The following is a 69,974-nucleotide window of genomic DNA, read 5'->3' as shown; positions in this document are numbered from 1 at the left end:
TTGGATCCATTAATATGTCAGATGAAGCCACCTTTACCCATATTGTTACATTTTGGAGTTCTTTGGTGTTTGTGGGTACATCAGTCATACAATACCATGCCACAGAGTTCCTCTCAGCAGAGATGATGCATAGAGAGAGGAGGAGTCCAATTAGTTCCCCCAAAGCTGAAGGCTAGGATATTTAATTGACTATGAGCCGTTAGTCCCATAATAGGCCACCTAAGCTAAGTTGAATGGACATTCGGTACCTGTAACCTTTAACAAACTAATTACAGGCTTCATGTGAAGTATTTGTAGCCTCTCTCATTACCCAGAGCAATTAATGTCTAGCTCGGTGTCAGGTTATGCAACTATGCGTCATGAATGGGCTGACGTCATGAGTGAGGGTCCCTTCGGTCAAATGTGTGTTCCCTTGTTTGACTTTAGGTCGTGGGAGGTGGAAGCTGAGGTTCGAAATCTCAGTTGAACTGAGACGAAGTGAGAGGGCTTGTTTACGCGCTGCAAAAGGTCGATGGATGTCAAATTGTTTGGAAAAGCTCCATTTTCTCCATCCACTCAATAGTGCATTTTAAAGCTATCGCCTTACCAAAGCCTTTTGGAAAAGGTGAGTTTCTTTGGCGACGGGGGAAAGTCTGGCTTCGTGTGGATGAAAGAACAAAACCTAGAGAGAGGTTTGGAATGTGTCCATTTTCTTTGTTCATAGCTTTAGCACCTAGAACAGAACATTCCTCCTGTCGTCAAATTTATAGCTGGCTTATATATCTGCAAAAAGACAGTACCAGGACGTTTTTCACCCCCACACAGTAAATCAAATCACTATCTTCAGACGAGAGCGGCTTTAAGAGCATATGATGGATGCCGCTTTGTCACGCAAACAGTTGAAGATGTGTAAATTTCACAGGTTGTCCAAGCGGACCTGGCCAGATAGGGGCAGACTCGGCAGTCTGACCATTCTTCAGTGTTAAGAAGGGCCTTTTATACACATGTTAGTGGTATGCCATCACAGAAGCATTGTTCCGTTGTTTGTGTAGACGGCGAACTTTGTCCAGTATGTGGTGTTGGAGCCACTCATCAGTGACTATAGGTCCATATTGACTTGCCAGCTATACTGGTGTCCCAAGACCCTTTCTACAACTCATGTGACATAAGTGCACAGTAAAGGTAACCTCATGACACTGGAATATCAGAACTACTCAACCTACTTAATAAACCACTAAATTAAAAATCCCCAACACATTAACTTTAAGTTTGACTCCTAACACTTCTCTCTCTTGATTGCTTTGAAACTAAGTCCACCCAATTCTCTCAGCACTTGTGTTTAATCATCTTCCCCTTTTTGTGAGCTGTTCACTGCACGCAATGTTTTCTTAATTACGCTCCACACTGTTGTAGCCGAGGCCCGGAGGGGGTCCAGGTGCAAAAAAACCCCATAAAATGTTCAAATCAACATTTTATGAATTTACTTCCACAGACCCCAATTATTCATCCAAGGACAGGCAAGAGAAGTGTTAATATAGACAATATGCCATTGAGATCCGCATCTTTAGTTTCATTCAAACCAAACAAATGGCTGAAGTCAGAGAGGGGGGCGCTAATCTATGAAATCCATTCATTAGTGTGGTGCCTATTGATGCCTCAAGGACAGTGCAGCTCGATTTTTCGTTTGGGTTTTGTGAATTGAGGTCAACTCATTGAAGAAGATTCACGTTGCGGCCGCTTAGCCGTTGAGAACAACATCATGAAGAGAAAGTGCCTATGTTTGAATCCCCGATCCAGGTTTAATTCAGGTCGGATAACCATTGTAATGGGAATTTTGGATGTTTGTACTTTATAATCAGAATATTTGTCAGGCTGACTCGATCCGCATCTCCTCATCTGACTGTTATGCTATGACGAAAATGAATGCCTGTTTGTAGATGATATGAACATGAGTGCCACATTGACATAAGATAATTTCAGGACTATGACGCCTGTGTTCTGTAAATCTTGACCTTGCCTGTACATCTTGTCTTTGTAAGATAGGACATGATCCGTCCTTTGGTTCCTCCTCCTTAAAAGGGAGATTGTTGTTGGACTCAGGGTCGTTCCTGCTGATTCTGAACCTTTGCATCAGAAGGCAGGGGTGAACAGTACTTTATTCTGCAGATGAGAATACTTAGTGGAATAAACCTCGGAGAAAAAGCTGATCCTGGTTGTTGATCTTTATTGGGCAGATTCATTTTTCCACAACACCATCGACTCAAATCATGCGTGAACCGACGCAATTACTCCACGTGAAACCATTTGGAAAAACAAACTAGGAGGTGTAGACTCGGAGCTGCCAAATGTTTCTTGTTTTAGATGTTAATAAATGCTGACATGTGAGTGAATCTCCAAACACATTACCTCACTTCAGAATGTTACTGCACATGTCGATGTTCCACCTAATTGCAATGAAAATAATAAAAGCGGTGGATGTCATCAGCTGTAAATAATGACAACTGCGCAATAGTCTCTTAAATTAAAACAGACCCGTCTGGCGTATTAAACCATAATGACTGACTGGCTACTTTTCAAGAGGTTTTCTTGGAAACGTGTGTGTGGACAACGGGTGTGTCCCACGGCAAAAAATATGTTCCATTAAATAATATGTCATGCGGTGTAACAAAAACACCAGACGTGGGCAAGGTATTCCAGACGCAGTTTGCAGTATGCAGGCAAGCGTGGCTTTTCTGGCTATTCTGACCCACAATCCCGTGCGCAGCGGAAGATAGGTCACATTGGCTCAGCCGCTTAGATGGCACAGACAATGGGCAGTCTGATAAGATTGTATTAACAGCTCATTGATAAAACCCCCCAAACTTTGCACAAGATGAGAAACGTCTTCTTCATTTTGGTAGGTTTTGCATTTGAGGCGATGCCTAGTAGAGAAATATCTCCCCACAGGATTTTGTTGTGTTGTGGAAATGAATCCGTTCAATAAAGATCAACAAACAGGATCGGCTTTTTCTCCGTGGTTTATTTCACAAAGTCCTTTCATCTGCAGAGAAAAATAACGTTTGCCCTTGCCTTCTCTTTCAAAAAGCTCAGAGTCAGCAGGAACGACCCTGAGTCTAGCAGGGATCTCCCTTTTAAGGAGGAATCATACGGTACATAAAGGTCACAAGGGCAAGCTCAGCTAGATGACGTCTTTAGATAAAACACAGCATTCATGTTAAGTAATAAAAGACGGGTCTATCTTACAAAGTCAGGATGTACAGAACACAGATGTCATAATGTTCTCTGAAACTATCTCATGTCATGTGGCACTCATGCTCATATTACCTGACTACGCACAAACAGGAAATCATTTTAGTCATGAGAGGAGATGGAGAAGAAGAGGAGATGCGGATCTGACCTGACAAAGATTCTGATTATAAATTAACAAACTATAAATTCCCACAAGAGTTGTTCATTTAAAGTTGGTTTGGCCTAACGTCTTCCCAAGCAGATGCAATGGGATGCATTTAGATCCGAAGACTTTTAATTATTATTGACATCCAACTGGCAATGGATTGCAGCGTTATAGTCAATGGTGTGCTCGTCCTGTGATATCACTGATGATGTCAGCAGGGTATAAATACAGGAAGTGGTTGGATACCTCTTCCATTTGTCTCATCTAAGTACTGCAGAAAGAAAATGTTTAACTTTTGGGATGTAGACGGAAACCAATAAAAAAAACAACTAATTTCAATGGTTTTACTTTAAACCAAAATACTAATTTTAAGTGAACTGTAACCAAACAAAACAAAGAACAAACAGAGTGAGATGTGTCTGCAAGTTACAGATCAATGATGGGACTATGGCTAAAACAAACAAGCAATTCATTAGTGGTGATGAGATGAGGACAGTGTTCCGACCCACGTTGTCACATGTTATTTGGAGGGCGTGTTATTTTATTTTGTATTTATTTGTAGATTTTGTGATTCTGGCAGAAGCACAAAGGCAGCAGAGTTGTATTCCTTTATCAAATCTGAATGCATTTATCCAACATGATCCAAAACACTAAGGTCTCTGACATTGATTGCTCTCTGATAAAGAAAAGACTTCCCACCTGATACGTTGCTTGTTGACCTTTTATTGGTGGTAAAACTTAAAAAAAAAGGCTGTGCACCTGGAAAGTTTTTCGGTCAGAAGTTACAAACTTCGACTGAGAAAATTCTGATCTCAATGCAGCATTAATTAACCCTCCTGTAACCATCTGTTATCCTTCAGGTCAATTTGACTCCAGCAATTTAAAACTTCCAATGATTATTATTATTATCTGTTTTGTTTTGATTTAGTTGCTTTTGTAAAGTGTCCTTGAGCGTTATATTAGAACCTTTGTATTATTTATTTATTATTATTATCATTATTAAAAATTGTTAACCAGGTTTATGCCTCAGGTACTTCCTGTTTTCTTGTTGCTAACCTAAATAACCAATTAAATAAATCATAACAAAGCACAGAGCGTGTTCAGAGGCTGCTGGGCCAGTTTTATGTCTTTACCTCCCCGATGTTATGTGTTATCAATATGTATCGATGTCTTCACGAGATCCGTATGCCCACGGGCCACAGGAAATATCAAAGTCCCTCCCTCATGGTTGGTGATGTATCAATAATATCAACGTCGTTGTCCTCACAGGAACTGTACGTCCAGACACCTGCGTCGCAAGAAATATGAAAGTTTTCCGCTCCTCATGTTACGTGAAGTATCAGTGTTTCTGGCACTACTCGCATGCTTATGTTAGATTCGACCCGTGTGTACAGGACATTGAAAACATTGTGTTGATTGTAGGTTAACCTATTTTCCCACATTAAATTAGCAAAAGTCACTGAATATCAAACAAAAAAATAGGATAACCATCTTTTTTTTAGAGACATTGAGTGGCAAATTCACCCCAAGCATAACTGTAGGGTTTATAATGACACACCACCTAGCAGAAAATGTCTGACATCACACCGGATGTCTCCCTTGAGATAATGAAACACCAGGAGCAGACAGTGTGACACCGATCTGCCTGATTGTGTGTTGACCAGCTGCCCCCCCCCCCCCCCCATCTTCAAACAGAATACGTCCCTGGAGCTGTTTGAAGGCCCGTCCTGCTCCACGACCATCCATGACTCTGCCTGAACACAATCTTGTCACTTCCATTCATGTCTTTGTATTTCCTGTTTTATTTTGTTGGTTACCTCTCCTCTCCTTTTCAGATTGCCCTTGTGTGTTTTCCCTGATTCAATCCACCTGTGTCCAGTTAATCTGCTCCCTGCGTATATAAACACGTGCATTCTGTCTCTTGTTGACAGTTCGTCACCTCTGTGTTTAGCGTTCCAGCACTCTGTTTTGTGTCATTTAACCCAGTTTCTTTGAACCTGACCACCACAGCAGTGATAATATATCATTAACTCTTGCCTGAGCTGGCGACAGCTGCAGGTGGATACAAGACTGATACTCCGTTCTGACCAAGAAGTCAGCCCCCTTTGACTTCAGGCCTCGGTTTCAGACCAGATGAGAACGATGAATACAGGACCAGAGGAGAAAGATGAATACAGGACCAGAGGACAAGGATGGATGACTACAGGACCAGAGGAGAAGGATGGATGAGGACCAGAGGAGAAGGATGGATGACTACAGGACCAGATGAGAAGGATGGATGACTACAGGATCAGAGGACAAGGATGGATGAGGACCAGATGAGAAGGATGGATGAATACAGGACCAGAGGAGAAGGATGGATGACTACAGGACCAGAGGAGAAGGATGGATGACTACAGGACCAGAGGAGAAGGATGGATGACTACAGGATCAGAGGACAAGGATGGATGAGGACCAGATGAGAAGGATGGATGAATACAGGACCAGAGGAGAAGGATGGATGACTACAGGACCAGAGGAGAAGGATGGATGACTACAGGACCAGAGGAGAAGGATGGATGACTACAGGACCAGAGGATGGATGACTACAGGACCAGAGGAGAAGGATGGATGACTACAGGACCAGAGGACAAGAATGGATGACTACAGGACCAGAGGAGAAGGATGGATGACTACAGGACCAGAGGACAAGAATGGATGACTACAGGACCAGAGGAGAAGGATGGATGACTACAGGACCAGAGGAGAAGGATGGATGACTATAGGACCAGAGGACAAGGATGGATGACTACAGGACCAGAGGAGAAGGATGGATGACTACAGGACCAGAGGAGAAGGATGGATGACTACAGGACCAGAGGGGAAGGATGGATGACTACAGGACCAGAGGAGAAGGATGGATGACTACAGGACCAGAGGAGAAGGATGGATGACTACAGGACCAGAGGAGAAGGATGGATGACTACAGGACCAGAGGAGAAGGATGGATGACTACAGGACCAGAGGAGAAGGATGGATGAGGACCAGATGAGAAGGATGGATGACCACAGGACCAGAGGAGAAGGATGGATGACTACAGGACCAGAGGAGAAGGATGGATGAGGACCAGAGGAGAAGGATGGATGAATACAGGACCAGAGGACAAGGATGGATGACTACAGGACCAGAGGAGAAGGATGGATGTCAGGTCTTGACTGACGCCAACTGCTAACTGGCAGTTTTCTCCTCCACTAGGTGGCACTGTAACGCTCGCTCCTGGGTGATGTTTGAAGATTCATTGACTGAAAATGATCCTGTTCGATCATGAAGGATGGATGACTTCAGGACCAGAGGAGAAGGTAGAGTGCAGTTTAATTGTTTCGGATCATCATTATGTAGGAGCCAGGGAAAACAAAATTATTGATATTGAGGTCAGTTTTGACTATGCTGAAGGTGTTTTTTGGTGATTCAAAGGTAAGATAATAGAGAAAACTCAACCTGATTGGCCTTTATCTCCACATAAGACCTCTACAGACCACCATATATCATTATTATATTACTTATTAGTATGACATTTATTTACTATTATCACTTGTTATGAAATGTGGGGCAACATTATTTATCAGAGTTTACTTTACATGAGCCCTCTTGACGGCTGTCGCCACTCACGTTTTAAATTGGATTTTTTAAAATTAGCTTCTTTCCAAACACCTGCACTGGATATGCTCTAACAAGCAGTTTATTATACTTTTTTTACAGGATAATCATTTTCATTTAATTAATTTAAAGCCAATCACAACCTCTTTGCCAATTTTTGTTGGCTGTGTCATCACTGCCAAGATGGAGTCACCCACCGAGTTTCACATTGGGCTTATAGGGATGACGTATTTTTGAAGGCCCACCCTGGAAATGAACATTGGTTCCCTTGACAAAAAGCTCAGCTCTTAATGCAACAGGCTCCTTGGTGATAGACAGTGGTGGAGCGCTGCTGTGTGGTGGATGCAGAGGACTGCATGGACTCAGAGGGCAATGCAGACTAGGGACTAATCACATGCATGCAAATATTTGTTTGAATTTGTTCTGGGTTTAAAAATAAAGGTGATACAGTGCCAGATAATATAAATCCAGGCAAATACTTGCCAAGATTATATATTGTACTACAATTGACATTCGTTAATTAGTTGTTGCTATTACATTTTTTTTAATCTGGTTTTACTGTTTTTGGAACTTTATGAACTAATGTTTGTAAATACCACTTATAATAATTGGGTCTCATACTGACTTGCTGTGTGATGATGGTGGCTGCTGTAATTTGAATTTTAGCCACAAGAGGCTGCAATTTGGTTAAAAATGAGGCTCTATTCATCTCGCAAATACATACGTAATTCAATGAATGTACAGAATTATGTTGTTTGTAATGTTCACAACGTATGACTTTTGTTTCCAACTTGTCAAGCTTTATAAAAGCAGAAGAGAGGACCAAACTAAATAATACAGACCTTTACCTTTTCTCTTATCAAACAGCATGCGTCCCAAACTGAATATCACTTTATTACTTTCTGGTTTCCTGTATTTTTCTCTCTCCTGTGCCACCGTTAAATGTTCCTTATCTCCTTCCAGGTACAGGTATTAATTATTTGCTGTGGTACTTTAGTTTGTTTTGAAGTATATATATATATATAATGAGATGATATAGAATATATATCTTTGTTCTTTAATGAGTCGTAATACTGTCTGCACCAGAACTAAGGTTATAAAAAAACATTATATACAGAGATAATGTGTATGGGCTTATTATATGGAAACATTACTGAACAGTAAACTAACTAAATAAATACATTTAAAAAACAAAGGTTGCACAAGGGAAATATGGACCTAAGAAATTATTTACTATTTTATGTATTTACCTATGTAAGTTATCATTGAAGTGTGTTTTGCTTGCTCATATATCAAAATATACTATAGCCCATATTGTGTGAAATAATGTCCAAATTTCCCAATACATGTTGTAAACATGTAGGTTATGCAAATAAACTGCCCCACCGGGGCTGTAACTCATCCCCGGCCAAAAGGCAAAAAGGGGGGACCTAAATATGTGAGGGGACCTCCTTTGTTCGGTGTTTAGTCACCTCTGTGGCCCCTGGAAAACCATTAAACGAGGAGGACTTCTCCCAGGAGCCCGGCATTCCTCAGATTCCTCCGGTGTGATGTCAGAGCGGAGGGGACGGCGCTCCGGAGGCATCTGGACCCACTGCTGCCTTCACGGTCTCCGCCGCGGCTGCGAGATTTCATGATTACATTTCAATTATTTTATTGGAGAAAATCCACACACATAGGTGGACATACTTTTAACGAACCTTTGTAAACGTGCTTTTTTTTTTGACTGATGATGTGTAATAGAGTAGCCTAGCAAACAATAATACTAATAAAATGCATAGTTTAGGTTTGGGGAAACACGTATTCTCTTACTTGCTGAGAGGAGAACATCGGTAACACTCTGTATGCTAAATAGGAAGTTACAGCCAGCAGGTAGTTAGCATAGCTAGAAGGTCAAACTAGCTAGCTCTGTCAAAATAAACTGAAATAAATCCATGTAGGCCCACCAGCAGCTGTAAACCACTAATAAACACATCATAATAAAAACCTGTAAAGTAAAAATAAAAAAAAGATTCTTTACCAAAACGTGAAACTATTACCTTAAGTAAGTTGCTGTGCCCCTTGGGATCTTTTGTAGGGGACACAAAACCCCTGCTTTCCGGCTTCTTAAACCAAAGCTCTACATTCCGATATTTTCCGCTGCGTTTGAATGCATCATATGCTCCTCTCTCCCCCTGTCCTGAACGCCTCCATTGGACTAGAGGGACCACTACTATAAACATACCCTCCGCGAGAAGAAGACCACGTCGTACTTATCCACCGCCGAGACGGGGAACCTTTTTTTTTTCTAACTAATTTATAACTTTTTGGTGCTTCTTGAAAACTTTTTTTTAAACAACAAGAACAACAACAAAAAAACCCAGGACAAAAGGTTTTTTTGGGGAGTTGGAGCAGCGACGGGACGCGACATTTTGTTCATGAAAGTTTGCACACGTACGTTTGGAGAGTTTCTCTCTCGAGTGTGTTTTTCCCACACGAGGACGTAACCGAACCAACGCGACACTATGGGGATTATCTGCTCGCTGTGAGGTTCAAGGCCGTCGAGCAAAAAAAAAGGGAGAGCAGAAAACGGCATGTAGGTGAAGCGCAGGATCAAGGGTGAGTTGTCTTGTTGCATCAAAAAAAGGAAAAAAGGAAAAGGGGGAAAGAAAAGGAAAATCTCTCTCCGCGAGGTTTTGTTTTGCTCTTGTTTCCAAAAACATCGAGGCGATGCTTGAAGTTGAGGAAAAAAAATCTCTCTGTTCTCTTAAATCTCAACCAGTAAAAATGTAGGCCAAATGTCTGGGCCACGTAGGGCAGACAGGGGATCCTAAATATCCTCGCACTAAAACCCCAACCCCCGTCCTCCAGCAGATAAACATTAAAAATACAGACCCCCACCCAGTCCTCCTCTCCTAAATGACCTGTAGGAAGTGAAGCTGCACCTCCAGTTAGATGTCACCTACTGATGTTACATTAATGGCTAAAGGGACTCTATGCAGCCCTCCAGGACCCTCCTCCTTTTAGGATCCAGTTTGGACATCTAGTCTGAGCACATGCCAGGAAAAAAAAAAAAAAGTCCACACCACTTGTATGGTCTACATCATACAAGACATGAACTGGAGCCGATCTTGTGGTTGTTTTTAGTGGAGTCATCCAGGTAGAAAGCAGAGGGGGGTGCACACACACGTGCATCCATCCCAAAGGGGATTAAGGGTTATAGGGTTATGTGGTGGCGACACAATGACACTATCATTTTTTTGCTTTTTGTTTGCCCGCCTCACACCCTGCCTGCGTGTTTGTGTGAGAGCATGTAAAAAAGATGTGTTTGGACACGCACCTTTTTGGACTACAACCATTACTGTAAAAAAGAAAAACAGAAAGGGGGAGTTCTGTTAAGGCAAATATAGCATAGCTGCAGGAGGCGTAGGCCTGACACACACACACACACACACACACACACACACACACACACACACACACACACACACACACACACACACACACATCTGGCTGTCTTTATAAGCTCAAAGGCATGCTGTGTAAATTATATGGTGCCAGAGCAAGTGGCTTGGGAGTACACACCACTTTTTAAAACACTGGTTGAGGATTTAAAGGCCCCCGAAAAAAACAGAGTCGTAGGCCCCGCCTCCATCCGTGCTTCTCATCACCTCACAGCGGAGGCTCGTTTAAGAGTTGAGACGCAGGGGAAAATATCTGATGCATGTTTCTGATTCTGCACCACTCGTTTGCCCCCCCCCCCCCCCCCCCCGTGTTCCTTCTGTCATTTGTAAACAAAAAGGAAAGTTTCTAAATCCAAATGCCGAGGTCCAGAAAGGCTTATTTTGTTTACGTCCCGCATGGTAAGACCATAATAGGTGTTTACTGCACAATGCAAGCCTGGTGTGATAAGGAAAAGTGGCGATTGTTTGTGTAGCCGTTGGTCATTTGAGTGGAAAGGCCATTTGATTGCTACGTGGGGGCGAACGTACCTGTAATTTTGGTCAAGTGCTCACGCTGCAGCGCAGGAAATGAGGGAGGGAGGAAAAGGTGTTGTTGTTGTGTTTTGAAGGCCGAGAAATGAATTCCCTCAAAGTCCAATTACGGCTCTCTTTGTGAATCTGGAGAGAAAAAGCAGTGACCTTTCTCTTTCATGAAATTTGAATGACTTCCCAATGAAATAATGATAGACATTTTTATTATTATTTTGAATGTGTCATTCTTTATATCATCCCACACATTAATTTAATGCTGTAACGTGGTTTTGCATGTTAGGAGATACTTTTTGTTAATCAACAATACATTTGATGATGAATGAATACCTTTTTTAATATTTGGTGGTTCCAGCTTATGGAATGTGACTGTTTTCATCATTGTTAATTAAATATATTGAGGTTTTGACTGTTTGGCGGCCAACAAACAACTTATAGATGTTACCTTTTTAGCTATAAGAAACTGGCATTTTTCATAATTATTAATACTGTGTGTGTGTGTGTGTGTGTGTGTGTGTGTGTGTGTGTGTGTGTGTGTGTGTGTGTGTGTGTGTGTATACATACTTGTGTGTAAGTGCTCTGCTCTCTGGCAGCCTGGCTGACAACAACAGAGCAGAGAGCGTGCTGAGACTTGCCCAACTCTCCCACACTCCAGCGTCGGCACCTTCCAGCCCCCCCCCCCCCCCCCCCCCATACATTAAACATATTTTTTATGGTAATTTCCCAGAACCCCTGTATGTGATTGAGTCTGCGGACGCATTTTCCATATGATGTGAAGTGTAAAGCGTGTGAACGTTCCTCTCCTCGCAGCATCACGTGTGTCGGATACGGCCGGATGTTTGCAGTAGCAAAGTGTTGCTGCTTTCACAGGCCTGTAAACCCGGTGTGTTGAGGTGCCTGTTAGTGTTGGTGTCTCTGGGTTCAGCTGTGAGAAAACACTCGGTGGCTTTTTTGGTGATTGTGTGTGTGTGTGTGTGTGTGTGTGTGTGTGTGTGTGTGATGTGGTTCCCAGGAGGAGGGGGCATGGAAAATGTGAACAGCACCGCGGTTTGGCTGGAGCAGACGTGGTGGCCGATGGGTGATGGTCCCGTGTTTCTGTTGTTGAGGTGGAGGGAGCCACCGCTATCAGCCTCCCTGTCTTGTCACCCCCGTCCTCCCCCATCCTCCCCCTCCCACGTCACCCCCCTTTTGTCCTGACCAACTGTACCAACATGATAAGAGCCTGGGAAACACCGGTGTCGCACATCTTTTTTTTTTTCCCCTCTCTCTCTGGCTCGTTCGCCGTATCCTCACTTATCTGGAGCCTTTATTTTCTCAATCGCAATCTCCCAATCATATCTCCGTACTCTGCCCGCCTCCATGTCATCAATCCCCAGGTTTTACTGCCGTGGGATGAGTCAGCAGCGCTGTGTCACTGTTGGTTTTGGAAAACCAGTTTCTGGCCAGTGTTGAAGCTGTTTCCCCCTTTGACCCCCCCCTTCATGTTCCAGTGATGTTGTTTAGACAGCTTTGCCAGCCTGAAACACTGGGCAGTCCCTATTACTGTCAACTGTGGCACAGTCTTCCTGTCCATTTAGGCCTGTTCGATCAATCGATTTTAAAGCGTAATCGCGATTATGTAGTTAGGATGATGTTAAAAACGTGAAAATCGTAAAATTAAAAAAAATTCTGCACTTTATTCATTCATTTTTGTTTAATGGACACACCTTAAGATACAGTGAAAGTGAGGTTTTTCTCTTAATCCCAAAGGGATTGTTATTTTTTTTCTTGTTTACAAGAGGACTACAAGAAGATAACATGGAGCAAAGCCAGATGGCAAAAGTTCATTAATTGTTCTTAATATTAATCCTATGAGGGATCTTTTTGTTTAATAAGAGCAAGGTTTGCACTCAAATCCCAATGGGGAAATTATTTGCAAAATGTTCAATAAAAAACAGCATATTTGAAATAATTTCTTTGCCTTTTGTCATTTTACTAAATAATCGTAATCAAAAATTGGATTTTGAGAGAAAAAAAAAATTGATTTTATTTTCAGGCAAAATTGAACAGCCCTATGTCCACTGTACGATATTTAAGGATATACTGTCAGACCCATTCACTATCGATCATTTGGAGCTGAGAATCACATTATTTACTTTCTTTTAATGCAGTTTATAGCTGATAAGAAAATGTATTCTGCATTTAAAAGCAGCTTCCTTTTAGATTTTCTTTATTTTTGTGTTTTTTTTGGTCCTTGCACACCATCATGTTTCTTACTAATGTCTCGAGTCATACATACTCGACCCATTAACAGTTACTACAAAGCAGGAGAAGTTGAAACGTTTCGGGCCATTAATGACTCACATCGCTTGATCAGATAACTGGAATCTTAATTCCTTTTTAAGGTTTGACCAATTTGTTTTGCGGCATTAAAAGGAGTTACAGTTGCATTTTACGTCCGGTTAATCTTTATTTTGTCTTACATTTTGTTTTATGACGTTGGGAAAGCAATTGTCACGTTGCCTCTCACATAAGAGATTGATCCATGTCACTTCCACACTGAGGGATGCAGTTCATTAATGAACCCTGGTATCGGATTGGTACCAGGGTTTAAAGTTGAACCGGTGCACCCTAATGGATTATATAGACTTTAAGTTGTTTGCAAAAATGTTTGAACTCTGTCGTCCTCGTCACTAAGTCAGATACCAAAGTGTGAACACACATCTCTTATTGCACAGACTATGGATTAGGATTTCAGGTTACCTTTATATAGCGGATGTTTTCAGAGTAGTTCTAAATAAATTGTGTTGTAATGGCTGTAAAGAATGAAATGTCCCAAAACTCAAACACCCACAAAAAATTATACCTGCTTTCTGATATACATACAGTTTTAACATTTCAGAATTTTGAGTGAAGCTTTCGTGAATTCTCCACCAGTTGAACCACTTGATCTGTGCAGACAGGCTCCTTCACTGTCTGGATCTCACCTCGGTGCGAATGCTCTGCTCTGTGTGACCGTCGCTGTGCTCTCGTGTAGTAGAGAGAGAGAGAGAGTGTGTGTGTGTGTGTGTGTGTGTGTGTGTGTTTGTCTCAGAGATGGAGCAAGAGAGAGAGGGGAAAATAAGAGCGCTGGAAAGTGAAGAAGCAGATGCGCTAGTTAGAAACACTGTCTGGCCGCCTGGCTCCACCATCTGTTTGCAGCTGCTTGTGTGTGTGTGTGTGTGTGTGTGTGTGTGTGTGTGTGTGTGTGTGTGTGTGTGTGTGTGTGTGTGTGTGTGTGTGTGTGTGTGTGTGTGTGTGTGTGTGTGTGTGTGTGTGTGTGTGTGTGTGTGTGTGTGTGTGTGTGTGTGTGTGTAAACATATAATGTAAATTGTGGAACATTAATTTAATTCCTTTAAGGTGAGGAAACTTAAAGGCAAAGTCTACTGTTTGTGTCCGTTTCTATTTTTAACCATGTAAACACACACACATACGTATACTTACACACACACACACACACACACACACACACACACACACACACACACACACACACACACACACACACACACATATTTTATATATGCATGCATGTCTCAGACAGACACACACATGGCCAGAGTGTCAGATAACAGAGTCCTGCCGTCCCATAGGCATGCTGGGAGAACAATCTCCGTGTGTGCACGCATGTTCCTTTTACCGTATGCCACATTTTTTTTCATATAGCAGAAGATCACACACAGTCTGGGATTTACTGCCCAGTGAATTAGACAACGAGCTTCAGTCAGGTCAAGTCTGATCCAGGGTCAACCCTCCCAGTAGCTGCTAGTTTCTCAGACAGACTTCGGCTCTATGTGTCCAGGAATGTGTGCAGACTTCAGAACCGTATTTCCCCCAAAACATCTAACTTTTTGAGCTGGTCTTAGCTCCATGGTAAGCCCGTGGGACAAAAGAGGATCAAAAGATTTTTTTTGGGGGGGAAACATCAGACCAAATCTGGTTTTGGAGCAGACGTTGGTGTAATAGAACTATGAAATTCTTATATTTTAGCTGTGCTTGAAGTAACAAATATCTAAGTCACCTAGTCTTAGTGTGACTGAGGACTGAAGACTATAAGTCAATTAGTTGATTTAATCAACAATAATGTTGATTGATCTTTTAAGTCATTCATCAAGCAAAACATTCCAAACATTCTCTGCTTCCCTCCTTTCAAAATAAGAGCATTTGTGTTTTTTTTCTCTTTTTTTTTGGATATGCAAAGAAATGTAATAATGTCATTTTCACCATATTCATCACAACAATAGGTGATAGATTCTACAGGCGGCCGTAACGGAAGCATCCAGAAAAGCAAAGCACTATTTGCTTCTATAATCAGAACAAGCATCCTGAGCACACACACTGCCGAGTGAATAACTCTTCATCAGAACCAGGACTCGGGGCTGATCCGGGCTCGGTTTGGACCCGTAGACCATGCTGTAAAAGGAGCACGTCGGAGGAAGAGTAGTTACGAGCTGTGAAGCACTTAACCCCATTGTTTTGCTACAGCGCTCATGTGTAACAGGAGGGGAGGAGGAAGGGGGTCGGTGTTGGTATTTCAGACAAGCAACAGAGATCAGATTGATTGAGTTACACACGCTTCACTTGCGTCCTCGGCTCTTGGCGGCCTGCGTCTAATGGTCTTAGCAGTAGGCGACAAAGTGCTGTTTTGTTCCCGCTATTGTGTGGCTGTGAATGGAGCAAAGTGACAGACGGAGGGGGGGGGGGGGCACATACAGCACCCGCACCAGCCCGCTCTTTCACCGCGCAGATGCTCGGGGATTGTACTTACAACTTGGATCATAAACGTCATTTTTTTTAAGTGGAACTAAACATTTTTAAGGTGATTTGACCTGCAGATGACTGTCACTTTGCTTTGTTTTCATTTGGGACAAATTCCCAGTAGATATGACTGTGTGTGTTTGTTTGTGTGTGTGTGTCAGCATTGTTTTTTAACTGATTTTGTATCTGTATTTCGACATTAAGACATAACATCTAGTCACTGTTAAACATCGCTTCCATTAGTCACTCATCCTAGTGATCTGTACGGCTCTCCCTTCCTGCAACAACGCCGAAGAGGATTCTCCCAACTCTAGTTATCTTACTCATTAAGATAACATTTGCTCCATAAATAGATTTAAAAGTCATTTATAATGTTTCCAATTGACTCGTTTTAAAACGAGAAACCTGTAAAAAAAAAAGAAGGTCTTTTTTATTCACTTGATGGCTCCATGCGTCAGCTGGACTGCAGCTTATGTTTGCACAGATAAATACACCTCCTTTTATTGCTTCTGTTTTTTTTGAAAGGCTAAAAGAAAAGACCACAACTCAAAGACTTTAAATACTACATTGGTTTTACAAAGCGATGCACAAAAAGATTCCAGGCTGACAACATACAGTTAGACTTATCTGTTGCACCCGAAACACCTTTTTATCTTGTTATCACACAGTTAGTCTGCAAACAGCGCTGAAGAAATGATGCACTTGTGGTAATGTGGTTTAAACACACACACACACACACACACACACACACACACACACACACACACACACACACACACACACACACACACGGTAAAGAAAAACAACATCTCCTCCTTGTATTTTCACCTTTAGGTCCCGGACCGCAGCGGTCTTGAGGGGGATGAAGAAGGAAACACAACAAAAGACGCTAACGGTTTTTCATATAAATTTAGCCTGAGCTCGCTATCCTGAAAAAGGAAAACAATCCTCTTCCCTCAGTTTTCCCTCTCGTTTTTTCTCCACGCCACAAAATTACAATGTGCAAATTCATAAACGCATACGCTGTTTTTTTTGCACGCTGGAAATAAACACGACGGTTTGGGAGAGAATGTTGCTGCAGCGCTGCAGCGGCGTTGGAGCTGCGTTTTTAGTGTCGAGGAGTGGGTTCGGTCCGCAGCTATTGTCTGTCTGTCTGTCTGTCTGGCTTTGTCCAACCACACACTTCCAACCATGCCACTGATTACTAGTTTAGAGTTGCACTAACTGCTGTCTGGTCCTTTGGCTAACCTCTGAAGAACCTGGTGTGTATGTATATGTGTGTGTGTGTGTGTGTCTGATCCTCTTGCGGTGCGCTCTGTTCATGCATGTCTATGTTTGTACACTACACAGTGAAAGTATGCGTCTTTATTTGTCTTTGTGTGTTTATCTGCGTCTGAAGGCCTGTTGACAGGGATCTCGCGGAGGCCTGTGTGTGCATGGGAACGTTTTCTCGAGACATTTCGGGAGTTTTTTTTTATACCGTCAACACGTGAAGTCACTTCCCCTAAGCCCGACCCAGAGGGGAGGCTGTGGTTCGGGTCAGGTGACGGCCGGGGTCACATATCCTAAAGCTGATTTACTCATCCTGTTGTAGCCCAATTATTCACTTGCTGCGGCTTTCTCGCTCGGCATGTTGGCACGAAGCGGCAAAAAAAAAAAAAACCCACAGATGATGCCACCTTTCTCACTAACAGTGAGGCGTCTCGGGCGGATTCAGGCGTGAGGAATGTGTTATGGCTTCCAACAGGGGCACGGCTGCTGCAGAAGACCAGCGTGATTCAGACGGCATCAAACAATTTGTAGCTCTTTCATTTAAGACTCGCTCGCTTGTGTCTTTTCTCTCCCGCTCACTCGGGCCTTTTCACACACACACACACACACACACACACACACACACACACACACACACACACACACACACACACACACACACACACACACACACACACACACACACACACACACACACACTTCCTTGTGGTGCATACTTGTGTCAGGTGTGCTCTGTTTTTCCAGTCAGGATAGAGAGGAATCTGGGCCGGGGTCCAAGCTGACTATCAACAGCACATTGCCAGAGCCTGGGACAAGAAGCAACACATCCACTCCATCTTTACTCCTCCTCCTTCACCCTCTTCTACTCCTCCTCCTCCTCCTCTCCTGATCACAGGAGCGTTGTCGCCCTGTGTTTTGCTCTATTCATTCTTCTGTTTGTGTGTTTCTTTCTTTCTCTCTCGCCTGTATCGATTTTCTTCATTTCTGGTACCAGTTTTGACTTTTCTCCGGTTTGTATGGAGAGAAACAGTTTTTCTTTCGCTGCAGGAGGTGTGGAGACGTTTTGTGGTGTATTTCTTGTCTAACAAGCGCTACAAACTGGCCACCACCCTTACAATTACACTGCTTTGAGCAATCTGAATTAATTTCCTTTGAGAACATCGGCATTATCGCATGGCGGCTTTGGGTTTTAAGGAATGCTCTTTAGGTTTGCCTCAATGTTGCGTACTCTATGTGTGGCATCCTACAAGTGTGACTATATAAATCATTTACATATACTCATGTTTGTGTGTGCTTTTACTTCAAAGCTCTCTCCTCATCACAGACATGAAAGCAAAGAGCTGATGACTAACCCAGAGATGTGTTCAAAGTGTTCCCCACAGACCTGTTTCAACCTTAAAACCACAGTGTGTGTGTGTGTGTGTCTGTGTTCATGTCTTCCTCACAATATTGAATTTGTGTTGCAGTAATTAACAGTTTTATGAGTTTCCTATTGACAACATACATCGACAGTTCCTGTTTTGTGGCAGGGAGCTGGCGAACGGCTGTGAAAGCATCTGTGCCACCGCTGCATGTGTGTGATCTTACACACTATGACACTGTACGCTCCGTCGTCTGGCGCTGCGCTGCCTGTCGGGCCGGGGGAGAGGGGGAGATAAAAATCAAAGGGAAGGCCTCCCACACAGTCAGATATGAGACTTAGAAGCTCCATTTGTTCCTCAAAGCCAGCTGCCGGGTTCAGATGGATGTCTGCGCTCGGGCCGTTTGATGTCCATTCATCCGTCGCCTCACATCTCTGCTTCTGTCTCCCAGCGTTGCCCGACGCCGAGGCCTCACGGGGCCCGGAGAGAGCTGCAGCTGCCATAACTATAGGATAAAGCTGTCTGCTATGTGATTCCAGCCTCTGCTAACATCGTAACACCGCTGCTGCTATCGCTGGGGATTCTGCTTGCCTCATAGATTTTTTTTGTGTGTGTGTCTGCTTGTTTATGGGAGGTAGGCAGGATGAAATCTGATGTGCGAAGGAATGTCCGCTGATTAGAGCAACGTGAATTTTTAGCATTCCTCTGGGCTCAAAATGTGAAAGTTTGAAAAGAACAACAACTATCTGTATCTGTTTCAAGAATTTGACTAATCCATGTCTTTTTCATCTCTCCCTGCAGCACCCGTTCATCCTCTCCTCCTCCTCCTCCTCCTCATCGTCCTCCTCCTCCTCCTCTCCGGACATCTTCGGGAATGGGCCAGCGCCTTGCCAGGGTGCATCTTTCCACCCGGTGGTGTGGCTGGCGTCGTGCGAGAGTGAGGAGGGCGGCAGCAGCAGCCAGGTCATAGAGCCTGCCCACCTCTCTCTCTGCCCGTTTGTTGCTCCCAAGTGACTTTTTGACCTTTTGACCCGGGTGCGACCTCCAGACAGCCATGCCCTTCCGGCTGAAGCTGCGTCGCACGCGGCGCTACAATGTCCTGAGCAAGAACTACTTTGTGACCCGGATTCGCCTGCTGGACAGCAATGTGATCGAATGCACTCTGTCGGTGGAGAGTACGGGACAGGAATGTCTGGAGGCGGTGGCCCAAAGGCTGGAGCTACGGGAGGTGAGGAGGAGTCTTTTATTTGTTACCCACGCACATGCTTGTGTTAGACCGATATGTCCAAATCATTTATTTCATCTTATGAAGACTTTGTGTCTTTCACTGTACCACTGAAGACTATTCTGAAGGATTTACAGTTTGAGGGCATGCAAATGATCTAATTGTCTAATGTTGACATAAAATATTCAATACATAAATATTACTATCAGTAGGGGTGGGCAGTATAGGGGGGGAAATCACTGTATATGTAAATTGATGTCACAATATTGATAAAATATCATTTATTATATTTTCTGGGAAATCATTGAGAAATATATGCGAGATAATAAAAAACAGACACACTGTGTGTGTGTGTGTGTGTGTGTGTGTGTGTGTGTGTGTGTGTGTGTGTGTGTGTGTGTGTGTGTGGCCACGCGTCTCCCTGCCCTCCGCTGTCTCTCTCCTGCAGGGTCCTTGTCTGTCTCTAACGAAGCGTGGCTACCTCTGTCCTCTTTTCTCTGCAGAAGAAAGAGATACTGCTCATCCCCCTCCCCTACTTCCCTCCCTCCTGTCTATACTTTCGCTGTGTTTTCTCTCATCCCTTTCTCTCGGTTCCCTAATGTTCTTTACTTTTCCTTCATCGAGGTTTAACCACCGCCTGGCTCTGTCCAGGTAGCTGATTGGCGTGTGAAAGGGCAGTTTGGGGGAAAAAGAATGCGTGTGTCTGGTTGACGACTGTTTTAGTTTGATGAATACATGTGTTCAGCTGTGTGTCTGCGCCAGCTGGAGCTGCTGACAAAGTGAGAGAGAGAGAGAGGGGCGGTGTACTTCTGCGTACTCGCACGGTGTCGTGGTATTTGCCAGGTGTCAGCGATGTGATAAATACGCTGATGTGACGCCTAAGCTTCAGGTGCCGTCTGCTGCCGTGCATGCACGCCATCGTCGAACTCTTTGTCTGTCTGTGTGTCTCAATTAGTTGTTCTCATCTTGTAGTGCTGTACCTGAGGCCGTGTGTGTGTGTGTGTGTGTGTGTGTGTGTGTGTGTGTGTGTGTGTGTGTGTGTGTGTGTGTGTGTGTGTGTGTGTGTGTGTGTGTGTGTGTGTGTGTGTGTGTGTGTGTGTGTGTGTGTGTGTGTGTGTGTGTGTGCGCGTGTGTGCGTGTGCGCGTGTGTGCGTGTGTGTGTGTGTGTGTGCGCTTTCCCAGCTGCAGCTTTACAACTTTCTTTACACTTGAGTCAGAGCATGTGGACTAAACAGGTGTGCTTACCTCTTCGTGATGACACACACACACTAATTCTTCATTCTAAATTACATGGTAAGAAGTTTGGGGGCTCATTCTGTAAAAAAAAAATAAAATAAAAAACCCCAAAACCTTGTGAGACCTTTTTTCGGGGTACATTTGAGAGTCTGACAGGGCTCTGGGATGCTCATGCATGGGTTGCAACGCATGATATTTGTTGTGATTGAATGTTTTCCTGATGTTTAAACCTGCTCCAGATCCATTAAACTTACTGTAGGTTATATGCATGTAAATTGTAAATGGACCTGCCTTTACAGAGTGTTTTTCTAGTCTTTTCACCCATTCACACACCGATTGCACGTCTGCCTTCTCGGGCAGTCTGGGGTTCAGTCTCTTGCCCTTGCAGTCTAAACTGGTTAAAGCACTTTGTGTGCTTAACCACACGCTTGTTTTGATTTGAAGGAGAATATGTGCTTGTTTTAGGTCAGCTGCTTGTTAATCTCCTCTCTACCCTGCTCGATTGTCCCCTATGTGTTTCTCAACTAATTTCCCATTTCCCTCCTCAACCCATTTCTTTCCCTACAAACCCATATTTATATTTCGTTTCTTCTGCCTCTTTATCTCTCTTCACTCCGGTTACACAACGAATGTCTTCTTTGCTTCCTCCTCATCCCATCCTTTACTTTCCTTATTGTCCCGTTTCCGTTTCAGTCACCTCCATGCCTTTGACCTTGTGCACCACACTGACCTCTCCCTCCGTCTCTCTCCCCCCCCCCCCTGACTCCAGACCCATTATTTCGGGCTGTGGTTCCAAGGAAAGACCCAGGCCCCGGCCCATCGCTGGGTGGAGCTGGAGAAACCCCTCAAGAAGCAGCTGGACAAGTTTGGCAATGAGCCACTGCTCTTTTTCGGAGTCATGTTCTACGTGCCCAATGTTTCCCGCCTGGAGCAAGAAGCCACCAGGTAAAGAGTCTCCAAACACCCACACACACATCGCGGTCATTTTCAAGCACGACTGCATCAACCTTTTCTACCAGTACCGTCTCATTTTCCTTTCCATAGTATTATAACATTATAACACTGGTCTGCCAGATACAGTGAGTCTCTGAATGTTGTGAACGCACCCTTACATGTTCCATGTAGACATGGCCAATGTGTCATGGCAACCGGAAAGGGATGAGTTTGTTTACTGCACTACTTTCTTTTTGTATGACTTCTGCTTTTAAAAATCGAAGCAGAAATAGACCATAAAAAATTGAAATATCATGTGCATATTATGACTGATTGTAAAGGTGTAACAGGGTCAAGAACACAACTCAAAGACACTATAACTATAAACTAAATTACATGATGCATGGTGTTCGTATTGACGTTGTTAACAAAATGTATTTTAAAAATTCAGCATTTCATGGTTGAAATGGCTCAAAACGCCATCTGCTGTTTTAAATCAGCACTAAACTTGCATGTCCAGGTCTGAGATGGAGTCGACCGTTTGGGACTAGTCTATATCATGAAATACCAAACATGCTCTTCCTCGTTTCACATCTCACATTTTTACTTTTTCAGTAACTGGTGTGTGTAGCCTTACAATCACAGCACAAGCCTCTCTCTCCTTCCTGTGGACCATTGGTTCGCCAGCAGCAGACCCGGGTCAATTTTTCAAAATGATGCAGTGGGTGTACTTAGGCGAGACCCGGGGTTAAAGCTACACTTTAAAATGTGATGCGTCTGTGATGAGAAGTGTTGTGCTGCAACGGAGTGTGAATGAGCAGGTTCGCTAAAAGGGCATCCAGGGGTCAGTGTGTAGTGGACAGTCAGCCATCTCAGATTCCTTCACACACACACACCACACACACACCACACACACTCCGAAGGTCTGCCTCGCACTGAGCTGGTGAATTTGCGGCTGCTGCTTCGACGGATGTGGGAAAGGTCAATTGCAGGTCACAGCTTGATGTTTTGACATTGAAGTTCATTTTAAGATCTGTGTTCTGTGTGTGTGTGTGTGTGTGTGTGTGTGTGTGTGTGTGTGTGTGTGTGTGTGTGTGTGTGTGTGTGTGTGTGTGTGTGTGTGTGTGTGTGTGTGTGTGTGTGTGTGTGTGTGTGTGTGTGTGTGTTGACTATTTACTTTGTTGAATTACCTTTGCTTTTTGAGAGGCAGGACTGGACATGGTTTTTCTTTGCTTACTTAGAAAATAATGAAATCATCATCCATCAGTACCGGCCTGATACACTCACTACTGTGATGGTGTGTGTGTGTGATGGTGTGTGTGTGTGTGCGCAGGTTTGGTATCCAGAAGAATCTGCTCTGGTAAAGGGATGTTATTCCAGGAAACCCCTGCGAGCTTTTATAGTGTGTGTGTGTGTGTGTGTGTGCGCGTGTGTGTGTGATGGGGTTGAAGGGGTTATGATGGGGCCTTAGGGGCAATTTTAAGGAACAATGGTCGCCTCTTTTTCTCAAGCCCCCACTTTTTCCTCTTCCAATCCCTCTACATAGTGTCACCCCTGCTCCTTTATCAAGAGCAGATCTCCACATCACTCCAGTCCCACATGTTTACTGTCTCTCTCTCTCTCTCTTCGTCCCTTCGTCCTCCTTTTCTCTTTCCCTCTTTCTCTCTCCATCTCTTTTTTTTTGTTTGTCAGGAATGTTGGCACAGCCGTCCAGCGTAGGAGGCGGACCACACATTCCTCCCAGCAGAAGTGCTGGGGGTAAAGAGGGAGGGGAGAGGGGGGGATGTCTGGTTTATAAAACACACACACACACATATACACAACCACACATACGTACACACTCACTTACCTCACACACCTCCCCCCCCCCCCCCCCCCCTCTCAGAAGCCAGCTGCAGCCCTGTCAGAAGAGTCACAATACACCACATTGTAAGAGCGTACACGCTCCCCGAGGCCAGCTTCTCTCAAAGCCCATCCCCTTTTTCTTTACATCAAGTTGAAAACAATGTTCAAAACTTTTTTTGGGATGACGTTTTTTTTATTATTATTACCCAGTCCTAATTAAGGGTTTATAGAAACATTAAAAACATTCTTATACTGTCTGTACTCTCCTTTTAGAACTTCATCAGTCTGCATGATAACAGTAACGACTGCGGCCCTCTTTTTCTTTTATTGGGATATGGTTGATCTGGCTCAGATCCAGTGAAGCAGAGCTTTGTTTTTTCTACACACCTGGTCCAGTGAAGGTGGGGGAAGGGCAGGATTCGGAGAAAGAATGACAGAGGCGAAGAGGAAGACAAGCGGGAACAGTGAAAGTAAAACTTTGGCAGCAGCGCTCGGTTCTGGTTTTGTACCTTGTTATTTATGTGGTTCAAGCTCGCTGCCCACATATGCTTTTGCTGTAACTTACGCATATTTAGGCGTCCGCATACAAAAGCTTGTTTGTGTTTTGGAGTAAAAACGGAGTAGGAGGGGGTGGATTTGTTGTTTTTGGATGACCATTTCACAAAACCTTTTTTTAGAGGAATGTTACTTTTTAAAAAGTGAAAATGCTGCATCATGCCATAAGAATGCGTTACCAATAATGTAGGTTGTTAGTTTAATTGTTCATTTTAACAGCATTTAGATTGTAAGAAAGGAAAACACAGATTACTTGGAAACCAGAAAGACGGAGTGTTGACCCGGCCTCCTCCGGGTAAATTAGATTTACTACAAAAGTAATGTGAGTTGTATAATGTGGTCTTTGATGTTCAGTGTCTGACTGATGTGTAACCTGATACTAGATCTCCAACTCTTCCCGTCCATCCATCTCTTCCTCTCTCCATAAAGCTGTGAAAATGTCCCGATTCCGATTTTGTAAGGGGTCCACCTGGAACCCTTCCAGGGGTTTTTACCCAGAACTCGCCATAAAGGGTTATCCCTTGAACCGCCTGTAAAAGGTTCCACCTACAACCCCCTAGAGAGGTTCTACAGAGAACCATTCTGTGGTAAAACCCTCCATGAGGTTTCATCCAGAACCTTTTCTACCTTCTAAGGACGCCAACAAGAACTCACTCATAGGGTTCAGCCGAGAACCCTTTTATATACGTGGGTAAAGAGGGTTTTATCTAGAAGCCCACCCAGGGGCTCACACTCACAGTTTTTGGAGTTGGAGAACCTTTAACACCGTAACCCTGTTTTTACTCCAACCGGATTTGGCGACCTTAGGCTTTGAGAGGCTCCTTAAAGGGTCAGGCTGAAGTGGTCCAGCACAACCCACAACACTCACGGCTCCCTGTTATGTTCCCTTTAGTATGTCAGTGATGACGTAGGTTATGCGGGGCTGTTCAGTTATATATTGTATTGTATATTATACAGTAAAAGTAGGATCCTTGTTATCTAAGCCAATAAGGGTCACAGATGCTTCAACTATCATTTCAGAAAACTGGTATTATTACAATTGAGAACATTACCTACAGAACTTACTCCACCCTGGTATTGGTTTTATTTTTTAAAACATTGGGTGTTTGGGCTGGGAGGATGTTTTAACACCCACGCGTTTAAACAATCCTTGAAGAACTCTTTCTTCCCAAAAGGGTTCTTTTGAAGAAAAGGCATCTTAATGGAACTTACCAACACAATATCTATAGATGTTCTGCACCACCTTCTTTCTTTTTTCTTTCAGAGAACCCCCTCTTTGGATTTGATCCATTTTACCACACACACACACACACACACACACACACACACACACACACACACGTCTTGCAGAAGGCGTGAGTGCGTTTGAAGCCTTCCGCTCCTTCTGTCTCACTGATATCAAGGAGGGTTAAAGTGGCCCGGAGAGGGAAAGTGAGGAACCTTAACAGAGAGCTGTTGACCAGAGCGAAGCCAGCTGGCCTCAGCAGCCCCCAAGGCTAGCACCACCAACAGCCTTCAAATCCTAGCATTGTTCAGCTAGTTATCACACACACACACACACACACACACACACACACACACACACACACACACACACACACACACACACAGCTGTACGCCGTTGTGCCCCCTTGCTGATTCAACACATTTCAAAGTGAAATCCTCCTGCCTCCCACACAAGCCGTCTGGACGGGGGTGGTCAGGGTCATACGACAGCAGAGGCAGCGGGGGTGGAGGTGGGTTTTTGGAGCATATGCACCCACAGATACGCACACATTCAAGCATGCGTGCACATATGCTCGCAGGCTTGTTGTCCAGGCCACTTGGACATCTGGCACCGCGTCTTGAGCCGGGGCTTGAACATGCGTGGGCATATAAAGGGCCCTTTGTGCCCGTGTGGCTGCCTTGAGTGCCAGCGGAGCACTCTGCCGTGGTGGAAGTCACAAATAAGTCTTAGCGAGGGAAAGCTCTACCTCATGTCTACGCGTGTGCATTCACCTGCTATTACAGCATAGTGACGTCATCCTGACATATACGTGCCAGGTGTGTGCAGTCATTAGTACATCTTTGTGGACATGTAAGCTTACAAGTGATGTGGCCAGAACGACTTCCTATCAAAGACATAGTCCTGCAAAAACTTTTAATATTGCATTTGGTAGATTATGTAGAATCCAAAAGTAATTGGGACAATGTTTCTGTATTTTTCAGTGGTTTTAGCTTAGATTGCACAGACTTTCAACTAAACCTTGCCTCTAAAATGACATCTATCTGACATCATCTGAGACTATCAATCAAATCCTTCTAGTTAAACTCATTACGCAAAAGAGTTTGCTCAAGTTTCTTTTTCTGATGCCCTTCTATTTTTTACGTTTATATTCATCATTTCACCCCATTTGCTCTGTGTAAAGCATTCAATAAAACAAACTGACTTTTGTTGAACAGGGTCAAAAGCCTGAAAGGTTTGTTTGGTGATGTTTTGTGATGTGGAGCTTCTCTTTACTGCCTTTCACTGTCACGATTACACTTGTTCATAGCTATTTAAACAGTTTGGCGTCTGCCTCTCCACTGCTGGCCTTGCATATATAAACATCATGTTGTTACTATTGAACCTCAGAATGAGAACCAACCGCTGTCGACCTCAACATTTCCCTCGACCCCATACAGAGAGTGCTGGGAAAACATGGAGAGTTTGTAAAAACAAAGTCCACAATCATTTGAAGGGTGTTTTGTGTCCAGCGAGGCCCTCCCCCTCCCCCCCCCCCCCCCCCCCCCACACTCCCCTCCACACCGCATCAGACTCCTCCCCCCTCCCCTCCGCTGCAGCCGCGGCGGTTGGGGTTGGCTAATTAGGGGGTTGCCACGGGAACGGAATGGCAGCTTAGCCAACGGGTGTAATGACAGGGTGAGGGAGGAGGGCGGGGTCAGATTATAGGCCTGGGAGTATGCTGAGTGGAGCTCGAAAAAGAAAAGAAGGAGAAGTGGTGGGGGGGGGAGAGGGGAAGAGAATGTGAAGAAGAATATGTGAAGAACAGAAAAGGAGGGCGTGAAACTCTGAAACTATGAGGGTATTAAATTAATAGTTCAGAGGCGGCTTAAAACGTGGAGGATTGGTGAGAGCTCGTTTCACAAGTGAGATGACGGGCGAGGAAATGAAATGGGAATTAGGGAATTGACTCAGAACTATGTACGTTTGAGTGAGAGTGACTAAGCATTTATAGCTTCCTCGTGCTCTGGTGTGGGCCGACGAATATACACTTCCCCTCACAGCTCTTTCTGGTGTGTGTGTGTGTGTGTGCGTGTGTGTGTGTGTGTGTGTGTGTGTGTGCGTCAGAAAAGGTGTCTCCGCGGCCCCAATTGGAAAGACTCAGCTGGTGGTCACCATGGCAACAAACAGGAAACGGTGTGCAAGTTATTATGCAGTGGGCCCGGTCACCCTGACAATTCTCTCTTTCCTCCTGTGTGGCCGCTCCATCCCCCCCCCCCCCCCGAAAGACAAACATCCAGTTGGAACCGCGGCTAAAAGTGGACAAAAGGCGCTCAGAAAGTTTAGGAGCTCGGTGTATTTCAGCCTCCGGCTTTCGGGGACTTTTTTTTTTTTAAACCACATTATATGAAGCTCAACAATCTGAACTGTGTCATCATATCAGCTTACACTTGGCTAAACCACCGCTGCCCGAAACCACAGCGCAGAGTCCCCAGTTTGGCTCACAGTCGCAACAGCAATTGTAATACTCCTCTTTTGTCCTGCTTGTGTTGCTCCTGCTAAGATTAAACTCTGGTGCTTACCAGTGCAGCTCCGTGTCACGTGTTAGGCAGAAATTTACAGATCTATAAAATCGTATTGTTTAGCCTTTCTGACATTTTGGCATTCCTCTCCAGTCAGAAATGAGTCACTGGTATTTCAAATGGAGGTGATTCACTCATTCCTCGCTTGGATTCTGCAACAGGCTTCCCTGGCGTTGTTTTAAACTGCTAATGCTTTCGCCAATACCGTCTTTGACGCATACTTTCTGCTGCACAAATCGGTCTGTGGCGTCTCGTTGGACGTTTGGTTGTTAATGTGCATTGCCTCGAGCTCGGCTCCTCTTACTTTCTTTGGACGAATGTGTCGAAACTGAAAGCCATCATGTTTTCCGAGTCGATTTTTATAGAGGTTGTGTTCAGAGACTAGTTGGAAAAATAACATGAACCACCAACCAAATTCTGGTAAGTTTCTGAAAGCTAATAAGAGTGCCTGTGCTGCCACCCACTTAGTTTGGTACAATGTAGACGAGCTGTGTGGCACGAAGTCTCCAGACTCGCTCATGCTAGCTCTGTGTACTTGGGCACAGCTAAATGCTAACGTCGGCATGCTAACATGTTCACAGTGACAATGCTAACCACGTGTAGCAAGTATAATATCTTCCCATGTTCCCCATTGTAATTTAATGTGTTAACATGCTAACCTGTGCACTGAGCACAAAACCAATGAGAATGTCACTCATTTGCAGGTATTTGGTCATTAACTTACAATTTGAAAATTTCATAGCATTCCATCCAATAGTTGTTGAGGTATTTCGATCTGAATTAAGACGGTGGACTGACCAACAGGCCGAGACTGATGTCTCTAGAGCCTGCGGCTGGTGTGGCTAAAAACATAAATGTCTTGTCTTAGTAAAATATCGCCAACACGTCACTCTGCATGTTATCTGAACAACTCTTCTTTCTTTTTTCCTCCCCCTTCCTTTACTTTTGTCTCTCTAGGTATCAGTATTACCTGCAGGTGAAGAAGGAGGTGTTGGATGGACGTCTCCACTGCCCAGTAGAACAGGGGATCAGACTAGCAGGCCTAGCAGTGCAAGGTACACACGCACACACACACACATGCACACACACACACACACACACACACACGCATGGACAAACATCTCGTGAATAATCAAGAAGAGGGAGACGGGCTGCACAAGAGAGAACGAGTGAGCGCAAACTTGCACTTTGTCAGGTCATCTCGACTTCACTACCTAATATGGCTGCATACCACTGGAAGAGCCCAGTCCACTTGAGTTCCTATGGTATCAGTCTTAACACACACACACACACACACAACCTCACTCCATCTCCTCAGTCTTGTTCCTGGGTGTGCTGTCTGTGTCTCGGGGGGGAATGTAAACAGACGGTTAGCTTATCGCTCGCTCCAAGGTTAGCCATCGTAGCACCAGGAAGACCCTTATCTGTCGGGAGACGAGGATCCTCCACTACACCTCCTTTTGTCCAACAGACGGCAGATCAGTACTTAAGAAGCCCTATCTGGAGGCCGGACACTGTTATGGAGATGGTGCGCAGGTGGCGACATTACTGGTGTGCCGTACACATTTAGTTTTTGGAGTTGTTCCAAAGAATGAGAATGCAAAGAAATGTGAGCTAGTTAAGCTACTTGCTAATGAATCTGAATAAACGGCTATTAGCCAAAGTATAAATGGTTTCCTTCCATTATGTGGTTGCAAATCGCTTCACTAGAATCAGAATCAGAAAGGAGTTTACTGCCAAGTATGTTTTCACATACAAGGAATTTGCCTTAATGTTCAGTGTGCACGATATTTACAAAGAATTAACAATACAAGTACTGCAGTCAAGAACACAAATAAACTAAAAAAAATTACCCTCAATGAAAAAAGACACTATATACTTATGCAGTGTAATATAATAATAAAATGTTACAATTAGTACAGAATGCTTTTATCAGTGTATCATGGGGAGATAACTGTGCGTGGGTGGTGGTGGGTCAAGGGGGGTGATTGGTGGGTGGTGGAAAAATGTTAAAAAATAAATCTTGTTCGATAGAAAGCTCTGTAATTTACTTGCAGCAACATATTTGATATCAAAGTATGTTGCAAAGCAAACATGTCTTAATTATTTACTAGTGCACAAAATACAATTACAACTAATCGTAAAGACTGTTACTATCCTGACATGTTATCTTCTTAAGGCAACATCTTTTCACACACATTTCCTTCGGAAGGAATAAGGTTTTACCATATCTTAAGAACTATGCAGATGAAACCTCTTAGAAGAAGACCAACAAAAACAAAGACGGTATTGTCATACCATCCGGAGTGTTTAGTCTACAGTTATCTACAGTCAGTGAGCACAACCAAAGACATTTGAAAATAAATGTCAACTCTAATTATGAATTGCATGTGTGTTTGTGTTTTCTAGCTGACTTTGGAGACTTTACTCAGTACATGTCTCAGGACTTCCTCAGGGAGTACGTGCTCTTCCCAGTGGTGAGTCCTCAAATCTTCACCGCTCAAATATGTGTGTGTGTGTGTGTCTGTGTGTGTGTGTGTGTGTGTCTATGTTGCCTAAAGGCACACATTCTTGTGTCCCTCCTCCCTCTGCATACCTGATTGACAGGTGAGAATTCGCAAGAAGCTGAGTGAGATAAACATCTAGTGGATACCAGATGTATGACATTAAAGAACACTATTTTCCTCTGTCACATTGCCAGCTACCTGATGTTTATGGCTACACCGATTTTTAGCTGTATAATAGTTTGACAGGGTGGAGTATGGGATAGTGCTTTAGTGAATTCGTTAATTTTTCTTCACCATGCCAACTCTCCGTCATTAATCCAAACTTTCCCATTCGCCTCTTCCATCTCTTTCTTATTTGGTGTCTTTCCTCGCTTGTGTCTTTCCTCAGAACTGGCCTAATGGAGACGAGGTGCAGGAGGAGTTGACCCAAAAAGTCGCCGAAGAGCACAAGAGTCGCTGGTACGGCTCCATTTTATAGTGTTTGTACATGTGTGGGGGGAAAAAGAGTGAGAACAAGGATTCAGAGGCAATGAGACACCTGTTACCAGGTACTTTATCTGTCTGTGCTTTCCAGTCGAATGCAGACCGCTGAGGCAGAGCTGTTGTACATCAAGGAGGTGGAGAAACTGGACGGCTTTGGGCAGGAGAGCTTTCCTGCTAAGGTAGATAAATAGCCTCCTACGCAGAGACACCTCCGTTTACATGACTCTGAGGAGACGTTGTCCTTAATATTGTCATTCCTTTTGCACAGGACAACTACACCAACGATATTTTCATCGGCGTGTCCTTCATTGGGGTGTTTGTTAAACACAGGAATGGCAGATCCATCATGCTCCACAAGTAAGCCCCTCCCCCACCACCACCCTCCATCATGTTTATCTGTTTTTGTAGCCTATGTTCATTTTAACCCCGTCTGTGATTGTGTGTGTGTGTGTGTGTGTGTGTGTGTGTGTGTGTGTGTGTGTGTGTGTGTGTGTGTGTGTGTGTGTGTGTGTGTGTGTGTGTGTGTGTGTGTGTGTGTGTGTGTGTGTGTGTGTGTGTGTGTGTGGGACAGGTGGAAGGACATTGGTACCATAGCACACAACAAGTCAGCCATCACAGTGGAGATAACAAGCAGAGAGGACACCATCATTTTTCACTTGGTGAGTGTTGTGTCTGCTGGTGGTCTCGGTACACACACACACACACACACACACACACACACACACACTTTATACAACACATTCCCAGATTGTCCCACACAGAGGAAACTACAATGTCTTGATTTCCTATATATATACAACTGCTGTGTTTATCTAAAATATCCTTGTTTTTTCTTTCTGTGTGTTTCTGCAGGAGGATATGGAAATGGCCAAGTACATCGCTCGTCTTTTCACCGCCAGACACAAATTCTATAAACAGAACAAGATCTGTGCAGAGTGAGTGTCGAGGCCAGGCGAAGGCCGCTGAATACTTATATATCCTGCATTATCGGCCGTTTTAAAATAGAGATCTCCAACCTTTTTGAAGGTTATATAGAGGAAGAACTAAAAGAATACCAAAACAAATTGCACACAGAAGATGATTTACAAATTGAAAGAACCGTGACCTCTGTTTGTTTCTCCATAGGCCCACTCACTCACCTGCACCGATCAGGAGGAGACCCACCTGGACCCACCGCCCATCTCTGGTACCGTCGGCAGCATTTCTTTGCTTTGTTATGGTTCATTGTCGCTGGTTGTTGCTAAGTGGTTTGACACAGTGTGTAAATGAGGCCAGAAGGCCGGGTTCAGAGGGAGACTTTTGGGAGTGAAGACAGAAACGGCTGCGGTTACAGATTTGACCCTGCTCTCCCGCTCCAGGCGGAACTTAATTGTGCCATGGAGCCTCGGGTTTTTTAACGTGTGTTCGCGGTGTGGTGGGTGTTGTTGGAAAGTTTGCAAGGGTGTTGCTTCGTCTTGATTTCCGGCGCGACAATGAAGGCAGTGATTTGTGCCTCTCCCTCCCTGCTGGCCAGACAATGGCTCATGCTAAATGTGGCACAATAGCTGTCCAGTAAGGGTGCTCAGTTGTCCGTCTGGAGAACCGCATCCATCGGCGGTTAACAACTCCGCGGTCCCAGAATAGATCCGAGTCGGTCACGGTCACCTATCGTGTGAGAAAATGAGCAATGTGACATTTTAAAGTTTAGGCTGCTTTTAGGTGTTAATATTTGATGATATGCAGAATTTAATGGAGTATAAAAATGAATTGCTTCTTCTTAATCGCATTAAATGTGCTTCTTCGTTCAGCCGCGGCCCCAGTCCTGTAACTTCCAATCAATGCATTCCCAGTATGGAGAGCACTATCAGGACACACAGAGCTCTCAAGGTACGTATAAAACACACACTTACAGTCATTTCAAACCCCTCTGCTGTGACCACCAGTGTGATTCAAGATTTCCGCCTCCCTGATGATAACTGAGGCCTTACAATGGAGCTAATTGTGTCTTTCCCCCCCCCTCGCCGGGCGTGTGACTCACAGCACATCTTGTATTTTAACAATCTCCCAGCCAATTAGAGCCCAACGTTTGGGGTGCCGAGCGGTGACCTTATTTTGTGCTTCTCTCTTTCATTGACTTGTTCACACACTCTGTCGGCTTTATAATCCGTAAAGCTTCACTCATTGTCGGCTTGACAGTAAAACGGAGTTAGTGGAAAAACATTGTGGGTGTGCTACTGTGCGTGGGTGTGAGATCATTCTGTGACCTCAAGCATCAAAGTGTGTGTGTGTGTGTGTGTGTGTGTGTGAGGGGACGGATATTATGAATGTCTGCCAGCTTGTGGGCTTGAGATAGTTTCACACGAGAGAATGCTCTATCTGTTGAGTAAAGAGGGACGACATGCATACCACCATCTCCTTCATTATGGTGGGATGGAAATATTCCAAATCTACCCTCTTTCTAGGTTAACTACTTGGATGAATTTTTTTTTTTAAATGTGGTTGGTATTGCTGTGCAACCACACCCCAAACAAGGATTTTGACACATCAGAAACACCTTGGAGTCTGCCCAAAATACCCTGCATTTTTAAGTTGCGTACATTTGCGTACAGAGTTTCTGTTTGTTTCTTTAGCTTGAACACTCTTCAGTTTGTTAACTATGCGTTCTTGTGGGTTCATCAAGTTCTGGGTTCTATTGTTTTTTAAGGAAAACAAACACAAATTCATCATATTAAAAAAAACACTCCCTTTTCCTTCCTCGATGTTCAGACAGTATCTTCCACGACGACCCCTACTACAAGTCAGAGACCAGTCTGGATTGCTGCGCTGTGGACTTTCCCTTCCGTAATGGTACCGTGCCCAATGGAAGCATGTACAGCAGCCCCAGCCTGAGCTCCCTCAACCACTCCCAGACTTTTGTCCCGCCCTCGCCCATGTCCTCCAACCTCAGCATCCCCGGCAGCGAGCTCATGCGGCCCGACTACATCCCCAGCCACCGCCACAGCGCCATCATCGCTCCGTCCTACCGGCCCACCCCTGAGTACGACGCTGTCATGCGACAGAAGCGCCGCATGCTCCCCGCTCACCATGACCTTCACAGCCAATCGTTGCGCAGTCTGAACATCAGCAATGCGTGCGCTTACCGCCAGCCCGAGGCTCTGGTGTATAGCCAGCCAGAGATGAGGGAGAGGAGCCCTTATCACGGCCTGGGGCCCAGCCCGGGACCTTATGCACCACAGGTAGAGGTGGATGCTCTATGTATGATTTTAATCTTCTCTGTGTATGATTGCTCATGTCTACATCTCACTGTTTTTCTATACATGTTTGCCTTGTAGATCAGCTACAGTAAGCCAGTGTCCCATGGTCCTCATCAGGGAGGACCAGCCAGCAGCCAGGGCCCCTGTCATTCACCCTGCGTTAATGGAGGCGGTGGCGTGGGTGTAGGCGTAGGAAGCTCCATCTCTCACACTGTCAGCACACCTGAGCTGGCGAATACCAAGCAACAGGGGAACAATGCGGGAAGCTACGCAGCCACAGCTAACATGCTGAGAAACCACATGTCGCGCCCTCCTCCACCTTACCCTTCGAGCTCCTTCCGCCCGGCCACCAGCACGCCAGACCTCGCCAGCCACCGTCACCGCTGCATGGGGGGCAGCAGTCCAGAGCTGGTCACCCGCATGGTGCAGCTGTCGGTCAAGACCTTCCAGCCGGACAGCTCAGCCGTGGTGCACCAGTCCCTGCAGGAGGTCAGTGAACCATTAACTGCAGCTGCTAAGCACCGCTCCACTCTGGGGAAGAGACACAGCATGGAGGTGATCAGCAGCATGAGGGGAGGTGGAGGAGGAGGGCTCGAGGGCATTGTGATGAAGGGCATGAATGCTCCCCTTCATCGGAGGAATACGCTCAGAGAACATGTGATGCCCCCTCCGCCTCAGTCCATCGCTCAGCCTCAGCCCCAAACCCCTCAGCCACAGCCTCCACCTCAGCCTCCGGCTCCAGCTCAGCAGCCACAGGAGTTGCCCATGCAGATGCCTGCCCAGAAAGCACCTGAGGCTTCTGTAACGCCCCCTGGGGCAGTGACCTATCAGCATCAAAAAACTCTCTCCAATGCTACCATGCTCATACACAGTAGTGAGAGTGAAGAAGAGGAGGAAGAGGAGGAGGAGAGGCCTGAGTTGGATGTTCAAATACCAGGGCTCAATGAGGACATCAGCATTAGCGCTCAGCTCCAGGCTGCTCTTGCCAAGTTGCCCAACAAACCCCCTCCAGAGTACCCTGGTCCTCCTAGACCTCCTAGCAGTGCTCAAATCCGCACCCATAATCACAGCCAGGCCCACCACCACAACCACAATCAAGGACCACAGAGCAACCAGGGACCGATAGACCCAAGCCTCGCCCAGGGCAGAGCGCACAAAGCTGGGCAGAGCCCAGCTGGTGGCGGGCCTGGATGTGGTGGCGTTGGTGGTGCAGGTGGTGCTGGTGGGACACTGACCCGAGGGGACCAGGGTGGGGTGAATGGGGCGGTTTTAGGTCCATCCATTTCAGAGCCAGACCTCACCAGTGTGAAGGAGAGGGTGAGGAAGGAGCCGGTCAAAGAGAGGCCGGTGTCGGAGATGTTCTCCTTAGAAGACAGCATAGTGGAGCGGGAAATTGCCCAGAGGGTAAGACGATCATTCAGTAATTCAATGCCTTGTTTTATGTTTGTGCCAACACATTTTTAATAATACATAGTATTTATCAGTGCTGAAATAGTAAGTTGATTACTACATGATTTTGTTGCAAACTTTGGTTCTTCCAACTTTTCAGAAGTAAAGATATGCTGCTTTTCTCAGTAGGCTTTTGCTATCTATATCAAATATGTTTAGGCTTTGGCCTAATTTGAAGATATCTGTTTGGGCTCAGAGGTGGGAAGTCAAATGATTCATCCAATAAATTGTGTCAATCATTAACATTCTTGTACAGTGATGTACTGTATAAGGAAATGGTATGAACCCAGGCTTCAGGCCAGATGTTAGACCTCCATATATAAAAGTAATTCAACTGGAACTCTAATGCAGCACATGGTGCTGTAATGGACAAACACATCCACCGTTTGGTTCAGTTAAACATTTCAGTCTGTTGTTTGCTAGCTAATTTCATAGCTCCTGATTAGCAGTAATCCGGGGTTCAGCAACTGAGAGCGTAGCACTGGACTCTAAGTCCCCCAAGGCAGCTAAAACCCTAATAAATCCTGAAGATTATTTTTTGGGTTGGGTGTTCTTGTGTAGGTCGGCACAAATATTTAACGCATCAAGTCCAAGTATAAGTTAAATCATATAATTTCCTCACTTAGTTACGACATACCTTCCTGTTAAAGAGTGACCTGGTGTGGCCGGCTGTTTATAGTCTGAGTCAATGAAATTCACAGATATTTTACTTCAGTCCAAAGGGGTTATCCCTCAGCTGGTTTATCTCATATCCAAAGGATACCCCCCGGTGACCCCCCAAGCTGTTGTTTTGACTGTCCCAAAGGGAACGAAGGAGGCGGAGCTCTCCTGGAGGTTTTAACAGCATCAGAGATTAGGAGAGGTAATCCTTTGAGGAAGGAGGGGACCGTGCAATGTGGGTCAGAGTTTGACCAGCGTGGTATAGAGGAACAAAGACAGGGTGACAGAGGGAGCGTGTGTTCTGTAAGGAACAGGAGGCCGTAGGTAGGAATAAACAAGGGAGTGAAAGAATGGAAAAATATGTGAGGGGGAGGTCAAAACGAGGATGAAAGCATGAAAAGAAGTTGAGGGTGAAGCGAGATGGAAAAGAAGCTGCAAGTCTACTCTTAATAGGCTTTACATTCAGGGCTTGTTAGTTCACACCTTTGGACTGGCAGTGGATTGGTACGGCCTGGTTTGCCCTACACACACACACACACACACACACACACACACACACACACACACACACACACACACACACACACACACACACACTCATGTGCACGTCAAATTCTCCCCACCCACTTCCACACCGCTCACATGGTGGCGCTCACCGACTTGAGGCCGGCGCAGGTCACTCAGTCTCGCAATGCTGCCGGTACCCGTAACCATGACACCGGGATTTTCCTCTCTCTTGAAGACGCTGGAAAGACAGAAGATGTCCGTGGACTCGATGAAGAGGCCGCTGATGATGGCCGCCCTCAACGGCCTCTACGTGGCCCGGATGCCTGTCCCAGAGAGTCCCGCGGAAGAAGGAGCCAAGGCTGCCACCGACGAACGGGTAAGACGTTGCCTTTCTTTATTAATTATTTAACTTGACTTTTTTTTCATATCTTTCATTTTCTATCAGAGAATATTTTGAAAGATTAGTTTTTTTCAGTTATACAGTATGTGCTATTCATTGATAGATAACTTATTTTTTGTAAATGGTGTTATGTCTGAAATAACATAATGTTTGAGTAGATTGTCGTCAGCCCTGGGATTAATTATAATGAGGAAATTATAGGTTTATTCTTGTCTATTTATGGTACAGTTGATACAAAACCAACTATTTGTTGCTCCTTTTATTCTCACATTTGCTCAAAAGGTATGTAAACAAACCATTTCAAACTGAAAATATAATCACATTATTATAACTGCTGCTATTCAGGTATTTCTAATTCTCTAACTGAATGAAAATACCCTGAAGGATCAACACACTCCTTTTAGCTAACAGGTTCCTCACCTGTTGGCAGTGATAAAGGAAGCTTTGGCTGAAGCTTGTCGCTATAAAACTCTCACACTATTTAATGCATTCTGTATCCTAAACGCTGTCTGCCGGCTCCCTTTGGAGCGCGGAGGTGTGAAACCCAGCCTTTGTTCCTGACTGTTGCTAAGCTAACGGGGGCAAGCCCTAAGTGGGCTGTGGAACGCGTGGCATGGTGGTGCTTATCGCCTCTAGGCCCGTTGGTATGTCAAGAATGTGACCCGGGAGAGCACAGCGAGCCACACAGAAAGAGTGATAGAAAGAGAGAGCGAGAGACAGACATGCTCTCAATCATGACCGGCCTAATAAACATGTAACCCCCCCCCCCCCCCCCCCCCCCCATCAGGAAGAATACCACCGCTGCACATTCAGCTATTCTACAGCTGTGTCGATGCATTATACTTGCTTTGAGTGCTTTGACATCAAAGTCAGCATTCAGCTGCAAGTGGAGAGAGTTTAGAAACGTATATTATAATGAGATTTCTGGATTCTTCTGGTCTGAATAGTCTCTTCGGTGTGATGGAATGTCGACGGATAAAAGCCCCTCGGGAGCTGAAAAAGAAACCCCTGAATGATGTGAATGACTAACACCCCCCCCCCCCCCCCCTCCTCACTCTTTCTTTTCCTCTCTGTCCAGTGTAAGACCTTGGAGTTGAAGCTGGAAGAGGAGCGGGTCTTCACCGAGTACGAGCAGGTCCCCAAGAAGAGGGCCGACAGCGTTCTCACCACGGCGACTCTGCCCGAAAACACGGAACGCAACCGCTTTCGGGACGTCGTGCCGTACGAAGAGAATCGGGTCGAGCTCGTGCCGAACAAGGAGAACAACACGGGCTACATCAATGCCTCGCATGTCAAGGTGGGCTTGAGGGCGAGGTGGCAAAAAATTTTAAAAAGTGATTATAGCCGTGTAATCCAGACTTTTATCTAATAGTGTTCAAGCATGAAATATATATGAAAAATGCGTATCTCCAAAACTTTTCATGAGCCCCAAAAAAAACCTTTTTGACGATATGTTTCCAGGAATTCATTAGGGTTTTTTTAATGGTTTATTAAGTTTAATTAGCTAAATCCTAGAAATACATTAGTTTAGTTTATTTGAAAAATTCCAAATCATCAAAATTGAATCTTCAACATTGAGCAGCAATATTCACACTATATTAACCAGTTTTCCATTCAAATGTAGCTCAAATTTGACTTGATTTTCCAGTAAATACATGGATATCAATGTGCATTTCCATCCGCTGCCGTTAATATAAACAGTTAGTTCTCGCTAATTTTCCAGACGGAAAACATTATACCATTGCAGCGAGCGCAACAAGATGATGTCATTAAACAAGTCAAACCTCAATTGGTGGAAAAACAATGTAGATGGCATTTCAGTTAGTTTCGTGAGAGCGTTCCTCGTCGCTCCACACAGATCTGATGTTTTCAGAGGATGCCTTTATTTTCTTAAATGCATGGAAACACATCCGTAGATAGATACCAGCATACACAATTAGATGTATAGTGTGTCAACATGACAGCCTGGAACAGTCAAATTAAATAATAGAATATTTCACAGAGTGTTTCATAAGATTCAAGTTTATGTGTTGAGCTCAACTTAATCACACTTACAGCCTTGCAGCACCCACATCATACGCCATATATTAAAACACAGGGCATGAAGCGCGACACTTTGGGCTCTCTGCTGGTCTTTGTTGTGGTGATTCCTATGCAGCGGACGGCTCCGAGGAGAGGATGAAAGGCAGCTGTTGAAGGCCGTTTGGGCCTTTAAGCTCACGGAGCTCGTGGAATTCCCAAAGAATGTTGGTCCAAACTCCAAACCCTCTTAAGTCAACCTGAGCTGCTCTCACTAGCCCCTCTATTCATGCTTAGTTGCAAACGGTGTGTGCATACGTAGGAGTTTGCATTTCACCACAGCTGAATCGCTGCCTAACACGATAAAACCCTCTTACTCTTCCCCCCCCCGTCATTTAGGGTAGCTGCCGCAGAACAAAAGAGCTTGTTTATTCCACATCCGTCTCTTAATACAGTGTTTACAGTCACAAGGTGGCCCGGGGAATTAGCCGGGACGCGCTCGTTATGTAATGGCCCTCCACAAATCTTTGTGGTCGGAGTGTTTTTGAGGATGGGAAGTTCTTTCAGTGCTCTGTGTGGCCTTGTGATTATTAATGAGGGAAAGCTGAAGAAGAGGGCTTTTATAAATGAGAGAGGAGACTCACGTGGATACAAAAGTGTGTTTATACTGCCCTGCAGTGGTGGAGGAGATGACGTGTTGTTTTGCTTGTTTACCCCATGTGTGGGCTGATTATTAATTTGCAATAAGTCACTGTAATCTCTGTGTGCACCCATTGATTCTTTATGTATGTGTGTGTGTTTTCTTTCCCAGGTCATGATCAGAGGGGAGGAGTGGCACTACATTGCCACCCAGGGTCCGCTCGCCAACACCTGTGCCGACTTCTGGCAGATGGTCTGGGAGCAGGGGGTCAACGTCATCGCCATGGTTACTGCTGAGGAGGTACACACACACACACACACACACACAGACGTAAATGTGTGTATTTGTCAGTGGCAGCTGACAGCTGGCGTCTGCCTGTGTGTGAGTTATAGCATGACAGTGAGAGTGTGTGTGTCACTGTGTCTTTGTGTGTGTGTATATATATGTGTGTTAGTGTCCGAGCTCATCATCAAATTTCCCTTTTTCCATCCTCGTCCTCCCATCGTCATCCTCTCTTCCGTCCAGGAGGGCGGCAGGTCCAAGAGTCACCGCTACTGGCCCAAACTGGGCTCCAAGCACAACTCCGCCACTCACGGCAAGTTTAAGGTGACCACCAAATTCCGCACCGACTCGGGCTGCTACGCGACCACGGGGTTAAAGGTCAAACACCTGCTCTCCGGCCAGGAGAGGACAGTGTGGCATCTGCAGTACACCGACTGGCCTGAGCAAGGCTGCCCCGAATATGTCCAGGGATTTCTATGTGAGTGATACAAAACTTTCATTGTTTAGTATTTGATTAAATAAATAGATATTTTGTGAAATATGCTTATTCACTTTCTTGTTAAGAGTTAGACAAGATGACACCCTTGTGTCTGTGGTAGATATGAAGGCAGATGTAGCAGGCAGTTAGCTTAGCCTTTCACAAAGACAGAAAGCAGAGGGGAAAACACCTACCAGCACCTCTAAAGGCCAATTTAATCCATAAAAGAAACAAATGTAAAAATGATAATGTGTGGTTTTACCTTTGCATGGAGTCATGCTACTGTAGTTGTTCGCCCTGCTCCCAGGCTTAAGTTTCTCAAGTTTCTTCTTGCTTTAGCTTCATATTTCCCAGACTGATATGAGAGCATGAAAGAGCAACAAGAGCAGTTAACCACATTAAAATCTCTTCAGCCTGGCAGACACAATGCTCCTCACGTCTTCCCGTTTGTCTTCTCCTCTCCTGCAGCCTACCTGGAGGAGATCCAGTCTGTGAGGAGACACACCAACTCCATGCTGGACACCTCGAAGAGCCTCAATCCACCCGTGGTGGTTCACTGTAGTGCTGGGGTGGGTCGCACCGGAGTGGTCATCCTCACCGAGCTCATGATCAGCTGCCTGGAGCACAATGAGGTGAGTGGACTTCTAGGGTCATGTAGTATAAAATAAAAAAACACACACATTGTAAATCTGATGAAGATGCTGCCCATGAGGATGCAAACTGTGAGTTAAAGGGCCAGTGTGTGGGATGTTGCAGCATCTAGTGGTGGGTTTGTGGATTGCAACCAACTCGAACAGAACTACGGTGGTCTTATCTCAAGCCAGCGTTTGGTTTGTCCGTTCTGGGCTACTGTAGATACATGGCCCATAAGCAGCTCATTCTCAGGTAACCAAAACAAGATTCTTATTTTCAGGTGATTGTGCCGCTAAAGAAATCATATTATATTACATTTCTGCCAGTAGACACCCCTAAACTCTACACACTGGTCCTTTAAAATCATAGGAAGCAGAGATATTTAAATGATACACCACATTTACAAACTAACACTCTCAAGTATGCAGAGGGTTAGGCTTTAATCCAGCTGTGATCCCTTTATTATTTCTCTACGTGAATCCATTATAGCGAGATAATGTAAATACATGTGACAGGAGAGGAGGCAGGTACATTTCTTTCTATTTTTTTTCAACGGCCATATTTATTCCTGCCTGTTCTTCCCTCCCCTTCAGCCCGTGGAGGTTCCCGCCATGTTGTCAGGGCTGAGGCAGCAGAGGATGCTGATGGTGCAGACCATCTCCCAGTACAAGTTTGTCTACCAGGTGCTGATCCAGTTCCTCAAGAACTCCCGCCTCATCTGAGTCCGGGCTGCTGACCTTTGACCTTACATGACGTTGCAGAACGGTACTTCAAGTCGGCGTGAGGACTGTGCACCAGATACAGGCGACTGATGGAAGCAGATACAAGGATTCACGTTGAGGTTTCTTTGTGGGAGTTTTTGGAAATTACGATTTTCATTCAAACTTGCCTTAAGGGAGGAAAGGGTTTGTGTGGGCCTGAATAGAAATTGACGACCATTTCTACCGATCAGTGTATGTAGTTATTTTCCCCCCTGGCTTTAATTCTTGAACGTGGAGAATGCATGTTTGTGCATTTTCCCCAAGCAGGTGCCCTCCATGTGTGCTTGAGATTTCTCAACGAAAATCTTGAGAAATCAAATCTCCGTTTAATTTTTGGATTGATTGCCTGCCCTGCTACATTTCTCATTCATTATCAGCCATTGTTAGAAATGGCACTACGCTGCATGAACAGTAGGTGGCAGCAGTATTATGACTATTTTCTATACTCTGAAAGAGTTGGCCAAACTAAAGTATTCCTTAAGTCGCTGTTCTAAAATGTTTCCCTTTATTCTTAACAGAGTATTGATTAATACAGCAAATATTTACTTCAACAGTGTAACTAAGTGTTTTTATTTATTTCTACTCAAGATCGTGGTCACCTCAACATTGACAAGCATGTTGATCCTTGCCCTGTCAATTTTTATTTCCCATCTTTGGCCTTGTCTTAATTGTTACTATATTTTTCGGAAAGCCTTCTTGGTCAGTGTCAAAAGATCGCTCTTATTTCCCCCTGAAACATTTCCATTAAGATCCTCCTCCACATGTAAACACACACACAAGCAAACAAATGCTCCTCACATTTCATACCCAAAAACATTTCAAATCAATAGTTGGAGATCATTTGTATGTATAATATCACAGCTTGCAGTCAGTACAGAATTGTATCCTGATACAGTAAATACTGTTTATACAGTATCATTGTGCCTTATTGAAAGGATGACATCACTATCCTTGTTTAGTTATGGATGGGTTTGGTAAACTAGTTTTTGTTTTTACCTCCAAAGATTAAATCTTTCTATCGGTATTTAATAATTACTTTAACATTTCAAATAATGTACTTAACTCTCGGGTGTCAGTAACGAATACTGATGATGATTTATTTTGTAAATGACAAACAACAAAAGTCAAAAACGGCAGCCTTTAGTACTAATCTGGTCCAAACCCAATAGATTACTATGTCGCCTTATTCCTTCATCCTGTTTATAAAATAACACTCTGAAGAATTTCCCTTTACATGTTACCTTTAATATTCTTTCTTTTTTTTCTGAATCGTGATGCAAAGTCAGCCATGTCCAAAGTAACGTTGTACATAACGGACATGTGAGAAAATATTTCTACAAATGTTTTATATAGTTTCTTTTTTTGTTTGTTTTATTTTTGACTTGGTACCCTAAAAATACCGCAACATAATAAACTATGCATGCATTTTTATATTTCAATGTATATATTCTATTCAAATAAGTATAAGCTTTATGCTCTCTTGACATATAAGTGTTTTGTTGCACTTCTGTTCTCTTTGTGACAGTATTTCCTCACACGGCATTCCACTGTTTGTTTATATTTAATTTTTTTCCCTAAATATTTTTTTTCTGGCAAAACTCCCAAATACCTTTCAAATTATATGTACATATGTTTTGTATATGCGTTTTCAGTGCATCAAGCCTTTTGTTTTTCTCTCCCCAGACATGTATGAAGCTGTCATACTTGCTTATTATGCAATAAAGCCTTATTTTCTTTAAGACTGTGGCCACAAATTAATTTATTTTGGATTTTTAACCTCAGTGCTCTGTCCCAGTCCTCCTCTGTGATGATGGAGCATTCTGCAGCTGTAATGGACCCCTTGTATTGAAGCAGCTGTCCTGATTGGTTGTATTGACCCCCCAACACACATCAAAACAACTGGACTGATGGATTACAGGGTCCAGCTGATGTGTTGGTCACAAGCCAAAGCAATAACAATTTAAGAAAACCTTACAGTCAACATGAGCATCATCACAATGTCAGATTAACCTTACATTAATTGCATGCTTGGTACAAACCTTGCATTCAACAAACGAATTGCATACAAAAGACGAGTCAAATATCCAAAAATCACCCACAATTTTAATGCATAAAACTGCGTAAAAATGTGAATGCTCTCTATCTTTGCTCCGGCTCCAAAAAGAATAGAAAGTGCCTTCAGTTCTGTAAAACTCCTCATTAAAAGGAGTGTATGCAGTCCCCTGGGATCGGCCATGTCACATCATTTCTTTACTTTCTCATCATTTTCACCCGATCTCCTCGCGCAGCTTTGTCAAGTAGAAGTGATCCTTCCCATGAGCCACCTCCATTATGGCCATTGCCTGTATACACACACAAACAATTTTTACAACATTTTACAGCGTGCAAGTATGTACATGATATCTATGTCCAGGTATATCAAACCTCACTACTGTTTTAGTTACAAACTGAAATGTGTCTGTGGCTTTGAAGATATTGGAAAAAGCTTGAATATTGGTATCAAAACTTATGCCACGTTACCTTTTTGAGAGCGCTGACACCCGCTGAGTGCATCTCGAGGCCCTTGTACAGTCTGCCCATCTTCAGGTACATGGAGGACACATTCAAAGAGTAGGGTGGGTACAACTTGCTGCATTGGAAAGAGAGCGTACAGGAATTACACTTCAATCATTGCTTTGTTTGATGCTGACATGAACATTGGCTAACTGTCTTTCCAAGGTATTGTCTTGATATGAATGTAAGACCGCAGATTTTCTAAAATCCTATCTTCTTCCTGTTTTGTTCACTGTAATGATGAAGGAGTTCATAAACATGTTTTGATATTTTTTATCACCTCCACAACTTTTCAAATTGACAAAGATGCTCTTTTTCTAGAAATTGATGGATTAAAAACAGGTCAAATTTAACAAAAGGAGACAAAGATATCCTGACTTTTAGTTCAACCTCTAAAAAAAACACAGGGAGCTATCATTTCCACAACATAATCTATAAGCATATGTTACTTAGTTACATCATATATTTCGGGCTTCACTGTTTCTCATCACCAGTAATGTTTCAGGATCTTTTCGCCGTATCCGATGGCTCCTTCTGGGTCCTGCATGTAGAGACAAACCCCCATGGCCTGGTACTTCATGTGGAGCATGTAGACGTTGGCGTCATCAAAGACGGCTCCCATCTCCTCCAGGCTCTGCTCGCACATCTCCAGCAGCTCACTAGGGCGTGCCACAGAGTCAAGGACTGCACCGAACATATCTGCAGGTCTCCATCAATCAAATTAAAGGTGGAGTACAACGCAAGAGGCCGTGTTATTTAGTGACGTTAAAGGATATTCTTCACGTGTTTCAAGGCCCTGAACTCTCTGATGGTTTTCCTGGCGTAGCGCACCATGTTGCTGATGACCTCTGGCTCTATGGGGTCACTCCGCTTACGCACTTTCAACTTTGCCTTGTCCTGCAGGTGAAGACGGGACGCAGAGCGCGAACCAAATCATGAAGTCTTGTTTCTAAATCTGTAGACATGAATGGCAGACGACCATTGTATGATCTTGTCTTGTGATTGCGTCTTACCGTAGCCTTGCTTTCACAGTCCTGGCAGTCACAGGTGAAGTAATAGGACTCCCTCAACCTGTTGTTGCGGTCGTCTGCCGGATAGAGGAGGTCTATGTAGCTGATGAGCAGCTAGAAGTCGAGAAAACACTCAGCATACAAGAATGCTAAATACTGGTAATGCACGCCCTCCTTCCTTGTTTTCCTCTTGTCTGAGTGTCTCATTTTGTTGCCAGATAGAAGCAAGGCCTTTGGTCATAATGTCAATCTAAAAATAACCCCAGTAGCCTCTTAAATCAGCTGCTGCTCCCCCCCCTCCCCAAACTCCACACACTCCTCCTACAGCGTTGTCTCGACACACCGACAAGTAAACTGTGATTGACTTTACACCAGCAGCGATGCACCTGCCAAAGCCTTCACACTCCTGTTTGTGCCCTTTCAGTCTCAAGCTTCCAAGACTTTTCTATTGTTAAATTAACTCATCGCAACAAGTTGCATATTGTGTGTTAATTACTGAGCTTTAGATTCGTTTTAACCTTTTGTGTTCCCGTTTCCAGTCTTAATGCTAAGTCGAAGGTCTCTTGGTTGTAGCTACATATTAAATGGACATATAAAGAGAGAGGAATCTATCTTCTTCCTCTTCTTCTATCGTCATTTAAGAATGGGAAAAAAATGACAAAATGCCCAAGGTGCACATCTTTCCAAGACGATTAAATCCCTGTATATAACTGTAAAATTAATAGTAAATATTGTCATTGAAACAACACATGAACCATTCTTCTTTAGTATAGTAATTTAGTGAATCTTCTACATTTGGATTTTGCAGATACTGATCCACCAAATAGAATCAAATCGAGTTCACACACAGACACACTTGAATAATAATAAGCACTGCTCCCTTCTCCTCACACACACTTGAACCCCCCCCCCCCCCAAACAACCTGAGCCCCCCTCCCAGCTGTCCCCTCTCCTCACTTCATCTCCAGGCTTCATGTTCTTCACCGCCCGAACCTCGGCCGACGTCCCGTTGTACGTGACTATGACGCTGGGAAGACAACTGTGGTTTATCAGCGCCACGCTGTTGTGAGACAAACAGAAAGACCTGGATAAGAACAAAAAAACAACTCTCTACCTTCCTTACAGTGGATGAGAAGTAACCTATTATAAACGACATAACAGTGACATAACCTTATATTAAGTGGTAAAAACATCATGCTGCAACTGTTTCCCTGAAATATGTTAGCGACCTTACTATGACCTGGGAGGCAGGCTGGAAATAACTTATAAAGGAGCTGAGAGGGCAAATTGATCTTCACACAGAGAGTTTTAACAGCCTCAAACACAGCAGGGAGACGGTTTTACCACCAGATGACCAACTGGAGAAGAAAACTCCTCTTGCTAGGAATTTACAGTCTGGCATCTTTGGATACGCTGCTCTGAAAACTGTCCTTTAAAAACATGAGCAAATACTGCGGATTCTACCATTCGTCATTAATTTACTAATATATATATCACCATGGACATAGACATCCCCATCCCCACCACAAAACAAAACCGGACCATAACCTTCAGAAATCTTAAATCCATCTCTCCCTCTGCTCTCTCAACCTCACTCATCCATTGTCTGTCTGCTTCACCCCGCCCACCATCTGATGACCCCACTGACCTGGTTAACTACTACAACTGCACACTCTCCTCCTGCTTGGATCAGCTTGCCCCCGCCAAAACAAAAACAGTTTCTTTCACTCACTCTGCCCCCTGGTTCACCCCCACACTCCGCCAAATGAAGACCCGGAAAAGACAACTTGAAAGACTCTGCAAGAAAACCGGATTAACAGTTCACCTTCTCGCCTACACCGACCACCTACAACAGTACAAAGAAGCACTCAACGCTGCCCGGACCACCCACTACTCCCACCTCATCCACTCTGGCTCCAACAACCCCAAGGCTCTGTTCTCCACCATCAACTCCCTTCTCAAACCTCACGACAACACCTCCTCATCATTCACTACTGAAAAGTGCCAATCATTCCTATCATTCTTCCAAACAAAAATCAGCACCATTTACAGTAACCTCAACACCTCCAGGATCCCTCCCATCTCCCCGCCTGCCTCCCTCCCTGCCTCCCCACCCACCACTATCCAGTACCTGACCCACTTCTCTCCAGTATCACCAGCACAACTCACAACCATCATGACCGGAATAAAAACCTCCACCTGCAACCTGGACCCCATACCCTCCAAACTCATCAAGGACTGCCTCCCTGTCATCTCCCCACTCATCATTGACTTCATTAACGCCTCCCTCTGCTCTGGTTCTGTCCCCCAAACCCTCAAACTGGCTGCCATCACTCCCATCATCAAAAAACCCGGTCTGGACCCTGACAACCCAAATAACTTCCGCCCCATCTCCAATCTCCCCTTCCTGTCAAAAATCCTGGAACGTGCTGTCGCCTCACAACTCACAACCCACCTCACCTGCAATAACCTGTTTGAATCATTCCAATCTGGTTTCCGCACAAAACACAGCACCGAGACAGCCCTCCTGAAAGTCACCAATGACCTCCTCCTCTCCTCAGACTCCGGACACCTCACCATCCTCATCCTCCTCGACCTCACAGCAGCCTTCGACACCATCAACCACTCCATCCTGCTCTCCCGTCTGGAATCCTCTCTCCACATCACTGGCACAGCACTCTCCTGGTTTCACTCCTACCTCACCAACCGACAACAGTTCATCAGCATCAACAACTGCACCTCCACCACCGCTCCCCTGTCACAAGGTGTCCCCCAGGGGTCGGTGCTTGGTCCCCTCCTCTTCATCCTCTACATCCTCCCCCTTGGCCAGATCATCCGTCAACATGGACTCCATTTTCACTGTTACGCCGACGATATCCAACTGTACATCTCCACCAAAGCCATCACCAACAACACCCACTCCACCCTCAGCAACTGTCTCACAGAAATTAAATCTTGGATGCAAACAAACTATCTTCAACTGAACAGTGACAAATCGGACATAATCATCATTGACCCCACATCCCGCACTAAAGCCAGCCACAACTTCTCCCTCACCTTTGATAACTGCACTTTGTCCCCCTCATCCCACACCCGCAACCTAGGAATCATCTTCGACAGTAAGCTAAGGTTTGACCTCCACATCAACCACATCACCAGGACCGCCTTCTTCCACCTCAAGAACATTGCCCGTCTCCGCCCCTCACTCACTTTCTCTGCTGCAGAAACCCTCATCCATGCATTCATCACATCCAGACTGGACTATTGCAACAGCATCCTCTATGGTTCACCATCCAAACTCCTCAATAAACTGCAATACATCCAGAACTCAGCCGCACGCCTGCTCACCCACACCCGCTCCAGAGATCACATCACCCCCGTCCTCCGTGACCTGCACTGGCTGCCCATCACTCACCGCATACAGTTCAAAATCATCCTCCTCACACACAAAGCACTTAATAACCTGGCCCCCCCCTACCTCACAGACCTGCTCCATCACCACACCCCCTCCCGCGACCTCCGCTCATCCCAAGGAAACTTCCTGTCACCACCCACACGGACCAAGCACCGAACCTGGGGGGACAGAGCCTTCTCCATCACTGCCCCCTCCCTCTGGAACTCACTCCCCAAACCCATCCGCACCTGCACTCACCTCCAAACATTCAAGACCATGTTAAAAACACACCTTTTTAAATCAGCTTTTAATACATAATTTCTGTGTGTGTTCTATATTGTTTTCTATGTTTTATACTGTCTTTGCTGCTTTTAATTGAATGTCTTGTGTTCTTAACTGCATTTATTGTATGTAAAGTGTCTTTGAGCTTTTGGAAAAGCGCTTATAAAATAAATTTATTATTATTATTATTATTAATATGGCTGTTCTCCAGATCAGAATGTCCCAAAATAAAATGAGGGAACGAACACAAAAGCCTTATACATTGAGAAAACAACAAAAGAAGCTACATAAGTAGTTCTTTACATGTACATGCAAGTTTTCCTTCTTACTCTGGGTAGATTGCAGTACCCATGTGGGACAGTTCATCATCCTCTATAGTGAAACCGTTACAGGAAACCTGTTGAATAAATGACGCAGGGGAAAGGAAAGGAAACAATGAAAATACATATTGCCATTTTCACATCAAATTATATATATTTTATATATTTTTATAAATTATTTTTTTTAGATCTTCTTAAATGTCGGCCCTGTGATAGACTGGCGTCCTGTCCAGGGTGTACCCTGCCTTCGCCCAATGACCCCCCCCCCCCCCCCCCCCCCGCCCCCGTGACCCTAAATACAGGATAAGCGGTAGACAATGGATGGATGGATGGATGGATGGATCTTCTTAAACTCCAGTGATTTATGGGGGAAATCATGGACTAACAAATTGTTACCATTAACAAATCTATGCTGAGGCCAGCACAATGTGTGTGTGTGTGTGTGTGTGTGTGTGTGTGTGTGTGTGTGTGTGTGTGTGTGTGTGTGTGTGTGTGTAGTACCTGAGAGAAGAGTGTGAGAAGGTCTTTATGGTCAGGCAACTCCAGATTTTTCGAGAAAAACCGATGCAGTCCAGCAACATCTGCCTCCGTCATCTCCCTCTTCTCGTTATCTACGTCCTCCACGTCTGTAACATTTTATTGCCAAAATTGTTTTTTTTAAACTTATATTCATCCAGGGAAGTATACATACTCTTAAGCAAACATTATTTTAGACTGTAACTGTATTTAATACATGAAATCCTATGTTGGGTCATTTGTAGAAATTCTTATCTGTCTACACCAAACAAGTGATCAGATTTATTTAATTTTTTGTAGTTTTCAACCCCAACCATTGCTGACTCAAGTGATTCAATTGAAGCAATTATTCAGTCGTCAGGCAGCTCCCACTGGAGCCACAAAATGCTTTATACAGATTGTTTTCAGCTCTTCCAAACGTATGCAAGCAGGTTTCAACGTGTAAACTCGGTGGAGTTGTTCTTTAACAGCTAGACAACATACATATACTTTTATACATGCATACATTTTTTATGATTTTGAACTGAACCTCGACTATGAACTCCCGGTCAGCCACCATTCGACTTCCAGACACTCAGTCGGCGTTGTGTGTGTTAGTCTGAAGTGCTCAAGTTGTTACACGTGTTACGCTGTCTATTGGACATTCCACCCACATCTATAGGATATATATAGATGAGGCCATGTGTGTTTCTCTCAGTCTAATCTAAATGGGTTGTGCTTTTTTTAAGAGGGATATCTAGTGACACTTAGTCCTGAAGTACAATCTCAGAGTCTGTGGACGCTTTATGCTGAATCTTAACATTTTCCAAACTGAAATCATGCATGTGTGCGTTTAAAGAGCAATTACTCACGTGATTCTACCTCCTCTATGAGCAGGATCTTCTCAGAACCACACCTTTCCTTCTGTGTTTTCTGTGGAAAACAGGCACAGTGTGAACAGAAACGACCCCCAGCGAACCACCACATGAGCCAGAAAAACACCCAAGAATGACGGGTTGCCTTTTATTAAACTGTCCAACCTTCTTGGTGAGGATCCGGGCCACCAGCCGGGCAATCTCTGACGGGCACCAGTTCTGACCGAACGCAGTCATGGCAGAGCACTCCAGCTTGTGCATGGCCCAGTCCGCTTTCTACGCACAAATATTATAACAGCATACAAAAGAGCAGCCATGTAGTTTAAAGGGGACTCCATCTGGAACAACTACATCATCACCCATGACTGTGATATCGTTATACACCAGAAAACAAAGAAATAACCCTTAAATAATGGTGCTACTTCTGGGACCAAAATGTTAGATTTGGCTTGAGGGTGGCATCCGAATACAGCACAACATATTCACCTAAACACAAGGGTTCATCCTCTACACAGTGAATATTTGAGGTAATTTCAGAGTCAGATTTGCAGGCTCAGCTCTCCAATATCAGACTTAGATCAACAGTCAAAGCTGTACTTAACGCTGTGGTTAGCACTAACATTAGAGTGACAGGGATTCAGTGCTTTAGAGACGTTCCATCATGAACCGTTATGGACGCTGAAGTCAGTGAACACCCAAATCAATGTGATTCATCTTCTATTTCACGTCAATCTGAGATATAGCACCCCTGAAATAAACAGTAAGACTTTGGAGCTCTGAGCTAAAATACAGGATCCATTATCTTACACAGAAGTCATTAAACTACAGAATCCAGAAAGTTTCCTACCTGGCATTTTGCATTGCAGTAGAAGGCTTTCTTGCACTTCCCACATCTTGCCAAGTGCTCTTTCCTATAAATGACACAAAAAACAAACTATTTCAAGTCTATTTCCTTATTTTTAAATGATTTACTGAAGGATCCGCACAGTTCCTCGTATAATTTACTTATAAACACACAAATAAATAATACTCAAAACGACAGATATCGCAGCTTGGCGGATATCAACCTGCATACCAAAACAATCTGTGCGTATCTCACTGCCTTGGTGTGTTTGTGGCTGGACTGGATTTGAAAATCCTCCTCAATTACCCAGAGTAAAGAAGCTCCACATTCTGTGGTATTAATAGAGCTGACCTTATGACAGGCCAGCTGTCTCTCGCTCCCTCCCGTGTTGAAGAGTAAAGCAAACGTCCACCCATTTAATTTTCACATACACTTACTGTTGTTAGTCGAGCCAAGTCCAGCAAACTGCTTAGTGGGCGGGCGGGTCTGCACTTCCTTCACAGCAGCCAATTAAAGCGAGCTATATGGAGGATCATTGATCCTCAAACAATGTGTTGTGTATAACTATCTGCTCGCGGCTCCCTTCATACTTCAGAGAGGCTGACTCCTGAAGCTTTGTTTTCTAACTCACAGCAAACTGATCTCAGGTCTTAGAACGTCTCCTCATTCCACGTTTTTTTTAATGTCGACACGTAGACGTCTCTTTGAAATCAACAAAGTCGTGGTCTATTCATACAAGACTAAATTCATACTTGAAGTAGATTAGGCTGGATTGCTATCGGAAGTCACAGCTAGGGTTTGGATGGAGACTTAAGGTCAGAGAGTTACAGTGGATTAGACAATAGAGGATTTTAAACTTGTACTTTTGTCCCCTGAATATAAATATATATAAAAAGTGTCACTGCTCAGAATCCAAACTGTGAAGAAAAGAAGCTTCAATGAGGACAATTTATAATAGCTTGACTTTAAATCCTCCCTATAAACCTCATGGAACCTTCCCAAAATAAAAAGGCTGATTTCACACCAATGCATGATCAATTCTACTCACTGATATACTGATTTCTCAACAATTGTATCCATACCAGCTGGTAGACCAAGGGACAAACTATGATCTAAGGAGAACATTGCATTTATGATTACCCGTACTAAAAGATCATAATAAAATGGTACGTGTGAAGATGACCAGAGATACCCTTTGAGATGAACATCCCCTTCAGTAATCACAACTCCAGCTAGAGTGGATAGGCATTACGTCATCACGATGCTACATCATGCACACGTTCACCATTCATGCTTTCTTACATATAGCGCGTGGGAGAGGGAATGTGGACACGTGGAAACAGGGTGTGACCAAAATAGATTTTATGAAGTGACAATTTCTAGACAAAGAGCATATATGGTGCTGCTGTGTGCAAAACAGAAAGTAGGGCTCACAGTTAGATCGATTATCGTCTTAAACTCATATTAATAAATCGTTAATAAATCAATCAATATGTGGGTGTTGCATGCCATGCAGCCAGAGGATGTTACCGCAATACAGGAAATAATAAAGTAACGCGCAGAAATAGTTGTATATTTACACGCAGAGATAAAAATAAATAAATAAATATATAAAAATGTAAAAATAAAAAAATAAATAAATAAAAAAATAATCTGTCATTTACCTGCTGAAGCAGAACTCACAGTAGGACCCTCTCTCACTTTCTGACAGTACAAAGGAGTACGCCGGGCTGGAAAACAGCAGCTCTCCGACTTTAAAGGGCCTGATAACGCGGAGACCTCGCCCTCGTCCCGGACTGTCAAACCTCTCGAGTCCTGCGATGCTGCCCGTCATGAGTGCCTCCTTCGGGTTATCCTCATCCAGAAATGACGCCTTACTCACCAGGACCCCGGGCGGTGTGGTGCTGAGACCCTCTGAAAGGAAGTGTGCCCCTCTTGGCCGCGGGAGCGCGCATGCATCAGGAATGGGACCCCGATGAAATGGGCTTTGATTTCACCCGAGTGGGCAAAAAGAAGAAGAGCAACATGTGGATTGTTTGACTGAGTGTTAGCACCAACGATGTGTTGCACAGTAATATGTGACCATAGTATTACTTTTTAATGACACACTATAGTATTACTGTTCAATGAATACTACAGTGTGACATCTTATATGAAATACTATACTATGACATTTTTTAAAGACATACTACACTATGACATTTTTTAAAGACATACTACACTATGACATTTTTTAAAGACATACTACACTATGACATTGTTGATGATAAACTATAGTATTACTGTTTAATGAAATACTACAGTGTGACATCTTATATGAAATACTACACACTATGACATGTTTTAAAGACATACTACACTATGACATTTTTTAAAGACATACTACACTATGACATTTTTTAAAGACATACTACACTATGACATTGTTGATGATAAACTATAGTAGTATTTAATAACTTACTATACTATGGCATTTTCTATTGCACAGTATAGCATTAATTTGTAATGACATACTACAATGATATATTTTATGATATTATATATATTTATAATATATTTTACACTATATTATTATTACATTATGAATAGCCTTAATTCCTTATTCTTTCATAAAAATGTTACTTGGACTAGCATGGATTGACTATGTTGTATGTTGTTTATTCTGTACACATGACATCTATTGCACACCTTTCCATCTTGGGAGAGAGATACCTTAGTGTGTTCTATATTTCTCCCATTTTTCTATGATATATTTTATATTTTTCTTATCCAATGTGAGGGTCCTGACATGGAGGATTGTGTTTGTTGTATACAATGTAAAGCCTTCTGATGTGGGCTGTATAAATACATTTGAATTTAATTGAATTACTTTTTTACTAACCCTAAACCCCTAATCCCACTAACCCTAACCCTAATCCTAACCCCCTGTCCCACTAACCCTAACCCCAACCCTAAACCCTAACCTCAACCCCAACCCTGACCCCAATTTTCACATTTTTGCGCGACCATTTATTCTGATTGGACAGTTTTTTTAGGGTTGAGGTTAGGGTTAAGGTTAGAGTTGGGGTTGGGGTAAGTGTAGGTGACATTATGAAATCTTAGGTGCACTGGCCTAACTGTCCAAGAGTGAGGAAGGATCTAAAATTGAGGGAAAATCATTGGTGTTATGTGTGAAATTATGAATTAAATAAAACCCATGATGATATAAGGTGGTCCATGAAAAGGTAGAGGAGGAATTATAGAGTAAAGCATATGGAATCTAACAGTAATAATATAGTATATATAAGATGTAGAAAAAAATGAGCATGCACGTTGAGAAAAAAAGTTTATTCTGCTATGAGATCTGTAAGGCAGTGGTAAAAGATAAAATGGGGTGGGGTCTAAGTGGTTATGGTTAGGGATACTGAGGGGTAAGGAGGATAAAAGGTAAGGTAAGGATTAGGAAGGGGGAGGAGAATGAAAGTGTAGGGGGGAGGGAGAGGTGGGATAGTGAAGAAAATTAAAGAAATAAGGAAGGAGAAATATGAGAAATAATGGCTTTATGGTAGAGATGTTGGAATAAGTGATGGTCCATAAGGATATATATGGGAAAACATGTGGAAACTGGCAATAATAATATTTGTAATATAAGATGTAGAAGAGTTAAGATAAAATATATACTTTTTTCAAATATCAATTTAAATTTAAAGGATAAAAATGGTGTGTGTGTATGTGTAATAGTATAGAAGATGTAGAAAGGACTAGGGTAAATATAAAATCAGTATTTATTCCAAAATAAAATGAAAAGAAACAAGATTGTATGTGTATATGTATATGTATATATAGAAATAAAGTATGAGTATAGAGTATGGGATCAGATAGGGGTGGACAAATAGGCATACACGCTGAGGAAGAAGGTTTAATTGAATTGAGATCTGTGATGGCAATGGTAAAAAGTAGAATGGGATGGGGTTAGGGGTAGTGAAAGGTAAGGTGGGTAAAAGGGGAAGGCAAGGGTTAGAGGGGGGGGGGAGAAGAATGATAAAGGTGTAGGGGAGGGGGGGGGGGAGGAAAACGGAAGAAAGGCAAGGGTTAGGGTTGGGGGGGGGGGTGAGAGGTAAAGTGGATGGTAGGGAAGGGTGAGGTAAGGGTTGGGGAAAGGGGGAGGAAAGATAAAGGTGTAGGGGGGAGGAGGATTAAAGGTGACTTATTTGCATAGACACCTTTTTATTTAGCAGTGGACAGAGAGGGGGACGTGACATGCAGCAAAGGACCTCTAATGGGATTCGAACCAGTGTCATCTGCATATATGTTTACATGGGTAAAGGGCATGCACCCTAACCACTAGACCACCTGCAAGCCATGAAAACCGTTTTTATCACTTATTTGGACTCGGTACACCTAGACTTTGATTGACACGCGATATACAAGCATATGTTATGACTTTTAAATCACTTTTACAACATTTTATGAATTTTCGCGATTTTTCACTTTTTTTTCGACATGCTATAGTATGACTTTTTTTTCCCCCGAAAAATGTGACCATGGCTTTTTATGCCTGTTTTAGACTCTCTGCACTCAGACTTGGCGCAACAAGCGATACGAGCGATTTTAATGCCTTTTTAATATTTTTTATGAATTTATTATGACCGACTTTTTCGTCAATACGACATGCTATAGTATGACTTTACTTTTAGGAAAATACGACTAAGGCTGTTTTTTTTTTTAAAGGTGACTTCTTTGCATAGACACCTTTTTATTTAGCAACGTGACATGCAGCAATGGACCTCTAACGGGATTTGAACCAGTGTCATCTGCATATATGTTTACATGGGTAAAGGGCATGCACCCTAACCACTAGACCACCTGCAAGCAACGAAATCCCTTTTCATGACTTATTTGGACTCGGTACACTTAGAATTTGATTGACACGCGATATATAAGCATATGTTATGACTTTTAAATCACTTTTACAACATTTTATGAATTTTGTCGATTTTTCACTTTTTTTTCGACATGCTATAGTATGACTTTTTTTTCCCCCGAAAAATGTGACCATGGCTTTTTATGCCTGTTTTAATATTTTTTATTAATTTATTATGACCGACTTTTTCGTCAATACGACATGCTATAGTATGACTTTACTTTTAGGAAAATACGACTAAGGCTGTTTTTTTTTTAAAGGTGACTTATTTGCATAGACACCTTTTTATTTAGCAGTGGACAGAGAGGGGGACGTGACATGCAACAAAGGACCTCCAACAGGATTCAAACCAGTGTCATCTGCATATATGTTTACATGGGTAAAGGGCATGCACCCTAACCACTAGACCACCTGCAAGCCAGGAAAACCCTTTTTATGACTTATTTGGACATGGTACACCTTAAGTTTGATTGACACGCGATATTAAAGCATATGTTATGACTTTTAAATCACTTTTACAACATTTTATGAATTTTCTTGATTTTTCACTTTTTTTTCGACATGCTATAGTATGACTTATTTTTCCCCCGAAAAATGTGACCATGGCTTTTTATGCCTGTTTTAGACTCTCTGCACTCAGACTTGGCGCAACAAGCGATACGAGCGATTTTTATGCCTTTTTAATATTTTTTATGAATTTATTATGACCGACTTTTTCGTCAATACGACATGCTATAGTATGACTTTACTTTTAGGAAAATACGACTAAGGCTGTTTTTTTTTTAAAGGTGACTTATTTGCATAGACACCTTTTTATTTAGCAGTGGACAGAGAGGGGGACGTGACATGCAGCAAAGGACCTCTAACGGGATTCAAACCAGTGTCATCTGCATATATGTTCACATGGGTAAAGGGCATGCACCCTAACCACTAGACCACCTGCAAGGCAGGAAAACCCTTTTTATGACTTATTTGGACTCGGTACACCTAGACTTTGATTGACACGCGATATACAAGCATATGTTATGACTTTTAAATCACTTTTACAACATTTTATGAATTTTCTCGATTTTTCACTTTTTTTTCGACATGCTATAGTATGACTTATTTTTCCCCCGAAAAATGTGACCATGGCTTTTTATGCCTGTTTTAGACTCTCTGCACTCAGACTTGGCGCAACAAGCGATACGAGCGATTTTTATGCCTTTTTAATATTTTTTATGAATTTATTATGACCGACTTTTTCGTCAATACGACATGCTATAGTATGACTTTACTTTTAGGAAAATACGACTAAGGCTGTTTTTTTTTTAAATAAGTAAAAAAAATTTAAATAAATAATTCAACAATAGAAGACTAAATGGAGACTAATATGAAAAATAATGGGTGTGTATTAGAAATGTATGGGGTACATGTGATGAGGTTAGGAGGCGGGGTGGGGGGAGATATTGAGAAATGTAGTTTCTCAGACAGTTTTTTTAGGGTTTAGGTTAGGGTTAAAGGAGTCATCACCTGGAAATCGCATTTTCTCTTGTTAAAACATGCATATCTGTGTTTGACCTCAGTTGAAACTTGCCTGAAAGGCTGGAGTTTGAAAGTGGCGCCGTTTTTTCGCTTCTGCTCTTTTTCCGAACAGGAATAGCACACAAGGGTGTGCATTCCTAAAGCACGAGATTTTGATTCTGCGCCTTCGGTGACGTCACCGTGGCGGCTACTTGCATAAGCCCACCCCTCTTTCACCACCCAACCCCGCCCCGTCCGCTACCTGAAATCGCCGAAGCGCCGCCATTATGTTTTGGAGTCTGCATGCAGGCAAGCCCCCCCGGCTCTGTCCTTCCTGCGGCGAATCAACGCGCGCCTCATTACATATTATACAATGCACATCCGGACCAGTCAAAACCTCGCGCGTAATCTCGCGTGATAAAATCGCGGTACGAAAAAGGGTCAGAACAAGCTCAATGTTTGATTAAAATTTTTTTTTTTTTTTCTAATAAGTTTTACGAATTGATCCAAAGCGATCCAAGGGGGGCTGGATACGTATAAAACCAGGTGATGACTCCTTTAAGGTTAGAGTTTGGATTAGGGTTAGGTTTAGGGTTAGGGGGGCTGCACGGTGGTGTAGTGGGTAGCACTGGCGCCTCACAGCAAGAGGGTCCTGGGTTCGATTCCCGGGTCGGGGTCAAATTCGGGCCCCTTCTGTGTGGAGTTTGCATGTTCTCCCCGTGTAAGCGTGGGTTCTCTACGGGTTCTCCGGCTTCCTTCCACAGTCCAAAGACATGCAGGATGGGGAACGGTTCATTGGTGACTCTAAATTGCCCGTAGGTGTGAATGTGAGAGTGAATGGTTGTTTGTCTCTACATGTCGGCCCTGTGATAGACTGGCGTCCTGTCCAGGGTGTACCCTGCCTTCGCCCAATGACAGCTGGGATCGGCTCCAGCCCCCCCGTGACCCTGAATACAGGATAAGTTGTAGAAAATGGATGGATGGATGGTTTAGGGTTAGGATTGTGGTTAGGGTTAGACTTTTTTAATAATTATTTTAATAACATTTTTATAGCTTACAATACTGTACATTTTTACTGATTTTCATGACACATACTATTAATGTTGATGAAGTTTTATGACATCGTGAACCATTTATTTTGTCATACTGAACTATTACTTTTAAAAAAAATACTTCCATAGAATTTTCCATAACATACAGTGACTTTTTTAAATTTCTGTTTCATGATTCAAATGTAATGGATGCATTTCCCGTCACATTTAGTGGCCGCAGAAGATTTTCCTGAAGGCCAGGATAAAATCAGACGTTTCTCCCATCAGACCTTGACTATTTCAATATCTCTTTTCCTGTAAAGTTGATGCTGTATAGACATTACTGTAAAAGGCATTTAGGCTGTTTAGGTGCATTTAAAAAGAACGAGTGAAGTGTTTTTTGATTTGAATAATAATCTGTGAATGTTTTAAATGTACTTATTATAAATGCTTATTTATATATACTGTATATGTATACAGTATATACTATATACTTTACTATACGATACGATGTGTTTTTATTCATATCTTGCAATCATACATGTATAAATATACATCTCATATGTAATCAGGATATGAACTAGGAAAAGGCCCCAAAAAGCTGCAAAGCGCTGCTTGTCAGCGGGGAAACCTGAGCAGGAGAGTAATACACAGTGTAGACAAGACACATAACAAAAACATAAACAAAAAATACAGTACATAAACGCCATCTCCCACCCCCCCACCCCTTCACCCCTCAGATCACAGTAGGAACACACTAGAAATTACAATCAACAGTAATCAGACCAGATTACCACTATACAGGTCACATGCTCTGGTTTCGGTTTGACAAATGGTATGCTGTCCATATCCATACTCTTTCTGAGGCCTATGATGTGCTTGCTCTATATCGGCTCACCTTCACTTCACTTAAAGCAGACGATGAGCTCCCATGAAGGTGCTGTGACACCCTCCATACAGAAGGCACCACAGTATTATTTAGATTGAATAACCCATCCTGCAAAAAGTATAGAATCATTCTTAGTGCTTGAACTTTTAATGCCTTGTTGTTATAATGAATCAAACTGCAATATGGAGGCTTTTATAAACAGTAGAGCAATTACAATAAATTAGGGTATGACTCGCAACAAGAGTACCTGGCCAGAATCCAACTGTGGACATTGGAGGTCATGGTCAGCGCCCTAAAACCCAAGCCACCATGACACACCGACCTATATTAGCATATCAGCCATCGTGATTTGCCATTTTTTGCTATTTTGGCATATTTTTTTTACACTCAAACATCAGACATCCACCTCAAACATCTGATGTATAACGTAAAGTGATGTTAAAAACAAAAACAAGCATAGTACAGTTCATCTCCATAGTGTTGATATATATTTTGTACTGCAGTTCAATAAGGCCATCTGGTGGTGAAGGCCGGGAATATCTTTGCAGTTGATGCCTAAGGCATTGTATATTATCTACTCTGTGTTGTGGAAGCTGTGGGTGTGTAGATCCGCTCAATAAAGGATTTCATGAAGTTCAACTGTAACAACACTGGCCTTGATAGCATTATGCATTATATCCGGTATTTTGTTCATCATGGAGAGATGAGGTCAGATTGATAGAAAGAGCCCTCAAGCTTTATTTATCATATTGTGCCACCATGTGGGCGTTCATTGCAAGTGCACCTGCCAGTGATTGAGAAGCCCATCCATGATGCATCAGAGTCCACCGGTCACCTTAGATACAGACGGATCATCCAACAACACTGTGTGACTTATAGTGGGCACGCCTGATTTAAACAGACATAGAGAGGGATAGCTCTCTCTCACTAGCCTAGCACAAACCATAACTGCCACCAGCCTAAACCTAACCTTCATCTTAACACTAAACTAAACATAAAACCACCCTTGAATGTTACATTATGGTGAAGTGCAGCTGTCCCTGTTTTGTCCCCTGAAAAGTGTGAGTCCCCACATTGTGACCGTGTAATCAGATTTATGTCCCCACATGACAGGTAAAACATACCAAAAGTCTCCCACACACACACACACACACACACACACACACACACACACACACACACACACACACACACACACACACACACACACACACACACACACACACACACACACACCAGCACCAACCACTGTGAAGATTTGTCCATCATCTGTATCTGAAGGCTTTATCCAACCTTGCCCCAGTTTCCCCTGATTTATAATAATTCAATTTTTCCAGTCTTTCAATCTAAAGATTTGTTCCTCATTTTTTAATAACGCGCAAGCAAGGGAGGCATGTCCCCGGGAGATTATGTCGTCTTCTTTAGCGTCTCGTCTTGATTACATCAGAGGATGTACCTGATTTGATTTGGAAGAAGCCCCCGTGTTCCAGTATGCGTTCTCGTTAGACCTCCCCGCTGTGCTGATTTCTTGCTTTGTCAGAGAGGGGATGATCTTGATAAATATGATCTGAAAGCGAGGGAGGGAGAGGGGGATTAGGTGAAAGGATTATAATTTCCAATGATGAGAAATAATAAGAAACAATAAATCCTAAGTAGATTTAGTTCTCAAGGAAACCTTGTTAGGGAAAATCACCAGAATAAGAGAGAGAACAGAAAAGAGGAACAGGACAGAGTATTAAATAGATACAGTCGGCCTGACCTGTTTGCTCCAAGAGACCTCAACTCAAATTTCATTATGTTAACCAAAAGTTAAGGTATTGGGTCAGAAAAAGATGTATTAAACACCAGTTTATTATTATAGAGTTAATCTATAATACAAAGTTATGTGCTTTCAAATTTTCACTGCAAAATATTAGTTGATTAATAGATTTGACTAATAAATGAATGATCTCAGCTTTGTTTCAAGCAAAAAACCCTCTGTTATCTCTTTCAAAGTGAGGATCGGCTGTGTTTCACTGCTGTGTATGTTAATAAAAAGACTATATTTGGGTTTTGGACTGTTATTTGAACTGTATTTGAGGATTTCTTGAGGCTATGGGAAGCTGTGATGTATTTGTGAACATCTGAATAGACCACGCAAACAACAACAAAAATCAATGGAGGTTATTCAACAATGAAAAATAATTGCTCAGTGAGGCCTTAGAACGGGGAATTGTAATCGCCATTTTCATGAATGATTGATTGATTATTTGAGGAAATGATGTGCTCATTAACTTCAAAAGGGCTCACCATACTCTACAGACGAGGCAATTAAATGATAGACAATAGAGTGTGGTCTTTCTGAGCTTTGTAGCGTAGGCGGTCTGATTCATTGTTATAAGAAAATAAGAACATGTAATAGTTTGCATTACCAGTATCATTCTCTGCACTGTGCTAAACTGCTTATCGCAAATCTACACTTTTACTGTCCAATAATTCATCGGCATGTTCTCTCGTCGCCCCGCGCCCCTTCAAGGATCAAACCACATAAGTACTCGGGCTGTTTTTACACACTTAGAAGACAATGTAGGTATAAGTTATGACCATACATTTGATGGATATACATTGTCACATTGGGAACCTCGTAAAAAAAAACAGCAGCTGCTAATGCCTCAATTGCCACAAGGTCGTGGTGGAGGGTTGTGTGAAATCCAGCGGCGTTAAAGACCCTGGGCTACTTTGGGTCTTGCAGGAGTGGCGAAGCGGGCGTCCTCACCTCATACCCGCGACCTTGTCATCAGGCCATTCCCAGGCTGCTGCGCTAACTAGGGGTCATCACCAGGGCACGACTTGAGAGATGGACGGCGCTGTGTGTTTGTGTGCGGCGGAGAGAGTGTGGACAGAGTAATGGATCATTCCGGACTGCGTTTTGGGAGGGGGGTGCGTGCCAAGACCCTATGGACTGAGACAAGCCCAAGCTATATACCATAAATCCACATTCTTCCTGATGAAATCACTGACTGAGACAATGTCTGCCATCCTGGCTCGTCCCCTTGTCAGTCAGTAAGGGAGCCAAGCCTTAAGCCTTAACCCCCCCTGTCTCCACTCCTGGCTGGGTGGGAATGTGACGCCCGCCTGCCCGCTCGCCTGCCCGGCCATCTTAGCCCGGTGGGCTTTGCAGATGCGGAGCCTCATCTCCCACTGTTTATCCATGTGTCTTTGCTTTGGCTCAGGCCCTACGCGGCAAACCACTGTGGGCTGAGTGGGGTCCGCTGCCCTGTGTCACCCACCTAAGCTCTGCTTTCACTGCAGGGCTTAGCGCCTCACCCCTCGGCCGCTTTATGAGCAGACAGCTGAGCTAATCTGTCTCCCTCTTTCTTTCTCCTTGGGTCTTGCCTCATCTCTTTTTTTGGCTCCTTCGGTCGTCCGTTTGTAGTCTTGTTTGCTCTCATGGCTTTCGAACACTGACGCCACTGTTTCTCTTTCTGCAGTACACAAACACACACACACACACACACACACGCACACACACACACACACACGTCTCAGTGCAGCAGTTGTTTTTCTGAATTTAGAAGGAGTTTGAAAGTAACTGGAGAAAGGTTTATGTTTAATCCTGGGCTCATTAAGGTCCTGAAATTAAATTAAACACATTTCATCTCTATTCTCTCTATGCTGTCTGAAAGATGATTACGGCATGGTGAACATTTATGCTGAGGTATGGGATGTGTGTGCGTGTGTGTGTGTGTGTGTGTGTGTGTGTGTGTGTGTGTGTGTGTGAACTGTATGTAACTCATTATGCACCTGCCAGGCTGACGACCTTGTTACACCTGAATTGATCTCAGAGCGGCTTCCATGGGATTTGTCCAACATGTTGTGACCTCTGTGTTCAGGTACTTTTTAGACCTTGAACCAAACAGAATATATGATGTAATTTACATAAGACATATAGAAGCAAAAACATGCTCACATTTACGCTTCAGCTCTTTAAATGTGAGCCTTTGAGGCTTCAGTATATGTGGGTTTTGGACTGTATAAATAAGATATCTTCTTATAATTAACATTTTCTGTAATTTTCTGGCATTTTATAGGAAAAAAAAGATAAATCAGATGATTTGGAAAGTTCAGCTGATAGTTGCAACCATTGAACTAGCTGCTTGTTCACTTTGTTTATCTTACAGTTTTCTTACATTTTTTGTCAAAAGAGCAATTCTGCCATTGTTCTTTGGACATTTGAACAAATAATGTTTTAAAAACATTAAGGCTGTTAATTGTATCAGGTCATGATCACATTGTTTATTTATACCGATATGAACTGCCTGTAATAGGATATAATTCATCTGCAGTGAAATGAATATATAAATAGCCACATTATTAATGTTATGCCGAAGTCTCCAAGCTCAAAGACACGAGACTTGACTCATGATGTTACAAACATGTCTGTTACAGGGGCTGACATCACTTCACCCTGCATTCTTTCCATCTTCCATTTTATCCTCCACTCTTCATCCTCCCCTCTTCCTCCTCACACCATCACCCCGTCCACCCACTCTCCCTCTCAGCTCCATCTTTCTCTCCTCCTCCTCCTCCTCCTCCTCCTCCTCCTCCTCCGCCCTCCTCCTTCTCTTCCCCGTCCTCTTCAGCCGCCCGGCTAAACTTAGAAGTGACAACAGTTGCAGGGTGACACCAAGGGCTAAATAAGACCAGAACAATAGCTTTGCCCCTCGTCTCCTCTTCTCACCCCTCGTCTCCCCCTTTAATAGACTGCCATTGTTCTCTTTCCTCACTGTTGCTCTTTCGGGGAGTTTGTTAGCTATGCTAATGAAGGTTGGGCTTGTGTGGGTTTAGTGAGTGGGGATTTGATGCTCTTTAACTGGGCACTTTTAGAAAGGAGAGGCGGTCATAAGTGTGCCCGGGCAGCTATTTACCAACAGTCAAATGTCACAGGCGTGTCGACACGGTGGTGGAAGTGGAGGAGATCCGTTACATTTCTCGTGCACTCGTCGGCACACCGGAACCGACATAATCAGGAGAGTCAGCAAACTGTTTGAAAGGAGGTTTTATGCAAGAATGTGTACCGCTGACCCTCCAATGCACAACGTACTGTATGCGTCAGCATGTCGGAGTCCTTGCAGAAAGAAGGGAGTCGGGTAAGACAAGATGCAGAGACTCCAGTAAGTATAGTTCAGTCAGTCATCCAATCAGTCAGTAAGTCTGTAAATAGCTCGGCCGATGGCTCCTTTGAGCTTTCCTCTTAGAGGAATTCTCTTTCTCCTTGGGGTATTAATAGCGCCTGCCTGTGCATTGTTTCCTACAGCAGCACTGCTGCAATCAAAGGAAGTTGGCCTGCTAAGTATACAAATAGTTTCCTTTGTCCCTATGTTTGGCAGGCATCTAAGAGTCAGATATGTGTGTGTGTGTGTGTGTGTGTGGCTGTACAAGCTAATGTGTGCATGCTAACGGGTGTTATGTCAGCCTGTATGTTTATCTATGTGTGTAATCGTATACGTACAGTGATACATGTTTTAATTGTTTGTGTGTGTCTAGGCGAGTGTATCCGTAAGCCACCCACTGACAGGGTGACCTTTTCACCGGGAGGTCATGTGCCCCCTCACAGGTTGTTGGAGCATCAGTGTGCTTCTTGGTGGAACACGTGTTAATCTATTGGCCAATCACATCTCCAGGTAAATGACTTAAACGTCTGGTTATGCTACATGTGGTGCAAAAAAATAACCTCTTAATATCATTAAAATACATTTTTTTTCACACGTCATCTCTTCCATTCATTCACATTATAATCAGATTTGTCTGATAGCTTTATAAATGCTTTTGATGAAAATGAGATACTGGAGCCCACCTCTCAATAAAGTAATTAGCTCTATTTGAATGAAAACCATTCCATGTTAATGCTCTCCTTGGCCCAATATTTTCTTTGTAATTGATGGTGTCAGCCAAAATATGATTCAGTGGTATGTCAAAGCCTTGACCTGTCATTCTCTGCTGTTGCCTCAGATTCCTTTTGATTGGGGGATTCAGTGACCACACACACACACACACACACACACACACACACACACACACACACACACACACACACACACACACACACACGCCACAGTGAAGCAGGCTGGTTGTCATGCATTCACACATGCAGGCACGCACTCACATACTCCTATAATACACAGGTTAGTCATCTAACACACACACACACACACACACACACACACACACACACACACACACACACACACACACACACACACACACACACACGGTTACACTCCGAGTGAAGCAAGTCGGTCTTCCGGTGACAAAGTGGTGGCGTCGAAGCATCATCGGTCACTTGGAGTCTGCCAGTGACTCACCAAGGGCACAATGGAATTAGTGAGATTCTCCGCAATGTGACAGCTTGCTCTGGCTAAATGGTGTAATAATCTACCCCTCCTCTCACAAAACCTCCAGCAGCACATGCACACATACCCACACACACACACACACACACACACACACACACACACACACACACACACACACACACACACACACACACACACACACACACACACACACACACACATCCCCCCCTATGCCCTCCCCACACCAACTGGCACAGATAACATTGTCTTAAGCTATAAAAAAAGATTTTTCCCCTCCCTCCATTGCGGTAATTATTGAATTAATGCAGATGGAGAGAGACATCTGCATGTTAAAGTGTTGGCCTCTCTCTTATGCACAGCAGATGTTCCCCTGTCATTTACTCAAATTACGCTGCTTAGAAACGAGGAGGGGAGAGAGAGAGAGAGAGAGAGGGAGAGAGAGAGAGGGAGAGAGAGATAGATAGAGAGAGAGAAAGTAACTTGCCAAGGCGACATTGTCTTACAGCCCTTTCTGTATCTGTCCTTCAAAGAAACCTCTACTTTCTTCCCCCGAGGTGTTCCTTAACGACAGTTATACTGCTTTCGTTGCTTCGTCATTATTATCGAATTGTTTTATCATAAAGGCGAGTTCATCCGTACCTTTCAAATAGGCAATCCAAAGGGCTTCACACGAGGCAAAGAAGCATTTAAAAGTGTAATAAACAGAAAAATAAAAGCAATTAAAATAGGAAAGATTACATAAGATGCAGCAAAAACACATGCAGTCGAGGTCGTAATAGTGCAAGGGGGGGAGATAAATGAGAGACTTTTCATTTCAATTTCAAAGATGGTTATTTAAAACCAGCAGGAAGTTGATTCCATCTGTGTGCAGCTCGATGGGGAACATCCGAGGGACCTACTGAGAGACTTATCTCATGATTTGGTTTGTTCTTGAGCTGTAAAAAAAAAAGGGCCACTGGATGAGATGAATTCAGCCTAAATCAAATATAGGATCTTAACCAACAAATAGTAAATAGCAATGTATCAGGTCAAAGATGTCATATTAATAGAAATATTAACAAGCTGAACTCATATTGATAACTTAACCCAGCAGTTGACCTCTCGACCCTTTACTGCTGCTGGGGACATTACAGTAAAGATGAGGCTACAACATCCTCTTGAAGATTATCTGTTGATTATTTGAAGCCAGGACGAGACATGGAGAGACACTGTGTGTAAGTGTGTCTCCGTAAGTGTGTGTGTGTGTGTGTGTGTGTGTGTGTGTCCCAGATGACAGATAACCATGGGGACCTTCTCCTTGGGATTACAGTCCAGGTTGGTTCAGCCTCATCTCTCCGGATTACGTTGATAAAAACATTCTTGTATTATATTTTCTGTGCTTATTGTATTAATACTCTCAGGCAGTTCCCAGAAAAAGCTCCGTCCCACGCCTGCTTTAAGGTAATCTTCTTCCACTTGAGCTTTTAAAATGTTTTGGGGGGGTTGGCCTCCTCCGTAATACCTATTCTCTCCCACTTTTGAGGTTATATTTAACCTCTTGTCTTTGACTTACCTGCTCTATCATATCATTCCATGCGGTAAATTATACATCTTTTAATAAATATGTGCGTCAGGACTGGGCTTGTTTAGTCAGTATAAACACTAAAGGTTTAAACAGTTTTGAAGACACATGGCTGCCCTATAGGTGTGATTTACTCCACTGTGAGGAGAACATAATAAATGTGTCTCCGGCAGGACGTTTTATTATTGTGTTTTAATTATAGGATTTAACTGTGCCTAGAGACCTTTACAGTTTTAATCTAAAGTACATATTTAAACGTCTAATCTACCTTCATCAGAAGAGCACAGCAGTGACTCAACCTGGAGTTAGTTTGTGGAAGATTGAGTCTGCTAATTAATATATTTCTTGCTAATATAATAGAGAGAGTTTGGCATTTTTGCTTGAAAACAGATTCCTCAATTATCAAAATCCTTCGACTTACCAACTAATCACTTCAGCTCCAGTCAGACTTGCTTTAGTGGAGAATAAATATGCATTTGGCTTCCTACACAGATGTACAGCTACTTCCTGGGACCAAATAGTAAAGTGTTTAATTCCAGACTCAGAGGGAACGAACTCGCCCTCTTGACTCGCCGGCGTCAGATTCCCATAAGGCTAATAATTAAAACCTGTCTTGCTTAAGGAGTTTCATCTCTTTCGTGCTGCTGGAAGGCATTTTGGAATCGGAAACATCTCGTAAAAACGCTCCACATCAGACTTTCAACATAACAGCCGTAAGAAATTACAGCTTAAAAAGAACGCAACTAACAGGATATCAAACCTCATCGCCTAAAAAAACAAGGAGAGAACTTTTAAAGTGAACCACAATTTATTTGACGATAGCTGTTGATGAAATTATAGTGTTTAAGGCTTAGTTAATTCATCGATTTAGTCAGTTGACGGAGAATTAATCGCCAACTATTTGGATAATGGATTAATTGTTTAAGCTACTTATCAAGCACACATGCCCAACATTTGCTCGGTTGCAGATTTACAAATGTGAGGATTTTCCGTTTCATATCAGTGTAAATTGACCATCTTGTGGGATTTGGACAGTTGATGCAACAACACATACAATTTGGAGAGGCCATTTTGGGCTCGGAGAAGCTTTTTTTGCAGTATCTCCTAAAAACGATGAATTGATAACTCTACATATTTAAAAGAAAACAACAGATTCATCAATAGTGACAATAATAAATAGATAAAAAATCACAATGGGACATGGTTCATAAGGTCTGCCAGTCATATTACTGTTTTGACCTGGCTGAACATAAGCAGGGCTTTCACAACTTGAACCTCATTTTTACAAAGAACCATTCTATGAATCAGCCCATCCACACACACACACACACACACACACACACACACACACACACACACACACACACACACACACACGCACACACACACGCTTCCACTACCTCTACAAAACCCAACAATCCAGTGATATCCGCACAACTTCCTTCTGTTCTCGACCCAAAAGCCTTAAAGCCAACAGATGCTTTCTCGTTATCATTGCCAGTTATCACTCTTAGCTCCCTCTGATAAGACTTTACTTTCTGACCCAGATGTTAAGGAGTTCAATTTACCAGATGCACCAGAAGAGCGCACGGGGAGGCAGAGGGATGAGTGAGCATCGAAAATACCCGCAGGCTTGAGAGATGAGACGTAATATGCCTTTTTTTTCGGGGCCTGGTGTTGTTTCTGAAGCGCCGTTAGCGCAGTAAGGAGCTCAGCATCTAAAGAGGCTTTGGTATAGGGGGAAAGATGGGCCATATTACAGCGGGGCTAGAGCCTGCTTGATTAATGGGCCAGGATAATCACCTCATCAAATCACTCTCACTTATTAAATCTTGTTTAATATCGTAATGAGGGCCCTCCTGAGCTGCTTTAGTAAATTCCCCCTCTCTCCCCAGCTCTCCGTCGCTCTTGCTTTCCCTCTTCTGCCTTTCCGTTT

The 69,974-nt window shown here is 43.5% G+C and overlaps 2 protein-coding genes across 2 annotated transcripts; one reads left to right on the top strand and one right to left on the bottom strand.

Annotated features, from left to right (window-relative positions):
• Positions 1-9,241: 9,241 nt before the first annotated feature.
• On the top strand, positions 9,242-43,761 carry LOC311026856 (tyrosine-protein phosphatase non-receptor type 14-like). The gene is made up of 20 exons (XM_084030555.1): positions 9,242-9,607; positions 19,192-19,618; positions 21,621-21,796; positions 28,928-29,025; positions 30,380-30,447; positions 30,866-30,936; positions 31,052-31,139; positions 31,229-31,317; positions 31,532-31,619; positions 31,813-31,895; positions 32,086-32,146; positions 32,748-32,826; positions 33,706-34,175; positions 34,272-35,597; positions 37,045-37,185; positions 38,288-38,506; positions 40,040-40,168; positions 40,394-40,628; positions 41,097-41,260; positions 41,855-43,761. Exons 2-20 carry the CDS (start codon positions 19,445-19,447, stop codon positions 41,981-41,983), a joined length of 3,888 nt encoding a protein of 1,295 aa, XP_083886681.1. The 5' UTR covers positions 9,242-9,607; positions 19,192-19,444; the 3' UTR covers positions 41,984-43,761.
• A 344-nt stretch (positions 43,762-44,105) lies between these two features.
• LOC311026954 (N-lysine methyltransferase SMYD2-like) lies at positions 44,106-53,734 on the bottom strand. The gene is made up of 12 exons (XM_084030684.1): positions 53,460-53,734; positions 51,799-51,862; positions 51,117-51,227; positions 50,949-51,009; positions 50,083-50,207; positions 49,591-49,658; positions 46,543-46,645; positions 45,589-45,699; positions 45,352-45,472; positions 45,067-45,241; positions 44,543-44,651; positions 44,106-44,364 (listed from the first exon to the last, which is right to left on the bottom strand). Exons 1-12 carry the CDS (start codon positions 53,627-53,629, stop codon positions 44,290-44,292), a joined length of 1,293 nt encoding a protein of 430 aa, XP_083886810.1. The 5' UTR covers positions 53,630-53,734; the 3' UTR covers positions 44,106-44,289.
• Between the last annotated feature and the right edge of the window lie 16,240 nt (positions 53,735-69,974).

Source organism: Eutrigla gurnardus (assembly GCF_963514095.1).
Source record: "Eutrigla gurnardus genome assembly, chromosome: 16".
Lineage (NCBI taxonomy): Eukaryota > Metazoa > Chordata > Actinopteri > Perciformes > Triglidae > Eutrigla > Eutrigla gurnardus.
This window is presented reverse-complemented; position numbering and strand designations above follow the sequence as displayed.

Coding starts and splice junctions, on each gene's coding strand:
- LOC311026856 (XM_084030555.1), top strand. CDS start 19,445: ATGCCCTTCCGGCTGAAGCTGCGTCGCACGCGGCGCTACAATGTCCTG. Junction 29,026..30,379: donor AGCAGGCCTAGCAGTGCAAG/GTACACACGCAC, acceptor TGTGTTTTCTAG/CTGACTTTGGAGACTTTACT. Junction 35,598..37,044: donor AGCGGGAAATTGCCCAGAGG/GTAAGACGATCA, acceptor TCTCTCTTGAAG/ACGCTGGAAAGACAGAAGAT.
- LOC311026954 (XM_084030684.1), bottom strand. CDS start 53,629: ATGACGGGCAGCATCGCAGGACTCGAGAGGTTTGACAGTCCGGGACGA. Junction 51,863..53,459: donor TGTGAGTTCTGCTTCAGCAG/GTAAATGACAGA, acceptor TGTCATTTATAG/GAAAGAGCACTTGGCAAGAT. Junction 45,242..45,351: donor GGCCTTGAAACACGTGAAGA/ATATCCTTTAAC, acceptor ACTCTGTGGCAC/GCCCTAGTGAGCTGCTGGAG.